General features: G+C 39.8%; 1 protein-coding gene across 2 annotated transcripts; it reads right to left on the bottom strand.

Moving 5' to 3' along the window:
• Positions 1–41,670: 41,670 nt before the first annotated feature.
• SDE2 (spliceosome associated SDE2) lies at positions 41,671–58,577 on the bottom strand. 2 transcript variants are annotated; one of them, XM_077168577.1, is made up of 7 exons: positions 58,387–58,577; positions 48,038–48,155; positions 47,030–47,141; positions 46,552–46,721; positions 45,670–45,784; positions 43,881–44,382; positions 41,671–41,995 (listed from the first exon to the last, which is right to left on the bottom strand). In XM_077168577.1, exons 3-7 carry the CDS (start codon positions 47,128–47,130, stop codon positions 41,774–41,776), a joined length of 1,110 nt encoding a protein of 369 aa, XP_077024692.1. In that variant the 5' UTR covers positions 47,131–47,141; positions 48,038–48,155; positions 58,387–58,577; the 3' UTR covers positions 41,671–41,773. The 2 variants fall into 2 exon arrangements, with proteins under 2 accessions (XP_077024692.1, XP_077024691.1); XM_077168576.1 differs by lacking the exon at positions 58,387–58,577 and adding an exon at positions 57,705–57,906.
• Between the last annotated feature and the right edge of the window lie 13,512 nt (positions 58,578–72,089).

The following is a 72,089-nucleotide window of genomic DNA, read 5'->3' as shown; positions in this document are numbered from 1 at the left end:
ATGGGATGAAGTTTCGGCCGTAAGCTTTGTTCAGCATCTTACTCTCTGCTGGCTGCTGTGGAGGTCATCCATCCACCCTAGAGGGAAGGCTCCTTGCAAGGACTGTTTAGTTTTCACGGCAAAGTGCCCAGCCCTATAGAGCAGTCCCTCTATCGGTCTGGGGGCAGGGGGAAGGTTTGCCCCCTCAGAGGCTTCTCCAAGCTCTGGAGTCCATGGGCTTCCATGGGCTTCTGTGGGCTAGAGTAAAGAGGCCACGCAGTTCTGTGGCCAATGTCCCTGGGGGGGCTACAAGTTGGCGTGGAGAAAGGGTCTGGTGGTGACCAGGGGTCTCCCCGCTCATAGCCCCTCTGTGGCCCCCCTAGGCAACACGAGGCGGGAAGCGTCACGCTCCCGGCACAAGAAGCACTCTGACTTAGATTCACAGTGGGGCGAGCAGCCTCAGGGTTTTGCCCAGGAAGTTTTGACAGTGGACAGCCATAGCCCAAGTGACTACTTAAGTTGGTTCCCTTTGAATGACTAACTCCAGAGCAAATAAATATTATTTTGGAACATAAAATACTTAAAAGTCACCCTTAGTATCCCCAGAGAAAGTCTAGAAGATATTATATATCCAGGATGGTATGGAAAAGGGACCATCAGAATACAAGAGAAAGACTTTGGGAATTATAATACGGTTTATGAAATTAGGAACCCAATTGTCACAGCCAAAAGGAGCGTAAAGAGATATGACAACTAAATAGAATATAATATCCTGAATGGCACAAAGAAAGGACATTTGGTAAAAATTAAGGAAATATAAATAAACTATGGACTTTAATAATAATGTAATGTTTCAATATTGGTTGATTAATTGTAACAAATGTACCACATTAATATAAGATGTTAAAAATGGGGAAACTGGTATAGAGTACGTGAGAACTGTCTGTATTGTCTTCATAAATTTTCTGAAAATCTAAAACTGTTGTAAAATGTAAAATTTAGTTAAAACACAATACAGGGGCTAGAATATAGATCTCTATCAGAATGTGAAGCCAAAAGGCAGAGACAAAAAATATAGATAAAGAAAAGTTGAAATATAGAGGTTTAAGAAGTTTTAGATAAAGAGAACAGAGTGATGAAAGGGAGGGAATAGGGACAGTTGGAAGAAGGGGAAATGTTATTAAAAGAAGGAAAAGAGGAAGACTTTGATTTCCTAAATTTCTTAAATTAAAGAAGCACCACAGCTGGAAAGGGCTCACAGATCTTAGCGTGAGGAAGCCACTCTTAAACAAGATGCAAAAAGGAAAAGATTAATAAATTTGACTTCAACAAAGTGCACACCACTATAAACTTGAGAAAAAAAAATAAACAAAGGGAAAATTCCGATCACAGTTCTGGGAAAAATATTTGCCATGCGTATAATTGAGGAATGATAAGCATGAATCTTATCTAAACTATATTTTTAAAACAAGTACAAATCAATAAGGGAGGGACAAACCACACAGTAGAAAAGCAGGGAGAAAAAATCTAAACGGCTCATAAACATTGAGAAGTTGCTCCCTCTCATTGGTAATCAAGGAAAGCAAAATGGGACACCATCGGTCCCCCGCCCCCCACTCCACATTAGAGTAGCAAAAACATAGGAGCCTAGTTAAGAGGGGGTTTAAGTTTCTTACACACGACTGGGTGGGTCTAAATTGACAGAGATGTCTTAAGAGGGCAATTTGGCCTTATCTGCAAAACCGTAAAATTTGTATATCCTTCTACCCATTTCTCAGTACCTACTTTAGAGCAGTACCCACACATTAGCACACAAAGAGGAGTGTTGAAAAGTTTAATTGCCACATTGTTTGTAATACAGTAAAAAAAATCTAAAAGTCCATCAGGGAAATGTGTCTATACTTTGTAACTCCATCCAGCAGTGAAAAGAATGTAACAGATCTGAGCGTGGCAACATGCAAATATCTACAAGATATATTATTAATTGAGGAAAACAAGTTGTAGGACATTATGTGAGATTATTCCCAAACATGTGAAAAAAGAACGCAAAATATTAATTTCTATGTGTATGCATTTATTCATGGAAAAATGCATGAAGGAATATACACAGAAATAAAAGCAGTGTTACCTTGGGAGAGTTTTCAGGGAGTCAGTTAAGAGAAACTGATATTAGAATAGGGAAGCTTTTGTATTATCTTACTGTACTATTTAAATCTTTTACAAAGTAAATTCATTTATACTTGCTTAATTTAAGAAGATTGAAACTTTAAAAATCAGAGGCTTCCATGTGCTGAAATGGATGAATGAAAGAAAAGCCGTGATTCTAAGCACATATTCATGAAATATCAGAAGCCCAGAGATAAGCAGAGGAGCAAAAAAGCTTCTGAAGAAAGAAACTAGGTCCATTCGAAGGAATAATAATTAGAATGGCATCTAACTTCTCACTACTAACACATACCATCCCGATCACTGTCAGTGGAGCAGTACCTGAAAAGTTGTAAGGGATTTTTGAAACTAGAATTTTATACCCAGCCAATCAATTATGAGGGAAAAGTGAAGGCATTTTCAGGCATTTGCACACGCTCTTCTTACTTGAAGATAAGAAGAAAACTGAAAAAGAAGAAAACAAGAGGTACAGAAAACAGCGCATTCAACCGAGACAGCAGTGAAAGGGAGTCTCAGAGGACAGCTGCTTGGCAGTCCTTCAGGAAAGCTTTACCCGAGTTTGAGCAGGAGGACAGAGCTCTCTGGAAGAAAAGAAAATGGATCCCATGCAGTAGACAAGGGGAGGAAAGGCTAAATAATCTTGAAGATATGATAAATGCTCATTATTTTGTCAACAAGAATAACACAATTAATTAGCAACTCCAGGAAAAACAAAAGGCTGAACAAGAAACTCATGATCCAACTACAAAGCAAATTAAAATGAGGCAGATTGAGAGTAATTGATGGAATATTTTAAAAGGAGAATCCATTTGTCTTCGATGCTAGAAACACTTTTCTTCGAGTGTCCTGTGGCTTATTTAGACCCACGGTAAAATAAATGTAAACAGGAGAGAAATAAATCTTCCTTGGCCCCACATTAAATCATATATACATGGTAATGGTAATGTAAATATTGTTTTGGTTTCCGGCCTTTCAAATCAACTTAGAAACAAAGGACTGAAGAGAATGTAAAGGTTACCAAAGCTGATGATGCAAAAGCAAGGATGTCTGTCCTTCGGGAGATGAAGACCGTGGGGTTGAGGTAGGGCCAGGGGGCCATTTTAGCTGTGCTGTACCTGGCGAATGACTCTGACATTGTCTAAAGCTACGGTAGCAAGAAACAGAGGTTAAGTATAGTGTTTAACTTTGCAAAAGCAACGAGGAGAACTAAAATTAACAATGTATTTATTAAAATGAGAGAAGAATGGAATGCAGAGTGAGGGAGACGTGAGCTAATTTCTCACCTTTCATAGCAAGGAATCAATAGATATTGTCCAAGTTAAATCCAGGGAAAGAAGCGTAAGCACCCTGTTTCTGGATCAGCAGTGATCTTTGTAGAGTGGAAAAGGATGGAGTGGGAGGCCACTGCTTTTCATTAAAACTCTTTTTGCTATTTGATTTGTGCCACAGACAAGCCTTTGGTCACACACATACACACACACACCGCTCTTCAGAAAATGGATCAGTTCCCACCAGAAACCTCTCCGGAGCCCCAAGATCAAGAAGCCAGCCAAATGCTCAAAGGACGGCTTAGAGGTGCATTGCGGGGGTGGGGGGGAGCCAAAAGTGCTCCAGGAGGTGTCGAGCCTCCTGGTGGGTGGAGTGTCACATCCCCCAGTGAACAGGCAGGAAGGGGGTAAAATGTGCCGGCAGCTTCTCACCAGAGTGGAGGGCATAAGCTTGTTTCCTTTCCATGATAGCTGCAAGGCTGAGCTATTGATAAAACACTAAGGTTTCTGAGAAAAGGATCTGTCCCAGCAGGACAGCCCTTATCCTAGGAATTCTCAAATGACTCCATGTTCATTATTATGTATTCTGTTTACCCAGCCCACCTTTCCAATTACCTGTCAGAATGTGCAAATCCTTCCTCCCTGCCGTATCAGCAGGCCCTGGAGATTAGGGAGTAGGGGAAGGAGTCTCATTATCATTACCGCCTCCTCCACTAACACTCTCCGCTGAATTGGTCAGAACTCTCCCTCCCAGCTGATGAATGCAGCGCCGAGAGTTCAGAAAATATGGCCTGACCTTTAAATATTTTCCATCTAGAACAGGGTGATGGGAAAGAAAGGCCAAGTGAAGCCAGGGAGGCTAGGAGGAAGCCCAGCCCTGACCCTGACACCTCCTGGCTGCGTCTCCCAGGGCAGGGGGGGCCGTGGGGACATGATGTCAGGTGAAAACCGGGCGCAGGAGCAGAGGGCGGCCGGGTACACCTCGGCACTGCGGAGCGGGGCGCACGCGCAGGGCGCAGCCTGGCTGGGGGCCAACCAGCAGTTAGGTGGAAGGTAGGAGAGGCACCTTTCACCACCCATCCGTTCACCAACGGCCTGTGTTTTCAACTTTAAACTTGTGCATGCTGACTTTAGTTTTCCTGAGTGAGCGCAGGCCTTCCCCTGGACTAGGATATCATGTTTCCACCTTCCCACGTCCGCCTACTTCACAAAAAGGGGCGCATCCATCTACTGTCTTCATTTCTTCCTTCCTTTCTTCCCTTCTTGTTTTCTTCCTATCTTTTTCCCCTTGATTTTTTTAAAAATGTAGAGCAGTTGTACAGATTTACAGAAAAATCATGCAGAAAATACAGAGTTCCCATATACTTCCCCTGCACAGTTTTCCCGTATTCGTAACATTTTGCGTTACTGTGGTACCTCTGCTATAGTGAAGCAGTATTATTATAATTAAATTATTTACAGTCCATAGTTTATATTAGGGCTCGCTCTTTATGTTTACAGTTCTATGTGTTTCTTTAAATTTTATTCTAGCATATCTATAACCTCAAATTTCCCATTTTAACCACTTTCAAGTGTACAATTCAGCGGTATTAATTATGTTTACAATGTTGTGCTATCATCAGCACCCTCCTTTACCAAACCTTCCCCCACCCCAACAGAAACTCTGTCCCATTAGGCATCAACGCCCAGGTCCTCAACCCACCCCAGGTGTCCTCTATTCTAATTTCTGACTATAAGGATTTGCATATTCTAATTATTTCATGTAAGTGAGATCATACAAGAGTTGTCCTTTTGTGTCTGGCTTATTCCACTTAGCATGCTGTTTTCAAGGCTCATCCATGTTGCAGGATGCATCAGAACCTCACTTCCTTTTTAGGGCTGAGTAATATTCACTCTGTGTGAATACCACATTTTGCTTATCCTTTCATCAGCTGATGCACACCTGGGCTACTTCCACCTTTTGGCAACTGTGAATAATACCACATCGGTGTACATCTATCTCCTTTTCTTTCTTTCAGTAGACACTGTTTGAGCACAAGTTATGAGCTAGGCATAATCGTAAAATGGAGTGAGAAGGTGCCACTCCCTCCATGAGCTGAGCTCCGTGGGCAGAGTCGAGCAGGGGCGTCTTTCCAGGGTGCCGGGAGGGGTGTGAGCCCCCTGTTCTCGCGAGGGAGGAGGCGGGGCTTAGGGAATCGCTTCATGAAGGAAACCGAATTCATGCTGAAACTTGCCAGAGGAGAAGTACCAGCTGAAGAAGCGACAGAGGGGAAGAATGGATAGCTAGGAGACCAGGATGCTGAGTGGAGGGCTGGCAGGGCTGGCAGGCCGGACCGGGACGAGGGACAGAGAGCCTTCCAGGGGGAGGACCCTCCGTGAGGATGGCGAAGCCGTAAGAGGTTTCCATCAGGGTAGGACGGCGGTCCTTCTTGTGCACAGACCTGGAAATGACAGCTGAGTGATCACCCAAGCCTTCAGGGTCATTCCGGAATTCTTGAATATGAAAACGTTCAGAAGTACTGAGACTGGGGGGAAAACACAAAGGCAGTTTGGGGGTAGGGGGATGGTGGAGAAGAAACAGAAATTTAGGGGGAGCATGGAAATAATTAAAATATGATGACTCGATTGACCTACATATGTTAAGTTTGGAGCTTAGAATATTATGATATGCCCTGTGTAAATAACATGATTATGTTCAGTGTATTGAGAGAAAGGGGAAAAATCCTTTTGTTCGCTTGTTCTTAGTCTCAGTTTTTTCAGGGAAAGCCTAAAAAAGACCTCAGGAAAATATTTTTTACCATTCTTTTTCTAATCATTTTCTTCCCTGTCATCAGGCAATAAGGAAGCTGAGGAATCATCTGGAATGGGCCAAGTTATATAGAACTTTAATGGTATGATGGGAGTTTTGTTTTCAAATGAATTTTTCAGCAACCTCCTGAATCCCTCACTTCACACTCCTGCCAGGTACCCCTTGGGCTTAGACCCTTTAACATTCCAACTCCTGGATCCGGTCCCAGAGAAGCTGACTCAGTAGGCCCGGTGGAGGTGAGGGATCTGAAGCTATAGGCAAACCTCATTTTATTGAACTTTGCTTTCTTACTGTCACAGATATTGCCAGGTTTTGTTTGTTTGTTGTTTGTTTTGGTTTTGTTTTGTTTACAAATGAAAGGTTTGTGGCAACCCTGCATCGAGCAAATCCTTCAGTGTTATTTTTCCAAAAGTTTTGCTCACTTCCTGTATCCGTACCACACATTTTTGATAATTCCCACAATATTTCAAACTTTTTCATTGATTATTATATCTGGTGTGGTGATCTGGGATCAGTGATCTTTGATGCTCCTATTGGCATGGTTTTGGGGCACCGTGAACCACCACCATAAAGACGGAGAACTAAATCGATCAATGAGTGTGCCCTGACCGCCCCACCCACCAGCCGTTCTCACCTCTCCCTCCCCTCAGGCCTCCCTATTCCCTGAGACATGACAATATTGGAATTCGTCCAGTTAATATCCCTACAGCAGTCTCTAGGTGTTCAAGGGAAAGGAAGAGTCCCACATCCCTCACTTTAAATAAAAAACCAAAAATGATCAATTTTAGTGAAGAAGGATGTCGAAACTTGAGACAGGCCAAAAACTAGGCCTTTTGCACCAGATAGTTAACAATACAAAGGAAATGTTCTTGAAGGAAATTAAAAGTTGTTCCTGCACTGAAGACAGGAATGATAAGAAAGCAAAACAGCCTCATTGCTGATTTGGAGAAAGTTTCAGCGGTCTGGAGAGAAGATCAAACCAGTCTCAGCATTCCCGTAAGCCAAGCCTAATCCAGAGCAAGGCCCTAACTCTTCAATTCTATGAAGACAGAGAGGTGAGGAAGCTGCAGAAGAAAAGTTTGAAGCTAGCATAGGTTGGTTCATGAGGTTTAAAGAAAGAAGCCATTTCCATAAAAGTACGAGATGAAGCAGGAAGTACTGATGGAGAAGCTGCACCACATTATCCAGAAAATGTAGCCAAGATAATTGTTGAAGGTGGCTACACTAAACAAGAGATTTTCAGTGTAGATGAAACAGCAGTTCTGCTGGAAGAAGATGCCATGGAGGACGCTCATAGCTATAGCGAAGAAGTCAATGCTTGGCTTCAAAGGACACAGGCTGACTTTTTTGTTAGGGGCTAATGCAGCTGTGTCTTAAAGTTGAAACCACTACTCATTTACTATTCTGAAAATCCTAGGGCCCTTAAGAATTGTGTTAAATCTACTTTTTCCATGCTCTATAAATGGAAAAACAAAATCTGAATTATAGCACAGCTGTTTACAACATAGTGTACTGAATATGTTAAGATCACTATTAAGAATACTGCTCAGTACTGAAGAAAGAAATATATAAATGGGAACTCCTCAGAATTAAATACTTTTGTGCATGAAAGAACTTTGTCAAAAAAGTAAAAAGGCAGCCTACGCAATGGGAGACAATATTTGGAAACCACATATCAGATAAGGGTCTAGTAACCAGAATATATAAAGAGATTATTCAACTTAAGAACAAAAAGACAAACAACCCAATTAAAAAATGGGCAAAAAACATGAACAGACACTTATCAGAAGAGGAAATACAAATGGCTAAAAGGCACATGAAAAGATGCTCAACTTCCCTGGTTATTAGGAAAATGTAAATCAAAACCACAATGAGATATCATCTCACACCCACCAGAATGGCCAGTATCAAGAAACAGAAAATGACAAGCGCTGGAGAGGATGTGGAGAAAGAAGCACACTTATCTACTGTTGGTGGGAATGTCAAATGGTACAACCACTGTGAAAGGCAGTTTGGCAGTTCCTCAGGAAGCTAAGTATAGAATAGCCATATGATCCGGCAATCCCATTGCTAGGTATCTATTCAGAGGACATGAGGGCAAGGACACAAATGGACATTTGGACATCAATGTTTATAGCAGCATTATTTACAATTGCCAAGAGATGGAAACAGTCCAAATGTTCATCAACAGATGAGTGGTTAAACAAGCTGTGGTATATATATACGATGGAATATTATGCAGCTGTAAGGCAGAATAAAGTTATGAAGTATGGAACAACATGGATGGGCCTTAAGGTCATTATGCTGAATGCAATTAGCCAGAAACAAAAGGACAAATACTGTATGGTCTCACTGATATGACTAACATTAATGAGTGAACTTGGAGAATTTCAGTTAAGAATACAGTTATCAGGAGATAGAAATAGGGTAGAGATTGGGTAATTGGAGCTGAAAGGAAACAGATTGTGCAACAGGACTGATTGTAACAATTCAGAAATGGGTAGCACAATACTACCTGACTGTAGCACAATAATGTTAGTATACTGAATGAAGCTGAATGTGAGAATGATAGAGGGAGGAGGGCTGGGGGCACATATGAAACCAGAAGGAAAGATAGACGATAATGAGTGTGCTGGTTTGAAAGGAAGTATGCCCCCTAAGAAAAGCCATGTTTTAATATAAATCCCATTTCATAAAGGTAGAATAATCTCTATTCAATGCTGTATGTTTGAAACTGTAATGAGATCATCTCCCTGGGTGATGTGATTTAGTCAAGAGTGGTTGTTAAACTGGATTAGGGGACGACATGCCTCCACCCATTTGGGTGGGTCTTGATTGGTTTATTGGAGTCCTATAAAAGAGGAAGTATTTTGGAGAATGAGGGATTCAGAGAGAGCAGAGAATGCTGCAGCACCACGAAGCAGAGAGTCCACCAACCAGTGACCTTTGGAGATGAAGAAGGAAAACGCCTCCTGGGGAGCTTCATGAAAACGGAAGCCAGGAGAGAAAGCTAGCAGATGATGCCATATTCGCCATGTGCCTTTCCAGCTGAGAGAGAAGCCCTGACTGTGTTTGCCATGTGCCTTCTCACTTGAGAGAGACCCTGAACTTCATTGGCCTTCTTGTACCAAGGTATCTTTCCCTGGATGCCTTTGATTGACATTTCTATAGACTTGTTTTAATCGGGACATTTTCTCAGTCTTAGAACTGTAAACTAGCAACTCATTAAATTCCCCATTTTAAAAGCCATTCTGTTTCTGGTATATTGCATTCTGGCAGCTAGCAAACTAGAACAATGAGTGAGATGGTATAATCTAGGATGCCTAGAGTGTACAATGATAGTGACTAAATGTACAAATGCATGAGGCAGAACAAAGGCATGTCAGTATTCCAGGATATTGAAAACAGATGGTCATTCATATTTTAAAGCTTCAACTTTTGTGTGAGACTAAAGGGAGAAATGTTTATTTGGTGCAAAGTTTATATTTTGACTAGTGCATTTCCTAATTTAACTTGTATAGTCAGTTTAGTTGAACACTGTAGTAAGTACATGGAACCTTGAATAGGGCATGAGATTTTGTATGTTTGTCCAGTGTGATGCCCCGATAAATCCCAGAGTGATTTGGACAGTGAATAAAGTATCTGAAAAGTCCCCTTGGGGGAATGGGGAGAAAAGAGGAAGCATTCAACTTCTCCATTTGGAGAATTCCTGATGTTCTCGAAAGCAGTGGGGACAGCCAAATCAATAGGCCCAGCCCTTTGCCCCCTATGAAACTTACTCCTGGAGAGGATAGGCTAAGTCTATTTAATTAGGCCTAAGAGTCACCCCCAGAGAACCTCTTTCATTGCTCAGATGTGGCCTCTCTCTCTCTCAGCTAACATGGCAAGCAAACTCACTGCCCTCCCTCTCTACATAGAACATGACTCCCAGGGGTATAAATCTCCCTGGCAAGATGGGACAGAAATCCTGGGATGAGCTGGGACTCAGAATCAAGGGATTGAGAAAATGTTCTCAACCAAAAGGGAGAAGAGAAAAATGAGACAAAATAAAGTGTAAGTGGCTGAGAGATTTCAGAGTTGAGAGGTTATCCTGGAGATTATTCTTATGTATTATATGGATATACCTTTTTAGTTTATGGTGTATTAGAGTGACTAAAGGGAAGTACCTGAAACCATAGAGCTGTGTTCCAGTAGCCATGTTTCTTGAAGATGACTGTATAATAATATAGCTTTTGCAATGTGACTGTGTGATTGTAAAAACCTTGTGTCTGATGCTCCTTTTATCTACAGTTTGGAAAGATGAGTAAAAAATATGGATAAGAAATAAACAAATAATAGGAGAAACAAAGGTTAAAGTAAGTTGAGTAGATTGAAATACTAGTGGTCAGTGAGAGGGAGGAGTAAGGGGTATGGCATGTATGCATTTTTTCTTTTTTCTTTATTTTGCAGGTGTTAAAAAAATGATCATGGTGATGAATACACAACTATGTGATGATATTATGAGCCATTGATTGTATACCATGTATAGAATGTTTGTATGTCAAGAATGTTTGTATGTTTGTTTGTTGTTTACAGTAACAAAATTTAAAAAAAGAATACTGCTCAGAAAAAGACTTCTTTCAAAATAAAACTGCTCACTGACAATGCACCGGTCACACAAGAGCTCTGACAGAGATATACAGTGAGGTCAATGTTGTTTTCATGTCTACCAGCACAGCATTCATTCTGCAGCCCATGGATTAAGAAGTCATTTCAACTTGCAAGTTTCCTTATTTAAGAAATACATTTTATATGGCTATAGCTGCCAGAGATAGTGATTCCTTTGATGGATCTGAGCAAAGTAAATTGAAAATTTTCTGGAAAGGATTCATCGTTCCAGCTGCCGCAAAGAACATTTCATGATTCACGGGAGGAGGTCAAAATATCAACATTGACAGGAGTTTGGAAGAAATTGATTCCAAGCCTAACATATCACTTTGAGGGGTTCAAGACTTCAATGGAGGAAGTAATTGCAGATGTGGTGGCATAGCAAGAGATCTAGAACTAGAAGTTGAGCCTGAGACGTGACTGAATTGCTGCAATCTTGAACAGATGAGGAGTTGCTTCTTATGCATAAGCAAAGAAAGTGGTTTCCTGAGATGCAATCTACTCCTAGTGAAGACGCTGTGAACATTGCTGAAATGGCAACAAAGGATTTAGAATATTACATCAATTTAGTTGATAGAACTAAGAGGACTGACTCCAATTTTGAAAAAAACCTCTACTGTGGGAAAAATGCCATCAAACAGTATTGCACGCTACAGAGAAATCTTTTGTGAAAGGAAGAATCAATCAGTGTGGCAAACTTCATTTGCTATCTTATTTTATGAAATCGCCGCAGCCACCCCAACCTTCAGCAACCACCACTCTGATCAGTCAGCAGCCAGCAACATCAAGACAACACCCTCCACTGGCTAAAAGATTACGCCTCGCTGAAGGGTCAGACGATGGTTAGCATTTTTTAGCAGTAAAGTATTTTTTAAATAAGGTTTGTACTTTTCTTTTAGACATGGTGATATTGCACACTTAGTCTACAGTATAGTGTAAACATAACTTTTATATGCACTCGGGAACCAAAAAAAATTGTGTGACCCACTTTATTGTGATAGGCACTTTATTGGGGTAGTCTGGAAGCAAACCCACATGTCCACAATGTGCCTGTAGTCTTACAAGAGCTGCCCAGAGATGACAACAGATGCTACAGTAGCACAACAATGAGGCACCCTGGGAGGTAGTGAGGGGCCAGAGCTGATCTTATGGAGGAGTGGATGTCACACAGGAAGGAGAGGAGGCTGCTGGATGGGGGACAGCCTATACAAAGGCCTGGAGGCACAGAGTATGGTGAAGTTCAGAGACTGGATATTAGAAAGTATGGCTAGAACAGGAAAGAGGAGTGCCTTGGAAGAGACTAGAGGTACAGGGGCCAGACAGGCAGTCCCCACTTTATTCTGAAGCAGTGGATCTCTGGGACCTCATGCTCCTAAAAGCTCATCAGGTGACCTGGGGAGGAGTGCAGACAGGCAGGACAGGAGGCAGAGGCCATTTTGGTCACAATGGGACCAAACAATGGGAACTTGGTGGCAGTCACAAATTGGATGAAGCCACAAGCAATCCAGAAGATTAGGTCTGCTGAGGTGAATGGATATGGAGAAAGTGGAGAAGTGGCTCCTATGTTACAGATGGAATGCTTCCGAGAGGGTGGGTCCAAGATTTGAAGGGAAGATGTCACATTCTGGTTAAATCGCCAGGAGCCGTGGGGACAAGGGATGAGAGAACATGGTGAGAAGCTCTGGGAAGATGCCTGGGCTGGATGTCATCAGTGCACAGGTGGTGCTGACGCCATGGGGGAGGACGCCACTCCAGGGAAGAGAATCCTGTACAGAAGGAGAAGGGCGTTTACAAAGTCCTGTGGGGAGAGCTATCAAAATCTCTCCAGGGAGACAAGCCACATAACAAATAATCTCAAATCTTAGTGGCTTATTTTTTTTTTATTTATTATTATTTTTTTTTACTGATGACTAATAATTTGTTTTTTAATTTAGTTTTTCCTTAACCAGTTCAAAATTATAAATCAGTGTTTGAGGGCAGAAAAGAAAATGTTAGAGGAACACACAAGATTCTGTCCAGGATACACTTTAACAGTCTTTGATCTCTATTCTCTTGTCAGAAGGCAGCTATTTGTGGTATTCCTTATTCTTACCTTTTGTTTAATTTCTTTTAGATACAGACTTTCCGTTGGCACCAATGAGAAGATTCCACTGAGTTCCCTCATTGCTGCTTTTCAAGTCACCAGAGACCTGATTGTGGCAGAGGCCTAGATGTCTAGGCCTATTGGCTACAATTCTGAGGACCCAGCAGTGCCTAGAGAACAGAGGACCCACTTAGTGGCTTATTTTTTATCTCACAGTTTCTGTGGGTCAAGAACCCAGGACCAGCTTGGTGGTTCTGGCTTAGGTGGTTCTGGCTCAGGGTCTCTCATGAGGTTATGGTCAAAGGTTGCACTTCCAAGGTAGCTCACTCACAGGACTCTTTTCCCAAGGCCTCAGCTTCTCTTTGGCTATTTGCAGGAGGCCTCATTTCCTCATCAAGTTTGGACACTTTATAGGGCTTCCGAGGGCAGCCACAGCTCCACAACTCTCTCTCAGGGGAAGGTCAGGACTGAAAATAGAAATCTGGGAATGATCTAAATAAAAGTAATCCTTGATGTCACAAAAGCAACGTCTGAGAGAGCCTGATCCTCTTTAATTGAAATATTGATATTTTGCTCATCACGGAATTTTTGGCATTAATTTCAGTTTTTAAAAGTATTACATTAAAATATTATGTATCTTGATTGCTGAGTGTTTTGGCACCCCCTTACATTTTGCACTCAAGGTGAAAACCTCACTCACTTCTTTCTAGAGGGCTTAATCTGCAGCTGGGAGAATGCCAGCAAGAAAGCAAGGAAGGGTTGAGAAAGGGATTCAAAAAGGAGTCCTGCGCCCCTTTTCAACATGATAAAGTCAGAATGGGCATAGCCCAAAGACCCCTATAGATTAGGAGAAGGACCCAAGGAGAAGGAGGGGGTATAACAGAGGAAATAGGATTGAGCAAATGCATATGAATACTGAATCACTATACTGATATTTCTTTTAGCTGCCAGTGTTTTGGAGCAGCTAGAAGGAAAAATCTGAAATAGTAGAATTGTAACCCATAACAAACTCCAAAATCTGTTCTGTAACTACCTGTTGAAGCATACTTTGAAAATTATTGATTTTTCTTTCTTTTATTTATGTATGTGTTACATTTCACAATAAAAAACATTAAGAAAAAAAAAAAGAAGTCCTGGTCACAGAGCCATGTTTCCTGAAGGCTCCTTCCCTCCACATACATTTCATTTCTACCCTCAAAACAATGGGGACCTTTGAGAGGGGTAACAGGTCAACACACACAAACTGATTTTGTCCAGGTTGTGTAGCCTGATTGCCAGGGGCCCCACTGGGATTTGAACCCAGCCTGACCAGTCTCGGCTGTCACGCTGTACTCTCAGCACGTATCTCATGGATAAACAGTCTTCTGATCCCAGGAGATGGGCTACTTCCGGGCACCCAGCTAATCCCATCCTCAGTTCATTCATTCAATCAACATTTAGAGATCACCTATCAATCATCAGACACCTTAGAGCTGGGAAAACAAAGCCCAGGTCCCACCCTTAAGGAGTTCAGCAGCTAGTAAACAGACAGCCATACAGGTGATAAGTGTGCCTTGGCTGAAGCCGTGCTAATGCTAAGGTGGGTTCTCATTGGCGTCCCAGGGAGAAGTAGATTTCAGATTCTCCTTCCTGGGGGCTTGGAGCCCTTCCAGGGGCAGCCAGATGCTTCCCTGCCACATCAAGCATTTTAGGGTGGAAGTGGCCCCAGGCCAGTGACTTACGGGTATAGTCCCTTCAGCTCTGGCTCTGCTCTTACCTCCTCGTCCGAGGACAATGCCACACCCCTGACTGCAAAGCCAGTGTCTTCGTCCCACCCAGAGAACACTGGCCAGACTGCCCGTAGGCTCCAGTTAGTGGGACCAGGCTTAGTAGCAATGTCAGTGAGTGTTCAGGGCACCTAAAGAAGTCAGACAGGGCCCTAAAGAAACAGAGTGGTGAGTCAGGAGCTGTGCAACTGAGACTGAGGTGAGGGGTGCTGACTTTTTCGCACGGTAGAGAGACCTCAGCCTGCGCCCTCCCACTTTACTTTCGAGTGGCCCCCACCAAGCTCTCAGCGACGGTGCCTGGAGCCGGGCAGGAGTCCACTCAGCCTCCTGGCGAGCCACGCGGCTCAGCTGCTCCCTGGGCCTTGGTTCCTGCAACTACAGAATAGGACAATGATAACAAGAAACTTCTTGGTCGGGCTGTTTAACTCAGTACTCACCAAGCACTTAGAAGCGGGCCTGGAACCTAGTCAACACCCTATAAGTGCTTTGGAAAAATAACGAAGAAGAGATCCAAAGCTGTCTGACTCACCCCACGGCTGCTGCCAGGATCCCTTCCACGGAGCCTGAGGCGGCAGGAGGAACACAGCCTTAGCAGCAGGGAGATAACAGTACTCAAGCAGCAAATTAGTAAAACATCTTTTGAAAAGTTAATAGTCCACATGAATGAGAGAGTAGTGAGATGGTGGCAGGTGCTTTTACTGGAGCCACCTTTTTATGCTGAAACTTGACATATATATGGAGGATCGTGAAAACATTCACAGACCTGCCTCATTCAGCCCACATTTGTGAATCTGACCCAAGGAAGGAGTTTGAGATTCAGACAAAGGTTTATACATATTTTATATCATTATTAAAAATTAAGATCAGATGATGGTGCTTACACAGAATAGATTGTTATATAGTCATTCTAAACTATATTTGGAAAAAATTTGAATGATCTGTCATGCAATGTCACATAAAAAAAAGGAATACATCCCATCATTTATAATGCATTATTCCAGTCATTATATACAGAAAAGAAAAACAAAAGAAATTTACCAAAGTGTTAACAACGCTTTTTAGTAAGTTGAGGGAAACTGGGTGATTTTTAGTTCCATCTTTATATTCTTTCTGTATTTTACAAAATTTCTGAAAACTGTTTTTCATAATCAGAAAAATCAAATGTTTGTTTAGTTTTTTTTTTATATATAGCTCAGATGCAGCTTCATTCAGTGTTTTAACATGATTACTTTACAATTAGGTATTATTGTGCTGTCCATTTTTGAGTTTTTGTATCTAGTCCTGTTGCACAGTCTGTATGTTTGTTTAGTTTTGCTTTGCTTTTAATGCACAAACTCTGGTGTTAGGACAGATAATTCCGCTAAAACCTATCTCCTTAGAAACTTGGGCAAGTTCTTTAACCACCCCGACCCTCTTAATTCGATCAACTACAAAATGGGAAAAACAATATCTACTTCATGAAGTTTTAGGATGAGAAAATGAAGCAAATTACCCATCATATGGTAACTGCTCAAAAAAAAGTGTGTCCGCAGCCACCCGCTGCGGCCGGCTGAATGCCAGCGAGGATGCTATGGGAGAGTCTGTCTGTCCGGGAGCTCAGAGAAACCTGGGGGTTATGAATTGGTTTGCTGCCTTTACAATTTTGAAAAACCTTCAGAAGGAAGTGCTTCTTGGCTGCATAAGCCGTATTCATTTACCCATGAATTCAAAGAAACTTCCTTTGGAGCATTCAAATGAAATAGCATCCACAAAAAAACACTTTGCAGACTGAAGTTGTGAAGAGCTGACCAAGGGTCGGGACTGTTATTGGTGAATATTGTGTGAGGTCTCTCAGAGCTTCTCCACCCTGGGGAGCAGGTGAGGAGAGAAAGGGAGAGGAGAAAGCCAGGCACTGTGGCCAGGTGCAGGGGCCTGCCAGACCCTTGGCTGGCAAAGAGGTAGGGAGGGCTGCCCCTGGGCTGGGGCAGACCGGAGGGCAGGGTTCACTGCTCCCTTACATCTGCAACAGGTTCCAGGTGCCTGCGCTCACCAGTCAGCTACTCTTCTCCAAACTACCTGCTCTCTCTTTTAACCACAAGTCAGCCAGGGAAGGATCCAGGAAGCCCCTGGCAGGAGAGAAGAAGGGTTTGGGACATGGGCTTATCACATCTTCTTTTTTATTTTATACCTTCTTTTTTGTACCTCCAGTATTCATTTACACATGTTTTCAATTAAGAATTTTAATTGCGTTCCCATCCTTCCTGAATCTTGGATCAGCTAGAATATCCATTTGCATATCTTTTATCTGGGAACAGCTAGAATATCCATTTGCATATCTTGTAGTATATTTTATTGTTTCAAGTGTCTGTTAGTTTTATTTATGGATTGAGCAGCCATCAATTGAGAGATGAACGGCTAAACAAAATGTGGGATATACATACAATGGAATATCTTTCAGCCATAAAAAAGAACAAAATTCTGCTACAACATGGATGAACCTTGAATACATCATGCCAAGTGAAATAAGTCAGACACAAAAAGGACAATATCGTATGATTCCATTCATATGAAATATCTAGAATAAGCAAATTCATAGAGACAGAAAATAGATTAGAGGTTACTAGTGAAAGGAAAATGAAGGAGTATAGAGGAGGAGAATGCTCAAAAAGAAGGAACGGACAGACCTCAACGGATCATGGCAAGCTTTATTAGAGAGCTTGAGAGGGACTGCCCGAGGAGCAGTCAAGCCTGGAAGACTGATTGAACCAAGAGCCCCGCTAAGGGGAGGGAGAATGGCGTATTTATAGAGCGGAGTTTATTGAAACCAAGAAAAATAAAAAACAAAAGAACAATGTCTTTTGCGGTTACACTTCTGTGGTTAAACATTTGGTATGCTTTGGAGACTGTTAGGAATAGGCAGGTGGGGCTCTCCAGTCCACCAGGGTGGGTGAAGTTCAATCAGATGCGACAGGTTATGTCAGTTTGTTAGTTCCATCAACTAGGGGCCAGGGGAAGGCGGAATGGAGAATTATTGCTTAATGAGTACAGGGTTTCTGTTTGGGGTGATGAAAAAGTTTTGGTAAGGGATGGGGATGATGATAGCACAACATTGTAAATTTTCATTAATGCCTCCGAATTGTACAGTTAAAATGGTTAATATGGCAAATTTTATGTTCTACATACGTTACAAAAAAAAAAAACACCCTACAATGTAATATCAACACATTCCCACCATACTGAAAAAGGGAAAAAGCACCAGGCATTGACATTTCTCCCAGTATCTCCTAAAGCTGAATACACACTTATCCCCATGACAGCAGTCGGTGATACCCAACAGAGAGGCATCCATGTGTTGGTCAAAAGCACGTGTTAGAATTTTCACAGCAGCACCATTCCAAAAACCCCAAATAGGAAATGACCCCAATGTCCGCAGATAGCAGAACGGATATATACCACACAATAAATATGATAAAGTAATGGGAACAAATGAAGAAGGACCTACCCACAACAACACACCGAATCTCACTTACATGCACCCAGCAGAGATCTTCCTCCATGTTAGTATTCCATCTAGGTGGGTCTAGGTAGTGTCCCCCTCTGACAGGAAGGAGAACCCAAGGGGCATGGCAGCCTCTGCTTCTTTATCTGGGTGTTGATTATACAGTTCACTTGTAAAAACTTGATAGTGCATGTTGTGGTGTAACCATTTTCCACATGCACGTTATATTTCACTAATGAGTACACTTGAAGATACCATTAAGGAAAAGGCCAGCCAAGAAGAGGAGGAGGTATTTGAAACACATATTAAAAATATATTAGTATATCCTTTAGATCTTTGCCTGTACTCTAAATTAAATAAGAGCTTTTCTTTTTATAATCTCTTCATCCTTTTTTAACTATGCATTTCCATGGGTTTGTGTAAATATTTGCCATTTGAAAAAAATTTTTAGTTTTTGTACTTATTGAATAGATGTTTCCCCTTTACAAGCTTTTAAATGTAAATGAGCCAAACTCCTGCTATTTCTCTGGAAAATCTCTTCAAATATTTTACTTACGTTGCCCTTGGCTTTTCTTTTTCTTTCTTTTTTTTAACCCCCTTCTTGTGCTTAAAAGCTTTGATATATACATGTTTTTTTGTATGCTGCATGGGGGCCACATTTCATTCTTTCCCCCTGTGAGTACCCCCTCATTGCAGCATCATTGGTTTGAGTCCCACCCCCACCCAAGGCCCAGAGCCCCCGGGCCAGGCCGGGTCCTGGAGAAGCTCAAGTCAGATAGAGGAGACGCACAGTGAACGAGCCCCCAGGGAAACAACTTGAAGGAAGTAAACAGGGAAACTGAAGGAGCCCCACTGAGGAGGCGACATTCAGGATGAGAAGGACCGGGAAGTCACCCCAGGCCGGGTTTGGGGCTGGAAAATCTGGGGTGCGGGTCCAGAGGCGGCCTGCGGGGCTGGAGCACGAGGGCAAGGGGCAGGGGCTGGAAGGGGCAGGGGCTGGAGGGCCCGGGCTGGGGGGTGGGAGTGTCGGGCTGGTGGGAGGAGCTCGGTCTCAGGCTGAGAGGGGCTCGGGCTCAGGGAGCTTTAAGCAGGAGATTGACATGATTGATTTGTGTTTTTGAAAGATAATCTGCCTGCTGCGCAGAGGACGCAGAGGACGGAAGGCGGGGGTGGATCAGAAGAGGGAGCGAAGCGAGACCTTCCTGTTGGTCTCACAGGAGAATTCTAAGAGCAAAAGGAACTCTTAATGCAGACTCCCCCCCCCCCCAGCCCCCTCCTCAGCGTCCTTGGCAGGTCCAAGGTTCCAGATATGAAGCTGCTACAGGCCCCATCCAATCAGGAAACAACACATCACCTGGTAGGCACCCGCCCCTCCCGGCTTCAATGCCCCTTTCAGACGCAGCTCCCAGAACCAGAAGCCAGAGCCATTTTCTCCTTCCTCCTGCTGCTCCCCAGGCCGAGCCAGTTTCAGGCTCCCACCTTCTCCCTTTCGCTCTTCCACCTGCTTCCTCCCTGCTTTATCCCTTCATTAATCTGTTCATCTTTAACTCGCGGGCTCCTGTGGAATCCTTAAGGATCCCATGCCTAACACTTCCAAGATGCTGCTGTTTGTCTGTCTCGCCAGAGGTAGAGATGGAGGCGGCGGTTGTGGGGGCGGCGAGGGCTGGGCAAGTTGGGGTCCTGTTGTCAGCGGAGGGCAGCGCTGCAGTTCCTGAGCACCCATAGGCCCACACCCCGCACGCACCCCGCCCCCGGCTCCACGCGCCCCCCTGGCTCCCGGCGCCCCGCGCCCCCTGGCTCCCCCTGCCCTTGGCTCCCGGCGCCCCCTGGCCCCGGAGTCCTGTTGGCAGCGGAGGGTACTCGTTCCAGTCCCTGAAGACCCGACAGCCTGGGCCCGTGAGGTTCCACCTCAATTACTGGGAGCGCTCCCTGAGTCAGGGTCTCTGGCATCCCTTTACCGACAAGGACCCGAGGCCCGGGGAGGGCAAAGAAGCGGCGGATGCCGCTGTCCCAAGCTGCAGGTCTGGCCCGCGCTCCGCCGCCGCTGCCTGTCCCCAGTGGGCGCAAAAAAACCCGAAGCCGCCTCACCGCGGAAGGCAGGGACTTCAGTCCCCAGGGCACGCAGCTGGGCGCGAGGAGGGCCGCGGAGGGGGGCCGCGGAGGGGGGCCACCGAGGCGGAGGGAGAGGGCAGGGCTGGGCGCTGGGACGGAGGACCGGCCTCCCCGCGGAAATCCGCATCCCTCATCGGTAAAAGAGGGACGGTGAGCGCCCACTCTGAAGGGTCATTAGGAGGAGCAAATTAGATAAGGTGCTTGAACAGTGTTTTCGCTCAGATTGACTGTTTGCTTGGAGGTTTGGGAGGGACGGATGGAGATTATGGGGGCAAAGGGCACCCCCCAAACTTCCCCACCTCAACTAGCCCTAGGAGCTCGCGTTATTCAGGAAAGGAGATGGCAAGTGGCTATGAGGCAGGCAAAGGCTAGCTCTTATTATGAACCTTCCTTTAACAGCCATGTTCTGTCCGAAGTGGGAGAGCGTCTTTTAAAACTCAGGATCCAAGTCACCTCCCCAGGGATGCTGCCTCCTTCTCCCAAGTGGGGCCACTCCTGGGGTTCCACTGCCCCCATGTGTGCACTTCACTCCCGCACATTGTACGTGTAAAACTATCGTAATCACGTTGCACTCACCTGCTTTTGCTGCTAGAGTTGAGCTCTCCCTGTGAGAAAGGATCTCCAAGGCCTGGAGAGAGCAGAATGCAGCACAGGTATTCTTTGAATGAAATTGAACCAAACCATGGTGACATATTCCAGCAATAGAAACTTAACAGTTTTACTATTGTAAAAGTAACCTGATTATAGAAAAGTTAGGAAATAAGGAGATTGGGAAGAGGGGGAAAATAATCCATTTTCACATCTCCCAAAGATAACTGGAAATATTGTCATTTTTTTCCTTAGGGATAATTTTTTTTTGCATGATGAATTTGTAATCTTTTTTAAATCACAGCAGGTGCAATATTTCATTCTTATAACTGACATCATTTTTAATTCATTCTTCCCTCTTTACTCAGCTATGGCCTATCCATTTTTCTCAAGCCATGTTCCCAAACTGCCGACATAAAAAAATTAGACTAGAAACTTTCAAAGTTGTTTTATTGATGAATCCTTTTGTAATTGAAATCTTTTATAGAACCCCAATATATAAAGAGATGGCAATATTTTATTCAAATAAATTTGTTTTCTTTTAAGTCGAAGGCCTGGTGTTAGCTTGTGAGAATGTGAGCCGATTGAGGAAGAGAAAACTGGAGGCTTTTGCCTCAAGGGCTTCAGCTTCCCCCGGAGCCACCCCAAACTCCCAAACACCCCCATCCAGCAAGAGAACAACCCGCCAACTTTCAGGGCCTGGTGGGCAGCTCCAGGGTCCCCAGGCCTCAATGGGCAGACAGAATTTCCACGCAGCTCTGGGGCCTCCTATGGTACACCAAAGGAACAGCTGGGAAGAAGGGGCACCGTGAGCAGGGAAGCCCACCTGCTCAGGCACTCACTTTGGGTGTTTTGGGAGAACCAACCTGAAACAAATCCAGCCCCTTTACTCTGATTTTCTGGGCCAGAGGCCGGGGTTTTGCCCTAACCCCCCGGCCCCCTTGCCTGCTCCAGGCCATGGCACCCCATTCTCCTCACAGCCCCTCTCCTGTATTCCTCTTCACTCCATCTGTCACTGAAACCTCAAACACCCTTCTCAGGAGCTGGAAGAAAGACAATATATATCTTTGTGCTTGTGTGTTTTTGAATTTTGGGCTCTGGGCATAGGCTTCTATTGTCCTGATCTAAGGGCAGTGGGAGTTGAGAGCAATACCCGGTTGAAGCATAGCAAAATGTCTGTATTTCCCAGTAAAGTGACATAAAGACACCACAGCTGTAGAAAACACACTGTCTACCAAAAAAAATGTTTTTTATAACATGAATATAATGCAATTCTGGAATAAACAAGGATACTCTAATTCCCTTAGCAGAAAACAATGGCAAATTACTAGCATAGAGTTGTTTGTTGAGGAGAGAAGTAATCATTTTAGGGGATATTCAGTAAGATTATATGTAATTTATTCAAGTCTGGTAAAGAATGAAAGCTGAAGGGCAATTGGAGAATTGAAGAATCAGAAAGGACAGGGCTTCGTCAAATCCAGCCAGCTGCACCTGGCCCTCTGTCGGGCGCTGTCCCTGAGGGCCCCACTGCCCTTCTCCGCCCCCACATCTCCTCCCCACCCTGTGCCTCCCAGGCAGTTTCCTGACCTGCCCTCCTCCTTGGCAGTGGTGTGTGTGTTTTAGTTTGCTAGCTGCTGGAATGCAATATACCAGAAACAGAATGGCTTTTAAAAAGGGGGAATTTAATAAGTTGCTAGTTTACAGTTCTAAGACCAAGAAAATGTCCCAATTAAAACAAGTCTATAGAAATGTCCAATCTAAGGCATCCAGAGAAAGATACCTTGGTTCAAGAAGGCCAATGAAGTTCAAGGTTTCTCTCTCATCCAGAAGGGCGTATGGCGAACACGGCGTCACCTGCTAGCTTCTTCTCCTGGCTTCCTTTCATGAAGCTCCCAAGGAGGCATTTTCCTTCTTCATCTCCAAAGGTTGCTGGCTGGTGGACTCTGCTTCTCGTGGCTAGGTCATTCTCTGCTCTCTCAGAAATCTCTCTCTCAATCTCCCAAAATGTTTCTTCTTTTATAGGACTTCAGAAATTAAAGACCCACCCAAATGGGTGGAGACACATCTTCCCTAATCCAGTTTAACAACCATTTTTGATTGGGTTACATCTCTAGGGAGATCATCTAATTACATACAGTATTGAATAAGGATTACTCTGCCTTTACGAAATGGGATTTAGATTAAAACATGGCTTTTCTAGGGGACACACATCCTTTCAAACCAGCACAGTGCACGACACCCTCAACTGCAATGGGAAGATTCTCTCTTCCTCCAAAATTGGTGACATTTTTGAGGATTGGCAGGCAGTGAGTGGCTCATAAACAGGGTCCCTTACTATTTCTGCCTGCACTTCAACTGTTCTCAGATTCGTTTTGATGAAATAAGGCACTCCAGCCATTTTCCTCAACACCCTTCAGAGGCACGCTATGCCTAAAAGCAAAGTTTTTAAAGTAGGCAGATACGTCCCAGGGAAAACACGGTATGATCCATTGAGGGATGGAAAATATATTTAAAATTCTAGCTGTTTGTTTTATAAAGAATAGCATATTAGTATAATCTGTTCATTTGACAAATATTTTTGAGTACTTTCTATATACCAGACACTGAGAGAACAAAGTTCTCTGCCCTGATGGGGCTTATCTTCTATGGAAGGAAATAGAGCAGACCACTTAATAAGTAAGTAAAATAGATAGTGCACCAACTGGTATAAGTATTAAGAAAACTGGTCAGGAAAGAAAGATAGGGCTGTGATGTGGGGATTGGTTGCTGGAATCTTAATTGCACCAACCCCAGAGTGAGAGGTGAGGGAACCATGGGGGAAACAATTGCCCCAGAGGGATCAGGAAGTGCAGAGGCCCTGGCAATGGAGGCCTTTTTGTATTGGGTTTATTCTAGGAGCAGCTTGGTGGAGTGGAGTGTTGCAAAGTAGATGGGGGCAGAGGGGAGAGGGGTGTGGCCTGAGAAGGGCTTGCAGGCCACTGTAAGTATTTGGGCTTTTACTCGGAGTGACATGGTGTTTTGGTTTGCTAAAGCTGAGAAAATGAAGTACACCAGAAATGGGATGGCTTATACAATGGGGATTTATTAACTTACAAGCTTATAGTTCTGAGACCATGAAAAATGTCCAAATCAAGAAATGTTTTTGCCTGTACATTGGAGCTTCTTTTCTTCTAGCCCTTTAATGCTACATGAAAGGGGTAGTTTTAGAATATGGTCTTATTACTTTGCCAGGGTCAAGTTTCATTTGCCTGTGGAAGCAGAGCCAGGGCTGCTCACATTTCCACTCTAAACAAAGCGTGGACTCAGCTACAGCTGACAACCTCAGAGGATAAATACACCAATTAGGAAAGGGGTCACTGGCCCAGGCAATTCTGTTCGGCCACAGCTAAAAACAAATTCGTTGGGCCTGGTAGCCTGAATGACCCACAGGTGAAGAACCTCTAATCTGGCAGCGTAAACTCCAGTATATCTAAACGTTTCCCTCCCTCCTTTGCGTATGCTTTTTTCAGATTTAATTTTGGAGAAAACTGTTTTCTACAACCCAAACTAGAAATATATTTTCCTGAGCACCTGAAGAACATCCTGTGGCAGCCGTGAAAACATGGCTCGGAGAGCTCCGCTGGGGGGACTGTGAGAATGAAGGCCCAAATGGAGCGGGCACCGCATTCACTGCTAGGCCACTCTCTAGGGAATCTTTGTTTGTTTTCCTTATAGGAGTTTATATTCTAACTGGTAAAGACAAGCAATAAGCAGATAAAAATATATATATATACTTATCAGACTGTAAAAAGTGCTATAGAGAAAACTAGAGCAAAGAAGGGATAATAGGTGTGTGTTTATTGGGGGGGCAGTTGTAATATTTTTTCTTCTAGGGTGGGAAGCCCTATATTTGAAACCAGTGACCTAGACTTCAGTTAGATGATCCCAGGGTTTTTTTTGGTAGCATTCAAAGCATCCTCATATGTCTAGGTAAGGCATGCTTTCTCCTCTCTGCAGAGTGTAATCTTGGCAAGGTCAGGGCTGCAGGACTTCACAGCTTGCTGGATCTACCCTTGAAGACCAGGGTGTTGTTCTCCTCCATCGTCTTTTTTTTTTTTTACATGGGCAGGCACCGGGAATCGAACCCGGGTCCTTGGACATGGCAGGCAAGCACTCTTACCTGCTGAGCCACCGTGGCCCACCCTCTCCTCCATCTTTTCTGACAGTGACTCGGTGGTCAGCCTGTTCCTCCTGGGAGCACGCTTCTGCAGGTACAGGGACAGCCTTCAGAATTGCAAGATCCTAGACCACTGGTAAATGGGAGACGTATGGATCCTTTCTTCTTCTTTTTTTTTTTGTCTGTCTGTTGGTTTGGCTCTTTTCTTCTTGTAGCCATGGTCTTTGTGCCAGTTTGAAAGGATTTATGTACCCTAGAAAAGCCATGTTTTAATCTTAACCAATCTTAAGGGAGCAACTGTTTCTTCTAATCTCTATTCAGTACTATAGGTTGGAAACTTGATGAGGTTATCTCCACTGAGATGTGGCTCAATCAATTGTGGGTATTAAATTTGATTAGGGCAGGCCACGGTGGCCCAGCAGGCAAGGACGCTTGCCTGCCATGCCAGAGGACCCAGGTTCGATTCCCGGTGCCTGCCCATGTTTAAAAAAAAAAAATTTTGATTAGATGGAGACATATCTCCACCCATTCTATGTGAGTCTTGATTAGTTTACTGGAATCCTATAAAAAATAAGACATTTTGGAGAGAGTCCCTTTTGAGAATGATGAGAAAACCACAGAGTCCACCAGCCAGTGACCTTTGGAGATGAAGAAGGAAAAACACCTCCCGGGGAGCTTCATGAAGCAAGAGGCCTGGAGAGAAAGCCAGCAGATGCCACCATGTTGGACATGTGCCTTTCCAGCTGAAAGAGAAATAATGAACATCATTGGCCTTCTTGAACCAAGGCATCCCTGGATGCCTTAGATTGGACATTTCTATAGACATTTTAATTTGGACAATTTCACAGCCTTAGAACTGTAAACTAGCAACTTATTAAATTCCCCTTTTTAAAAGCCATTACATTTCTGGTATATTGCATTCCGGCAGCTAGCAAACTAGAACAGTCATCTTTCTACATGGCTTTCTTGCTTATAAAGTCTTGCCTTTTGCTTCAGTTTTTTGGAAAGGCTTCCTTCTTTCCTTTCTGTATCATCTTCTTAGAGAAGGATAGGTGTAATTTCAAGTAAGGCGATCAAGGCAGACTTTCAGAGAATGTAATATTTAAACAAAGACTTGAAGGAAGTGAGAACTAGGAATGCAGATATAGGGACAAGTGTAAAGGCCCTGAGGTAGGAGTGTGCTTGCTGTGTTGGGGTGGGAAAGGCAGGCATAAAAACAGATATTGAGGGGCCACGGTGGCTCAATAGCAGAGTTCTCCACCTGCCATGACAGATACCTATGTTTGATTCCCAGTGCCTGCCCATGCAAAAACAAATAAATAAACAAAAAACAGGTATCGTGGTCAAGTACTCCTAAGAAAGGAATTTTTGGACTTTACTTTCTATAACTAACCCATAATTAATACTTTTAGTTTTAGGATCTGAAACTACATCTATTAATAGTAGCTACTTAACCAAAATATTAGGGTAGACATGTTTCATATATCCATTTTATGTATCTGAAAATAGGGAGGTGATAAAGAAGATGAAAAGTTAGGCAATATGAATAATGACATAGGCACGGAAGCTATTTTCCTGAACAAAAAAAAATTCAGCTTTGCCTTGAGCAATTTATTTTGCTTCTCTTTCTCTCAGTTTCCCACTTTCAAATGGGTATAATAATAGTATGTCTGTTACAGGATGGTAATGGGGATTAAATAAGTTAGTACATAGCGGAGCCATGTCTCTGAAACTTTCATGTGCATGCAGATCTCTTTAAAATGCAGTTTCTGAGTCAGCAGGTCCAAGATGGGACCTGCATTTCTAACAAGCTCCCAGGTGACTGTAGTGCCGCCGATGCATGGAGCACACTTTAGTATCAAAGTGGTAAAGCATTTAGAACATTTCGTAGCACACAGTATGCACTGAAAAAATTTAAATATACTTTCACACAGTTGAGTTGGCAGGAAAACTGGATTAAAAAGACAACAATTTTCCCTCCTTTATCAGATGTTTCCTGACAGTACTGTATCCTTGAATAGCATTCTGCTTCTTTCTGAGTTCATGCTGAGCACGCATGTAGATAATATGGTCTTTGTTTTTAAGTCATTCATAGCAATATTCAGCAAAATCCTTGGATTTATTGTATCAGGTAATATTGAAAGGCAAATACCATGTGCCTAGTATTCAATAAATAATTATTGGATAAAAAATGTCCGAGCTGCCTAAACAAATTGTCCCTCTAAGAATTAACACAGCTGTTGTTCTGTTTTTAGTACAGTGGCATGTATGCCAAACCACTATTTTGAGAATGTGGAAAATTGTGTTCTAAAATCCGAAGTATGTTATTCTAGTCTAATTGCATTAGAATCTAATGGAATGCAGACTTCAACCCAATACTTCCGTCTTCTTGTGCTGGTCAACCCGCATTTCTCTACATGCTAATGGTGCCCTCTACTGGTCAGGAACTAGTCAAATCCATAGAGCTGCAAAATCAGAATTCTGAGTACTGGAGTAGTTTATATCTGCTTTTAATTGACGAGAAAATGATTGTCCAGTACCTGTAACAGCTGGAAGAGGTGGTCTCTAGGCCAACTGCAGGGTAGTTCCCATGTGAAGGTGACCAGGATCCCCAGAGAGGAGAGAAAAACTGGTTGCAGGACCCATTTCCTTAACTCACAAGCACTAACTAGCAAATATCCCCACCAAACTTTCTTCACACTAACCTGATGTTCATGCCTTTAAATTCCTCCTCCTTGAGGATTATTGTCAGCCCTTTCCACCTTTCCCATACCACCTGCCAAACCACAATTATCCTTCGGAAAAATCTGGAAAAACAAACAGGTCCTTGTGTTAAGACCAGTTGCCGTTGAGGATGAGCAGCTTCACTGTGGTTAGATTCTCTCAAGTTTATCACCCCTTCAACTTTTTTTTTTTTGTATAATCTAACACATATACAAAGAAAAAAGCAATACTTTGCAGAGCACTCTTCAACAAGTAGTTACAGAACAGATTCCAGAGGTTGTCATGGGCTACCATACCATCTTCTCAGATGTGTCCTTCTAGCTGCTCCAGAATCTAGATTAGAAAGAATTTTTTTTCTTTTTTGTTTTGGTATATTTAGAGTTATATAACCACCATCACGTAATTTTTTTTTTTTTAATTTTGACTGTTACTTTTTTAATAAACCCGCTAGAAAATTAAAAATTGCATATGTGGTACTCGTATGTGGCTCCAATTATATTTCCATGGGACAGTAGTATTTTTTTTTTTTTTACATATGCAATCAGTAATTCTTAACATCATCACATAGATGCATGATCATCGTTTCTTGGTACATTTGCATCGGTTTAGAAGAACTAGCAACACAACAGAAAAAGATATAGAATGTTAATATAGAGGAAAAAAATAAAAGTAATAATAATAGTAAAAAAAAAAAACCTATAGCTCAGATGCAGCTTCATTCAGTGTTTTAACATGATTACTTTACAATTAGGTATTATTGTGCTGTCCATTTTTGAGTTTTTGTATCTAGTCCTGTTGCACAGTCTGTATCCCTTCAGCTCCAATTACCCATTATCTTACCCTGTTTCTAACTCCTGCTGGACTCTGTTACCAATGACATATTCCAAGTTTATTCTCGAATGTCGGTTCACATCAGTGGGACCATACAGTATTTGTCCTTTAGTTTTTGGCTGGACTCACTCAGCATAATGTTCTCTAGGTTCCTCCATGTTATTACATGCTTCATAAGTTTATCCTGTCTCAAAGCTGCATAATATTCCATCGTATGTATATACCACAGTTTGTTTAGCCACTCGTCTGTTGATGGACATTTTGGCTGTTTCCATCTCTTTGCAATTGTAAATAACGCTGCTATAAAAATTGGTGTGCAAATGTCCGTTTGTGTCTTTGCCCTTAAGTCCTTTGAGGAGATACCCAGCAATGGTATTTCTGGGTTGTATGGCAATTCTATATTCAGCTTTTTGAGGAACCGCCAAACTGCCTTCCACAGTGGTTGCACCATTTGACGTTCCCACCAACAGTGGATAAGTGTGCCTCTTTCTCCGCATCCTCTCCAGCACTTGTCATTTTCTGTTTTGTTGATAATGGCCATTCTTGTGGGTGTGAGATGATATCTCATTGTGGTTTTGATTTGCATTTCTCTAATGGCCAGGGACATTTAGCATCTCTTCATGTGCCTTTTGGCCATTTGTATTTCCTCTTCTGATAGGTGTCTGTTCAAGTCTTTTTCCCATTTTGTAATTGGGTTGGCTTTTTGTTGTTGTTGAGTTGAACAATCTCTTTATAAATTCTGGATACTAGACCTTTATCTGATATGTCATTTCCAAATATTGTCTCCCATTGTGTAGGCTGTCTTTCTACTTTCTTGATGAAGTTCTTTGATGCACAAAAGTGTTTAATTTTGAGGAGCTCCCATTTATTTATTTCCTTCTTCAGTGTTCTTGCTTTAGGTTTAAGGTCCATAAAACCACCTCCAGTTGTAAGATTCATAAGATATCTCCCTACATTTTCCTCTAACTGTTTTATGGTCTTAGACCTAATGTTTAGATCTTTGATCCATTTTGAGTTAACTTTTGTATAGGGTGTAAGATATGGGTCTTCTTTCATTCTTTTGCATATGGATATCCAGTTCTCTAGGCACCATTTATTGAAGAGACTGTTCTGTCCCAGGTGAGTTGGCTTGACTGCCTTATCAAAGATCAAATGTCCATAGATGAGAGGGTCTATATCTGAGCACTCTATTCAATTCCATTGGTCGATATATCTATCTTTATGCCAATACCATGCTGTTTTGACCACTGTGGCTTCATAATATGCCTTAAAGTCCAGCAGTGCGAGACCTCCAGCTTTGTTTTTTTTCCTCAAGATGTTTTTAGCAATTTGGGGCACCCTGCCCTTCCAGATAAATTTGCCTATTGGTTTTTCTATTTCTGAAAAATAAGTTGTTGGGATTTTGATTGGTATTGCATTGAATCTGTAAATCAATTTAGGTAGGATTGACATCTTAACTATATTTAGTCTTCCAATCCATGAACATGGTATGCCCTTCCATCTATTTAGGTCTTCTGTGATTTCTTTTAACAGTCTTTTGTAGTTTTCTTTATATGGGTTTTTGTCTCTTTAGTTAAATTTATTCCTAGGTATTTTATTCTTTTAGTTGCAATTGTAAATGGGATTCGTTTCTTGATTTCCCCCTCAGCTTGTTCATTACTAGTGTATAGAAATGCTACAGATTTTTGAATGTTGATCTTGTAACCTGCTACTTTGCTGTACTCATTTATTAGCTCTAGTAGTTTTGTTGTGGATTTTTCCGGGTTTTCGACGTATAGTATCATATCATCTGCAAACAGTGATAGTTTTACTTCTTCCTTTCCAAGCTTGATGCCTTGTATTTCTTTTTCTTGTCTAATTGCTTTGGCTAGAACCTCCAACACAATGTTGAATAATAGTGGTGATAGTGGACATCCTTGTCTTGTTCCTGATCTTAGGGGGAAAGTATTTTTCCCCATTGAGGATGATATTAGCTGTGGGTTTTTCATATATTCCCTCTATCATTTTAAGGAAGTTCCCTTGTATTCCTATCTTTTGAAGTGTTTTCAACAGGAAAGGATGTTGAATCTTGTCAAATGCCTTCTCTGCATCAATTGAGATGATCATGTGATTTTTCTGCTTTGATTTGTTGATATGGTGTATTACATTAATTGATTTTCTTATGTTGAACCATCCTTGCATACCTGGGATGAATCCTACTTGGTCATGATGTATAATTCTTTTAATGTGTTGTTGGATATGATTTGCTAGAATTTTATTGAGGATTTTTGCATCTATATTCATTAGAGAGATTGGTCTGTAGTTTTCTTTTTTTGTAATATCTTTGCCTGGTTTTGGTATGAGGGTGATGTCGGCTTCATAGAAAGAATTAGGTAGTTTTCCCTCCACTTTGATTTTTTTGAAGAGTTTGAGGAGAGTTGGTACTAATTCTTTCTGGAATGTTTGATAGAATTCACATGTGAAGCCGTCTGGTCCTGGACTTTTCTTTTTAGGGAGCTTTTGAATGACTAATTCAATTTCTTTACTTGTGATTGGTTTGTTGAGGTCATCTATGTCTTCTTGAGTCAAAGTTGGTTGTTCATGTCTTTCCAGGAACCCGTCCATTTCCTCTAAATTGTTGTATTTATTAGCGTAAAGTTGTTCATAGTATCCTGTTATTACCTCCTTTATTTCTGTGAGGTCAGTGGTTATGTCTCCTCTTCCATTTCTGATCTTATTTATTTGCATCCTCTGTCTTCTTCTTTTTGTCAATCTTGCTAAGGGCCCATCAATCTTATTGATTTTCTCATAGACCCAACTTCTGGTCTTATTGATTTTCTCTATTGTTTTCATGTTTTCAATTTCATTTATTTCTGCTCTAATCTTTGTTATTTCTTTCCTTTTGCTTGCTTTGGGGTTCATTTGCTGTTCTTTCTCCAGTTCTTCCAAGTGGACAGTTAATTCCTGCATTTTTGCCTTTTCTTCTTTTCTGATATAGGCATTTAGGGCAATAAATTTCCCTCTTAGCACTGCCTTTGCTGCGTCCCATAAGTTTTGATATGTTGTGTTTTCATTTTCATTTGCCTCGAGGTATTTACTAATTTCTCTTGCAATTTCTTCTTTGACCCACTCGTTGTTTAAGAGTGTGTTGTTGAGCCTCCATGTATTTGTGAATTTTCTGGCACTCCACCTATTATTGATTTCCAACTTCATTCCTTTATGATCCGAGAAAGTGTTGTGTATGATTTCAATCTTTTTCAATTTGTTAAGACTTGCTTTGTGACCCAGCATATGGTCTATCTTTGAGAATGATCCATGAGCACTTGAGAAAAAGGTGTATCCTGCTGTTGTGGGATGTAATGTCCTATAAATGTCTGTTAAGTCTAGCTCATTTGTAGTAATATTCAGATTCTCTATTTCTTTATTGATCCTCTGTCTAGATGTTCTGTCCATTGATGAGAGTGGTGAATTGAAGTCTCCAACTATTATGGTATATGTGTCTATTTCCCTTTTCAGTGTTTGCAGTGTATTCCTCACATATTTTGGGGCATTCTGGTTTGGTGCATAAATATTTATAATTGTTATGTCTTCTTGTTTAATTGTTCCTTTTATTAGTAGATAGTGTCCTTCTTTGTCTCTTTTAACTGTTTTACATTTGAAGTCTAATTTGTTGGATATTAGTATAGCCACTCCTGCTCTTTTCTGGTTGTTATTTGCATGAAATATCTTTTCCCAACCTTTCACTTTCAACCTATGTTTATCTTTGGGTCTAAGATGTGTTTCTGTAGACAGCATATGGAAGGATCCTGTTTTTTAATCCATTCTGCCATTCTATGTCTTTTGATTGGGGAATTCAGTCCATTAACATTTAGTGTTATTACTGTTTGGATAATATTTTCCTCTACCATTTTGCCTTTTGTATTATATATATCATATCTGATTTTCCTTCTTTCTACACTCTTCTCCATACCTCTCTAGTGCTCCCTTTAGTATTTCTTGCAGAGCTGGTCTCTTGGTCACAAATTCTCTCAGTGACTTTTTGTCTGAGAATGTTTTAATTTCTCCCTCATTTTTGAAGGACAATTTTGCTGGATGTAGGAGTCTTGGTTGGCAGTTTTTCTCTTTTAGTAATTTAAATATATCATCCCACTGTCTTCTAGCTTCCATGGTTTCTGCTGAGAAATCTACACATAGTCTTATTGGGTTTCCTTTGTATGTGATGGATTGTTTTTCTCTTGCTGCTTTCAAGATCCTCTCTTTCTCTTTGACCGCTGACATTCTAACTAGTAAGTGTCTTGGAGAATGCCTATTTGGGTCTAATCTCTTTGGGGTGCGCTGCACTTCTTGGATCTGTAATTTTAGGTCTTTCATAAGAGTTGGGAAATTTTCAGTGATAATTTCTTCCATTAGTTTTCCTCCTCCTATTCCCTTCTCTTCTCCTTCTGGGACACCCACAACACGTATATTTGTGCGCTTCATATTGTCATTCAGTTCCCTGATCCCCTGTTCAAATTTTTCCATTCTTTTCCCGATAGTTTCTGTTTCTTTTTGGAATTCAGATGTTCCATCCTCCAAATCACTAATTCTATCTTCTGTCTCTTTAAATCTATCATTGTAGGTATCCATTGTTTTTTCCATCTTTTCTACTTTATCCTTCACTTCCATAAGTTCTGTGATTTGTTTTTTCAGTTTTTCTATTTCTTCTTTTTGTTCAGCCCATGTCTTCTTCATGTCCTCCCTCAATTTATCGATTTCATTTTTGAAGAGGTTTTCCATTTCTGTTCGTATATTCAGCATTAGTTGTCTCAGCTCCTGTATCTCATTTGAACTATTGGTTTATTCCTTTGACTGGGCCATATTTTCAATTTTTTGAGCGTGATCCGTTATCTTCTGCTGGCGTCTGGGCATTTAGTCAGATTTCCCTGGGTGTTGGACCCAACAGGTTGAAAGATTTTTCTGTGAAATCTCTGGGTTCTGTTTTTCTTATCCTGCCCAGTAGGTGGCGCTCGTGGCACACATTTGTCTGCGGGTCCTACCAGTAAAAGGTGCTGTGGGTCCTTTAACTTTGGAAAACTCTCGTCGTGGGGGGATTCGCCAGCCGAAGCGGCTTGGAAGAGTGCCAGCTGGCCCAGGGGTCCAAACGCGGGGAGGGTCGCCGGCCGCCGCAGCCCGTGAGAGCGCCCGTCCGAATTTCCTAGTCGGCCCGGGGTGCCAAGCGTGGCGGGAGGGCGCCAGCCGCCGTGGCCCGGGAGAGTGCACCGTTTCCAGCCGGACCGGGGCATCACGTGTTTGGAAGGGACCCCCCCGGTCACTGTTCTCCGTGGCCTGGGGATTTCCGTTCCAATTCTCTCAGTTGGTCCGGGGGGCTGCATGTGGTGGGGGCACCAGCCGCCGCAGCTTGAGGGGACCGCCTGCCCAATTCAGCCAGCTGGCCCAGGAAAGAGGAAGTGAGGGACTCCGGCCGCTTGCCGCCCCGCCCGGGGAACCCCGCGCCCCTCGGAGATCTCACCGGAGCGGATTCTCTCAGCCAGTCAGCCGTTCCAGGATGGGGTACACTGTCTTTTTGATCTCTGTCATGGCTCTGGGAGCTGTTCTGTATCGTTTCTACTCCCCTAGTAGCTGCTCTGGAGGAGGAACTAAGATCCGCGCGTCTTACTAAGCCACCATCTTCTCAACATGCTTTTATTAGTACCTGTTTGCCAGGCTGTATATCCCATCATGTAATTTTAGAAGAAAAAATTCTGTGGCCCATTAGCAGTCACACCCCATTCCCATTTCTCCCACACTTTGCAGCCCTACACAATCAGTTTAATCTAATTTGTTTCTATAGATTTGCCTATTCTGGATACCTCCTATAAATAGAATTATGCAATATGTGGTCTTTTCTAACTAGCTTCTTTTATTTACCATGTTTTCAAGTTTCATCCATGTTCTAGTATTTAACTCTTTTTCTTGCTGAATAATATTCCATTACATGTATATACCACTTTCTGTTCATCCATTCATCAGTTGATGGTCGTTTGGATTGTTTCCACATTTTGGTTATTATGAATACTTAAGTTACTCCCCCTCCACTGTTATGATTTCTAAGCCTTCCTAGAAGCAGGCAGAGTAGTCAAATCTATAATTTGTGATGGTTAATTTTTTTTAAAAACCATAATATACAATTAGTCAAATAATAAAGATTTCTCTTCATACAGAAAAGTGGAAACAGTAGAAGAGGTATGCAGAGCTCCCATCTTGAATTTTCCAGTGAACAGGAGATTCTTCCCGAAGGTGACAGGATGGGAAGTGGAAGTCAGTGTTCTGCGCAGAAGAGAGAGCTCTTTCCAGTCAGTGACTGAGCAGATATTAAGGCAGGCTCTTTCAGCAAGTTGGCCAGACTCCTCCAATAGGCATCTTTGGCTTAAGGACTCCCCATTGATCTGACTGAACCGTTCTGGAACTCTTCGTACCTAACCCTTTCTTCCCTCTCTCCTTCCATGGGCATCAAACCTGCACCAAAGGCTGAAGACTCCTCTTGCCTTCTCCTGAGTCCTTCCCCAGTAAATCAGATGTATATCTAATCCCATTTTAACAGACTCAAATTAATGCATACATAGACATATTAAAACATTGAATAATTGAAAAGAAAGCAGTCAGCATGAGGGATAAGAGGACATGAATCCCTATAAAAGAGAAACAGGAGAAATTTAGATAAGCACACTGAATCAAGAGAATACATTTATAAAATAGAAAGAAGCAACCATGAAGAGGAACTAATCTGAGACTGAAAAGATTTTCTGCTGGAAAAACTTAATTGCTGAATTGACAAACACAGCAGGAATGGTTAACAGTAGATCGGATGCTGCAAAAAATCACGTTCCATGAGAACAGAGCACAGAATAAAAGCAATAATCAAATAAGTAACAACCTCAAATAAAAAGGTTTATTTTAAGATTAAATAGTTAGAAATATTAATAAAGAGACCATACCAGGAAATATCCTGGTGACATTTTAAAAATTTTAAGGATAAAGAAATAATACACACACGTCTAGGAAGAAACACTCAGGTTGTACACAATAAAAAAAGAAAAACTAAAAAACAGGAATAAAGTTTCTCTTCTATAATACTATATGCCAGAAGGCAATAGCAAATAGCTATTGTTTTGAAGAGGAAAGACTGCAAGTCAAGCAAGGAATTACATATGTCAGGGCACAGGAAAACACTGCTAGAGACAAATGAGGGTTCAAAAAGTGCACAAACCATATCCATTTATTAAAAAAGAAAAGAAAAGAAAAAAATTACATTAAGAATATCAGGAGAAGACAAAGAGAGAATAAAATAAGGAACTAAATAATTGGCCAGACTATGTATATAGCAGAATGATACTTAAACATTAATTTGGGCCCAAACAAAAATTTGAAACATTATAAAAAAAAAGGTGTGTGTGGGAGTTCAGACAGAGCAAATAAATGATAGCAATTAGTGGAGACTAGGAAAAAGAGTGATTTCTCTTTTTCCATCACTATTAAACAAAGTTACAAATGTTCTTGAAAAAAATGAAGAAAATAAAGCACACTTAAATTTTGAAACTTTAGTGATCTATTTCTATAGACATTTTAAAGATCCAATACAAAATATATACCACTCTCAGAAAGGTTATGTCAGATATTGGGCACATTAATTAATTCCCTTTTGCAAATTCCCACCTGCCTGGATCAGGAGCTAGCTGGTGAAAATTGCAGCATCATTTAGGATAACAAAAATTTTTTCCCTTCTCTAAGACTTTAAGCCCTATGATCATAGTCATTTGGTTTCGCAGATGGCTATTTACTGTCCAGTACTGCCCAAGACATTTCATTAAACACCTGTTTTCTGTGTGCTATCCACACTTCTGTATTAAAGTGTTCCTTTTAGTACTCAGAAGAGAATTATGGCAGTGACTTTGTCCTGTTTGAGAACACCTTTTGAAAATCAGATAATAAAAACAATACCTAAATGAGTGTCTAAGTACTGTGCAATTTAGCACTTTATATGTATACCTCTTGTAATCTTTACAGTAACTTAACCATTACTCCTACTATTTATTCTTCTTACAGCTGAACAGACGGATTCCAAGAGAGGTTACATAATTTCTCTTAAGCCACATAGCTAGTCAAGTGGCATAAGCTAAGAAATGAATGAGATTTGTCTCCAGAATCCAAGTGCTTGACCACGATACTAAAATGCTTCATTCTCAGAAATGCACTTACATACAAATTGTGCATGAAGTTTTATAGACACCTTTCCATGGGGGTAAGAACTCCTGAACTAATATATTATTGTATCTGTGTGCATATGTGCATGTAGATACAAGAGTATGAACAATTTTACCAAATTAAAATATACCTTCACAACTCAAAATATATGCATTATCTTATAATTCAGTATAAGACATTCTGCTTTTGGTATGGCTGCACAGCACTTTTTGGACCAACCTGCCTGTAGTTAAGAACTATAGACTCTAGATAAAATGTAAACTACTATCTGAATATACTGGAGAGCAATCGGAAACAGGCAGACACTTGAGGGGAGTTAAGATTTGGAAGAAGGGATCAACACTGGACAAGTGTTCCATTTTCACAGCTTTTAGCCCCTACTCTGCACTCTGAACTCTGACAGAAAAATTGCCATTTTGCTGGTTTGAGAAATCAGAACTGAGATGAGACAAATCACAAATGTAGGAAAGTGAGGGAGGAGGTCTTGGAAGGAAGAGAGCCAGAATAGAGTAAGTCAACAATTCTGTAAAACTCAGCTCCTGGAACCACCCAAGAGGAAAGCAGACTACAAGCAGCGTGACTAGGCCTAAAAGAACTGAACTGAGATTTGGGTTGCTGCCCACCCGAGAAGACAACAGAGTTTGAAGACAAGAGTCCAGCTAAGCTTAAGAACCTGCTAAAATGTGGGGGTGGGGTGGGGGGAGATAACACTCTCAGAGGCACATAACAGTACAATCTCTACAACTTATTTCAATGTCTAAAATACAATCCAAAACTATTTTTGGGGGGGAGGAGCAGTGCACTGTCCAGGAATTGAACCGGGTTTCCCACATGGAAAGCAAGCATTCTACCACTGAACCACGCATGCAACCAATCCAAAACTATTTGACATGTGAAAAATCAGAAAAATGAGATCTATTCTCAAGAGAAAAGAGAATCAACAAAGACTGACCCTGAGATGATTCAATGTTGGAATTAGCAGATGAGCACTTTAAAGCAGCTATTGTGATTATACTCAAGGACATAAAAGAAATTATGCTTGCAATGAATGAAAAGAGCCCTCAATCTTGGGGTTTGTCCCTATGAAACTTATTTCTGCAAAGGATAGGCTAAGCCTACTTGTAATTATGCCTAAGAGTCACCCCCTGAGAACCTCATTTGTTGCTCAGATGTGGCCTCTCTAAGCTGACACAGCAAGTCAGCCCCTTCCCTCTACGTGGGACATGACTCCCAGGGGTATAAATCTCCCTGGCAACATGGGACAGAAATTCTGGGATGAAACAAGACCCAGCATCAAGGGACTGCAAAAACCTTCTTGACCAAAAGGGGGAAGAGAGAAATGAGAAAAAAATCAAGTTTCAATGGCTGAGAGATTTCAGTTGCAAAGTTATTCTGGACCAGGCTATTCTTACACATTATATAGCTATCACCTTTTTAGTTTATGGTATATTGGAGTGGCTAGAGGGAAGTACCTGAAAGTGTAGAGCTGTGTTCCAGTAGCCTTTTTTTTAATTATTATTAAGAAAATTCTAATTGTAAAGTAATCATGTTAAAACACTGAATGAAGCTGCATCTGAGCTTTAGGGTTTTTTTTTTTTTTTTTTTTTACTATTATTACTACTTTTATTTCTTTTCTCTATATTAACATTTTATATCTTTTTCTGTTGTGTTGCTAGTTCCTCTAAACCGATGCAAATGTACTAAGAAACGATGATCATGCATCTATGTGATGATGTTAAGAATTACTGAGTGCATATGTAGAATGGTATGATTTCTAAATGTTGTGTTCTTTTTTTTTTCTTTCCGTTAATAAAAAAAAAAATTAACAAAACATTTAGAAATCATTCCATTCTACATATACAATCAGTAATTCTTAATATCATCACATAGTTGCATATTCATCATTTCTTAGTACATTTGCATCAATTTAGAAAAATAAAGACAATAGAGAAAGAAATAGAACGAAAATAGAGAAAGAAAAAAAAAAACCTCTATGTACCATACCCCTTACTCCTCGCCTTCACCTACCACTATTTCAAACTGAATTTAACATCTGTTCCCCGTTATTTTTATTCCATATGTTCTACTCTTCTGTTGATATAGTAGCTAATAGGAGCATCAGACATAATGTTTTCACATTCAGAGAGTCTCATTGTGAAAGCTATATCATTGTTCAATCATCATCAGGAAACATGGTCCAGTAACCTTGTTTCTTGAAGATGATTATATAATGATATAGCTTTTACAATGTGACTGTGTGACTGGGAAAACTTTGTCTGATGCGCTCGCTCCTTTTATCTAGGATATGGGCAGATGAGTAAAAAATATGGATAAAAAATAAACAAGTAGTAGGGGGAACAAAGGTTAAAATAAAATGGGTAGATGGGTCAATGAGAGGGTTAAAAGATATGGTGTGTATGAATTTTTTCTTTTTTCTTTTTCTAGAGTGATGCAGATGTTCAAAAAATTGATTGTGGTAATGAATACACAACTATGTGATGATATTGTGAGTCTTTGTACACCATGTATGTAATGTTTGTATGTTAAGAATGTTTGTATATTTGTTAATTTTTATCAATAAAAATATTTTTAAGTAAATAAATTCCTTCAATGGGCTTAGAATGGAAATGACAGAAAATCAGTGACATTTAAGATGTATTATAAAAATTATATAATCTGAAAAAAAAGAATTTCAGGGGACAAAAAAAAAAAAAAAAAAAAAAAAAGAAGAGAACAGGGCCATGGTGGCTCAGCAGGCAAGAATGCTTGCCTGCCATGCCAGAGGACCCGAGTTCGATTCCCGGTGCCTGCTCATGTAAAAAAAAAAAGAGAACAGAGTAGTTAGAAACTTAAGGGACTAAATAGAGTTTAACATATTTGTAACTGAAGTTCCAGGAGAGGAGAGAAAAAAATGGAGCAGGAAAAATATTTGAAGAAATAATGACTGAAATTTTCCCAAATTTGACTGATGGTATAAATTTACAAATCCTAGAAGTTCAACGAACCTCAAACAGGATAAATACACACCTAGGCACACCTGAAAACAAATAAAAAAGACATTATATAAAAGGGAACAAAAATTTGAATAATCCCTGACTTGTCATCAGAAACAGTGGTGGCTAGAAGACAGTGGAACATGACCTTTAAAGTGATGAAAAGAAAAAAAGAAAAACAGGAGAATTTATCACCAATAGACAAGAGCTATAAACAATGCTAAAAGAAGTTCTTCAGGCTGAAAGAAATAATACCAGATGGAAACTCAGATCTTCAAGAAGGAATGAAGAGCATCAGAAATGGTAAATATAAAAGATTTTTACATTAAGTCATACAATATTAATTCTAGATAGACTGAAAAATTTTAAATGTATGTTGTAATTCCTAAATAATCCACTTAAAAAATTAAACAGAGTATAGCTAAAAAAAACCCCAATAGATAAATTAAAACGTAATTCTAAAATAATCAACTAATCCAAACAGAAAAATAGTAAAATGATTGACCTAAATCCAACCATGTCAATAATTATATTTAATGTTAACAGATTAAATAAACACTGTAAAAGGTAGAGATTGTCAGGATGAATAAAATGAAGGACCCACTTATATGCTGTCTACAGAAAAAGCCATACTATATATAAAGACAGATAGGTAGAAAGTATATAACTAGGAAAAGGTATACTATGGAAACAATAAGCATAAAAAAGCTGGAGTGGCTCTCTATTAACATCAGATAAAGTAGACTTTAAGCCAATAAGTATTACCAGAGATAAAGAAGAACATTTCAGATCGATAAAACAGTCAATTCACTAAGAGGATAAAATGTATCTAATAACAGACCTTCAAAATATGACGCAAAAACTGATAAAATTAAAGAGAAAAACAGTTCTACAATTATTGAAGATCTAAACACCCCTTTCTTAGCAACTGATAGAAATAAACAAAAAAATAGTCAAGATATAAAAGATCTAAACAACACTACCAACCACCCAACCTAACTGATATTACAGAACATATTTATCCAAAAACTCAGAATACATATGCTCTTCAAATGTCAAGTGTACATGATACATTCACCAAGACATATAACATATTGGAGCCAAAAACAAGTTTCAGTAAAGTTAAAGAGACAAATAAAGATAATGTCCTAACAACATATTTAGGAGGGGGAAAAAAACAAATATAATCCATGGATCAAAGAAGGATATACAAAGGAAATGAGAAAATATTTAAAAACTGAATGATAAAGGAGATTATAGTATATTAAAATTTTTGAGACACAGCTAAAACAGTGCTTAAAGGGAAATTTATAGCTTTATTTATATTAGAAAAAAGTTCTAAACTCAATGACCTAATAAGATTCTTAGGCTAAAGAAAAAAGAACAAAGTAAATCCAAACTAAGCAGAAGAAAAGGAATAATAAAGATATACACAGAAACCAATGAAACAAAAATAAAATAAAATTGAATTAACAAAGCCAAAAGTTTTCCTTTTTTGAAAAGATCAACACATTTATAAACTGCTAGCTGGAATGGTCAAGAAAAACAGAACAGAAATTACTCGCATCACAATGAAAAAAGAGGTTTTTACTCCAGCCCCTACAGACATTAAAAAGATATGAAGGACTGCTATGAATAATCTCTGTCCACAAACTCAACTTACATGAAGTGAATAAATTCCTTGAAAATACAACTTACCAAAATTACACAAGATGAAACCAAAACTATGAATAGCTTTATATTTATTAAAGAAATTAAATTTATCTAAAACCTCTCACAAAGAAAACAAAGGCCCAGATTGTTTTACAAATTAATTTTATAAATGTAATAGTAAAAAAGATAGAACTGCATCATGAAAAAGTCAGCTTTTAATATCAACAGGAACAATGGCCAAGATTATGTAGGCTATTAAGTGCTAGACTACAAAAAACAAGAAATCAGCTCTGATGAAATTCATTTCTTCTTCCCTTTCAAAGGTTTGGCAAATAAAACTGGGTCTATCTGTTCCTTTGCCAGTCCTCTAACAGAGAAGAGTCTTGCTGCCCGCTCCTGCAGGGTGCCCCCACATTTCAGTCCAAGGGCCATCAGTTCAGACTTGAGCTTATCTAAACCCAGCAACTCCATTTCTGCAGCAGAACTGAATGCCAGTAAATCTATAGTTTCCTGACCAATATCCTAAAGGAAAAAAAAAAGAAAATAATTAAAATATATTCCCTTCCTACAAGAAAAGACTTTAACTGTCAACTACATTCCATTTCTCAAGTAATTTTCAATTTGTCATATCTTGCTGTTGAATTCTAATAGTCTAAATGTGATTCTGCATGCATTCTCAATACATGTAATTTTTTTTTTTGCTTATATTTTTATAAACAAGGATTCAGAACAGTAACAGAAATACAGGATTCCTGAACGAGTTTTTCTTTTTTTTAAATAAGATTTTTTTCAAACTTTTAAGTTAATTGTGCAATATAGAAAATTGAAAAGCACAAGCAAAGAATACAAAAGTCATCCAGAATCAGAAGCTGCTGAACAAGACTGTTAATATTACTTTTTTCATTTATCTTTTAATCAGGAAAAATACCAACATGAAAATATACCCAGCCTATCTCCAAACTATTGCCACAGAAAAGAACAGGATCTTAAAAAGCTTAATTTTAATGAGATTCCCATACTTATGAATCGATTAAATGTTTTCCATTCTACTTGAATAAAACTGATTGTCCGAGTTCCCACTTACATAACTCAACAAATTCAAGTGCTAATCAACAGACTAGCAACTGCTCTTCCACCAATTACCTTTATAGACTATAAGACAAAATTAAATACTTCTGATGATGGTTGCTCTGCAAAGAATGAAAATGTTCACTTTAGGGTTTGTTTGTTTTTAAATACATTCACAGAACAATACTTTATTCTCTCACAAGTTAGTTTTTAAATATTTAAGAGCTTAGGAACAGATTCATTCTCTTTCTATTTGACTTTCCTTAAATAATAAAAAAGCAATTTTATTTGATTTCTGGAGTGAAGCTTAGCTTCATTATTCTCAGCCAAATCCTAGTAACACCATTTAAGCGTCTTTGGAGAACTGAGTATAGTAGTTTTGAATACAACAGCTACTATTATAGCAATAAGAACAAGATTTCTATGGTTAAAGGGACAAACGTTAAAAGTCAAATCAAGTCTTATTGCTCCTTTATTTTCCCAAGACTTTGATCAGGATAAAGCAACATAAAAGTTGCATGCTTATAATTGGAGAGATGGTATGAGGGTCAAATTAAATGCCCTAGCATAAAAAATGACATCATCCTCCCTAGAAAGGGCAATCTATCTATTTTTGCTTATTTATTGTGGGGCAGGGTAGGTGGTAGTTAAACAAATAATGATGGATCAAGGAAACCAAGCAGTTCAGGTTTCTTCACTAAAAAATCAAATCATTAAAGTCTGAACATTAAAAATTTTTGCTGGAAGTCATACACAAAGTAATGAATAACCAACTATTCAAGGCAAGGTATACACAATGAAAACGACTTTTTAAAAAGGCTGATTGTAGGGCTTAAAATTTAATTAAAGTTTTTTTTTTAAAAGAACCAGTCCTTTTCTATAGAAAAGATCTTCATAACCAACTGACAATTATTGTTTAAACTGTATCTCACATGGGAAAGAAAAGCTGTGTAAAAAGATTTAGTGATAGAAAAAAGCACACTGCATCAAATCTTAAAAGCCATCTACTGTAATGGACCCCATTATGTATCATTAAGAAATAATAAAAAATATCAATTAAGCTACAATATGAAATTGATACACATCTGATTTCAGAGTTGTTAAAATGTAAAAAGCATCATTTGGAACTGATGAACTATGAAACTAAGGACACCATCTGGTAGCAAACTAGAATAAATTTTGGGACTAAAATAATCTAAGGTTTTTTGGGGGACAAGCCAAATTTGACCATCAACTTAACCTTTCTATTAAGCAGCTAAAAGAAAAAAGCACATTTTCATTTCAATGATTTATTGCGGAAATGAAATTGATTAGGCATCTACTCCCACAGATTACTTACTGAGTTTGACTGGCTTTCTTCCAGTTTGGCCATAGGGATGCTTTCCCTATATTCTCCAGATGCTACCTTGTTAACTCTTTCCCCATTAGTCATTTCTTTTGTCTCTTCCTCTCCATTCAGTCTGGCCCAAATTGCTTCATTTTCTATAGATTCTTTACTCTCTGTCTCCTTTTTCTCTTGGTTCACCTCTGTTTCTACAGGCATCTTCCTTTCTGTCTGCTCCTCAGTAGATGTCTCATCCAGCTTAGCACACAAGTCTTCTGACATATCAATCCTGGAGTCAATCACTGGGGTCTGTAGTTTTTCAGGTAATCCAGAGTCTGTACTCAATAATGTAGCCCTTTGAGAACCGCTGGGAAATTCAACTTCCATTCCAACACCATCACTGCCATTTTTTGGAAACTGGAAGCTCATTCCTGAAGTACTAGGTGCTTCTTCACTGTCATCATCTGAGTTCTCAGAACAGGAACCTTCTGCATTTGCTAGTGCTTCCATGCCCAACCTATCAGAAGCAACAGAAAACTTTAACACTATTTAGAGTTTCTACCTGAAAAAAAAAAAAAGAATTGCATTTGTCCAAGAAACAGATTTTGTGTGGATAAAAGTATCTGCTAGTTATAGGCTGAGCCCCCAGTCTTGGGGTTTGTTCATATAAACTTAACCCCACAAAGGATAGGTCAAGTCTACTTAAAATTTAGGCCTAAGAGTCACCTCAAGAGAGCCTCTTTTGTTGCTCAGATGTGGCCTCTCTCTCCAGCCAACACAACAAGCAATCTCACCACCCTCCCCCTGTCTACGTAGGACATGACTCCCCGGGGTGTGGACCTTCCTGGCAACGTGGGACAGAAATCCTAGAATGAGCTGAGACTCAGCATCAAGGGATTGAGAAAACCTTCTCGACCAAAAGGGGGAAGAGTGAAATGAGGCAGTGTCAATGGCTGAGAGATTCCAAACAGAGTCGAGAGGTTATCCTGGAGGTTATTCTTATGCATCAAGTAGATATCACCTTGTTATTCAAGATATAATAGAGAGGCTGGAGGGAACTGCCTGAAAATGTAAAGCTGTGTTCCAGTAGCCATGTTTCTTGAGGATGACTGAATAATGATACAGCTTTCACAATGTGACTATGTGATTGTGAAAACCTTGTGTCTGATGCTCCTTTTATCTACCTTGTCAAGAAACGAGTAGAACATATGGAATAAAAATAAATAATAGGGGGAACAAATGCTAAAAAAAAAAAAAAGTATCTGCTAGTTTGCAATGGAGTACAGGTTTAAGTTTAAGAAAGATATTCCAGAGGTATAAACAGAAGAACTTAAAAAAAAATTCAATGGGACCATTTTTTTCAAATTGTGAAACCCCTAAAATAAAATCTGATTTTGCTTAAAGTTTTCCCTATAGTGCATTAATTTCAACCACCAGAAGTTAAAATTACAAGGTCAAAAGAAAATCCTATGCTTTATTAATAATCACCCCAAACTGGAAACTACCCAAATGTCTATTGACTGGACTTTTTCAACACCAAAAAAGAATTCAAGTACAAAGCAATTCATTTTATGATCTTTCACCCAAAGGAAAAAAATTGCCCTCGAGATTCTATTAGTGACATTTATAACAGAAACCATCACTAATGTGTACAATGTGACAATCACTGAAACCTGAAGATGGCAGCCCCCCAGAAAACTTCTGAACTCTCATCAAACATTATTTATAAATGTGCTGTACCAGACAGATTTGTCATGTCCATCTTCTAAACTAACGATTTGGAATGAAAATGAAATATACTTACCAAAAGCATTTCCTTTTCCCTGAACTGATTCCTCTGCCTGTTTTTGATTTGTTAGGCCGTTTCCGATTCTCACTGATTTCTGCAGACACCATCTTGCTGGAGGCAGCCTGCATACCTAACCAGAAATTTTAACAACTCAGTTTCTAATATCAGGACTAAGTCTAATTAAAGAAACTATTTAAAATCTGGATTGCAAAAAAGAGCTGCAAAGCAATAAAACAGCTCTTGATTTATATTCCCTAAGATATCAAAATGTCATATGGTTAAAATAAGATTAATCTCAAATTTACAGAGTTAAAATAATAAGCATTTTTGTTCTGGAATCAGATTTTCAGAACAGGACACTATGGCACCTATGTCCAATTTTTAACTCTGAGGCTGACAGACTTATACCTAGCTCTCTCCAAACCTAACTATTCATCATCTGTATTTATTATTTGTAAACATTTGTCTTTCCCCCATTATCTCATATAAGTTTTTAATGCAAAAGATTCCTTCTTATTCAATTGTACAATAGACCTAACACAATATCTGCATGCTTAAAAAAATGTTAATGAGAATCGTGCTCATTAAAACCATTTAAAAAAAAAACAGAAAGCAAATATGTTGAGGTCTGGATACCTCCCAAAGATTCAGCTTATCCCCATGAAGCACATAAAGCATTCTTACCTGAGGTCCATGGATGCATGGAATTCAAAGGTTAAGCATGCCAAATATTCTGTGAATATATGTTCACTTTTGAGGGGAGAGGTTCCACAGCTTTCATCAGATTCTCAAAGAGACCCATTATCAAAAAAAAACCTTAAGACCTGCTCTTTGTGTAGTCTCAACAGGTGGCTTCAAGGATCCCAGATGACCACATAAAATAATCCTCATTCTTACCTTTGAGGACGGAATCCTCCAGACGCTCAGCCATTTCATGACACTGCTGCTGGTAGTCAGGGCTGGTGAAGCAGTGTTTAGGTTCTGCAAGCTTCCGCTGCAGTCGTTCCAGACGCTTCTGTTCCTTTTCAGCCTCTCGCTCAGCTTGCTGTTTTACCCATTCAGCCATTCTAGGGATGGAGAAGAGATGTAACTGAATGGATATATTATACATGTGATATATTATACATAAATAAACACCTTCACCAAACAATTGAATGCACTCTTGCTCAAACTGTGACAGCTACCTAGAAAGGTGTATCATGCTTATAGGCATACTGTAACAGACTTAACTAAAACTCAAAGATGATTATTAAGTTATGGAAAAGGTTAAATCTGGTAACATAGTAAATCAGAGCATAAGTATTTAAAGTTTATATTTCTAATATGGATAGGAAAGTATGTTTCCTTCTTCAAAAAAATAAAGTGAAGAACTTACGCTTTTTCATGATTGACATCTCGTAGTCTCCTTCCACTAAGATCCCGGCAAGCTTCTCGATTGGTTGTCTTCTCAATCTGAGCACCGAGCGCTCGGAGCATAGATCCAAACCCTGAGCAAATATATTCAGACAATGCAGGTTAAAAAGGATTCCAGGATGGATAAAAGCTAAATTTGTGAAGACAGTGCTATATCACAAGATTAAAGGTAAGCTCCACTTTTTTTTCTTTTAAGGTTCTAACCCAGGTAGCAGGTAGAAGACTCAATAAATTTGAGTCACCCTAATGTTTTTTGCCCTTCATCTTTCTGAAATAATGTACCTACATAGGATATTTCAGAGGGCTTAACCCAAGGCCAGACTCCAGAATTCCCAGATAAAAAATCTGAAAAATTATATGGTGAGATTTTGCAAAGTTTAAAAGGAAAGGTAATTTTAAGCTGCCACTGGGAGCTTCTGACATGCTTCATTCTTACTGATAAAATTTCAAACTGTGGGTTGATTATGTCAACTCTCTGAAAACTATATCAAATCACTGCAGATTTTGAGAAAGCTTAGTGATTACATGTTAGTGTATCTGGAGAAATATCAAAAACTGTCATTATTCTGTTTTCATTTCTTTTCTGTCTTCTTAGATATGTGACTTCAACCAGGACCTTAACCTATCCCAATCTATAAGCACGGACTTTAAACCTCCCTTGGAACTACAATAACTAGACAAAATTTTTTATAAAAGCAGAAAGAGATTTCATTATTTTAATCTCTCTTCATCTAATCTTCCCCAAAGTTATATAGCCTGGGCTGCCTAAGAGCTATATGGTTGGAGAGGGTGGGAAGTAAATCATATAGTATTTCTTCCTCCCAAAGAATAAAAGAGAAAATATTCAGAATTAGAAGAGTAAAGGACTTCACAAGGCAAAACAAGGCTGGTATAAGGAGTTTGTTAATGTGACACATATGGCTAAGGATTACAGACATATTACAACTCAGTAGTCAACATTCATGTCTACCTCCTTTTCCACCACAAAGTCTGGGTTCCAGACTATAAAGAGCTCCATGTTGCACTGCGTCGTCATTGTTAATGAGTGCTCCATTGCATTTTACAAAGAAATATTCCACTGGAACATCCTAGAAAGAAATTTTTTTTTTAATGTATTTTATGAGACAATACAAGTTTCTTGCACAAAAGGACTTAACTTATTATCTTTCTATTATCCCAGTTACAGTAGTTTGTGTTCAATTGATATTTGTTGAGTTGAAATTAAAACCACTAATAGAAAAAAAGTCATTTCATATGATGCATTCTGGATGCAATTTTTTCCTAATAACCTACTCACAATATACAGAAGAACCTTCAATCCTTGGGGTAAAAGTAAAAACTGCTTCTTTACAAAGTTTCAATGGCTGTGAGATTCCAAACAGAGTAAAGAGGTTATCCTGGAGGTTAGTCTTACGCATTAAATAGATATCACCTTGTTATCCAAGATGTAATGGAAAGGCTAGAGTGAACTGCCTGAAAATGTAGAGCTGTGTTCCAGTAGCCATGTTTCTTGATGATGATTGTATAATGATATAGCTTTCACAATGTGACTGCATGATTATGAAAACCTTGTGTCTGATGCTCCTTCTATCTACCTTGTCAACAGACAAGTAGAACATATGGAATAAAAATAAATAATAGGGGGAACAAATGTTAAAATAAATTCAGTTTGAAATGCTAGTGATCAATGAAAGGGAGGGGTAAGGGTTATGGTATGTAAACTTTTTTTTTCCTTTTTCTGTTTTTGTTTTATTTTTCTGTTGTCTTTTTATTTCTTTTTCTGAACTGATGCAAATGTTCTAAGAAATGATCATGATGATGAATATGCAACTATGTGATGATATTGTGAATTACTGATTATATATGTAGGACGGAATGAGCATATATTGAGGATGTTTGCGTTTCTTTCTTACAATTTTTTTTTAATTAAAAAAACTGCTTCTTTGTTCTTTTCTAATAGGAAATCTCAGTCAAGGTAGAAAATTGTACAGGGCTCAGATCCAGTAACTCCGAAGGTTCCATTTTCTCTGACTTTTTAAACACATAAAATCAAGTTGGATATCAATGGTACAAGAAAAAAAAAAAAAAAAAAAAAAGACTGGTCCAAGGATGGCCAATTTAAAACTGACAATATACATCCTGACAAGGTGAGGGAGAGAATAAGGAAGAGGGAAAGGAGGAGACAAGGGTAGGGTTTTTGGTTTGTTTTTAAATATTCTTATTGAGGTATCCTCACATACAATACAGTCCATCCAAAGTATAAAATCAATAGCTCACAATACCAATACATAGTTGTGTATTCATCACCATGATCATTTTTAGAACATTTCCATCACTCCAGAAAAAGAAATAAAAAGTAAAAAGAAAAAACACATACATTCCATACCCCCTACCGCTCCCTCTCATTGACCACTAATATTGCAATCTACCCCAATTTTTTTTAACCCCTTATCCCCGACTTATTATTTGTTTATTTTTTGTCCTTATTTTTTTTTTACTCATCTGTCCATACCCTGGGTAAAAGAAGAATCAGTCACAAAGTTTTCACAGTCAAACAGTCACACAGTAAAAGCAATATAGTCATACAATCATCTTCAAGAATCAAGGCCATTGGAAAACAGTTCAACAGTTTCAGGTACTTCCATTTAGCCACTTCAATAAAAGGGTTAGGGTTTTTAATACTCCTATATAAGCTTTAACATTTTTAGGACCAACCGGAAGCCAGTCCTTGTTTGTTCTGCTAGCTCCCCCCAGAGTTACAGCCAATTATTGCAGAAACTCAAGCATTCCCAAACCCTCTCTGTATAATATTTCAAAAATTCTCAGAAAAGAAATAAAAATTGTATGTTTCTAAACAAGTTTCTGATGCTGTAAATAAGAAAAAACAGGAAAGTATTCTTCAAAATTACATGGACCTGAAAAGGTACACAATTAAATCTATAATATCAAGAGGAAAGAGATGTAAACATCAACAGGAAAGAAAAATGCATTACTGAAGCAGAAACTATGAACAGTTAGTTCTGAACCACCTCATACAGCTATTTCAAAGGAAATCATTCATTCAACAAATATTGCCTACTCTTTGTCAGATATGGTTTCAGATGTTGGAATACTACAGTAAATAAAGCAAAGTCCTTAAATGGAGGAAATATTAAGCTTCCCCATCTGGGGAATTCCTGATATTCTCGCAAGCAGTAGGGACAATCAATTCAACAGGCACGGATCCCTTGAACTTGGGGTTTGACCCTATGAAACTTATTCCTGCAAAGGAAAAGCTAAGCCTACTTCTAATTATACCAAAGAGTCACCCCCAGAGAACCTCTTTTATTGCTCATATGTGGCCTCTCTCTCTTGAAGCCAACTCAGCAGGTAAACTCACTACCCTCCCCTCCACATGGGACATGACTCAGGGGTGTAAATCTCCCTGGCAACGTGGGACAGAACTTCCAGGATGAGTCAGGACCAGCATCATGGGACTGAGAAAGCCTTCTTGACCAAAAGATGGGAAAGAAATGAGACAAAATAAAGTTTCAATGGCTGACAGAGTTCGAAGAGAGTTGAGAGGTTATCCTGGAGGTTATTCTTATGCATTATATATGTATCCTTTTTCAGTTTATAGTGTATTGGAGTGGCTGGAGGGAAGTACCTGAAACTTCTGAATGGTATTCCAGTAGCCTTGACTCTTGAAGATGACTGTATAACTATATAGCTTTTACAATGCGATGATGTGATTGTGAAAACCTTGTGGCTGATGCTCCTTTTATCCAGGTATGGACAAATGAGTAAAAAAATAAGGACAAACTGTAACCCATACCAAACTTTAAAATCTTTTCTATAACTACTTGTTAATATGTACTTAGAAATTTATTGCCTTTCTGCATATGTGTTATATTTCACAACAAAAAAAAATTTAAAAAAAGGACAAAAAAATAAATATTTGTTGCTCAAAAGTGGCCTCTCGTTAAGCCCGACTCTGCAAGGAAAATCATTGCCCTCCCTGCTACATGGTACGAGCCATTCAGGAGTAAAAATCACCCTTATAACATGAGGCTAGACTCCCAGGGATGAGTCTGGCCCTGGCACTGTGGGATCGACAATGCCTTCCTGACCAAAAGAGGGAAAAGAAATGTAATAAAATAAGGCATCAGTGACCAAGAGGGATCAAATGGAGTCAAGAGGCTATTCTGGAGGCTACTCTTGTGCAAGCTTCAGTTAGATAGTGCTAATTGCCATGGTTTGTTAAACCCCAATCAACATCACTCCTGTTGACTCTTAAGAACACCAACGGCTTAGACTGAGACTCCATAAAGGTTCCATGCACTAGGTTTGCCTTCCTGGAACACATAATTTCAGGAGAGGTTCTAGGTCAGATAAATTCTGAAACTCAGAGGAACCAGCTTCTCCAAGATTATCAATTAATTTTTATCCCCCTATCCTTTAGGGTGGACACCCCTTCTCAACTCAAGTTAAGTCAGAATGGGCATTGCCCAAAGATCTCTATAGATTGGGAGGGAGATTAAGGAAGGAGGAGGAGATATAAGTAAATAATGGATTTAAAGACCAAGTATTGCTGCTAAATCACTATATTCATGTTCCTTTTGGCCTCTAGTGTTTTAGAGCAGTTAAAAGGAGGGATGTGAGATGGTGGAATGGTAGTCCATGACAAACATTGGGATCTGTTCTTAAATTACTTGTTGAAGTATGCTTTAAAAATTATTTTCTTTCTTTACTTTGTATACATGTTATATTTTACAATAAACAAGTTTAATAAATAAATAAATAATGGGGGATTGGGGGAAAATTTGAGTAGATAGTAATACTAATGGTCAATGAAAGGGAGGGGCAAGGAGTATAGGCTTCTTTTTCTTTCTTTCTCTGGAGTGATGTAAATGTTCTAAGGATGATCATGGTGATGAATACACAACTATGTGATGGTCAAAAAAAATACATATTTGAGAGTGCCCAATCTACAGTATATGGTGAAAAATTATCCATTGCAAGCTATGGACTTTAGTAATACTTTAATATTCCTTCATCAACAGTAATAAGTATACTGCACAAGCACTAGGGGTCAATAATAGGGAGGGATAGGGGATATGGGGTGTTTGTGGTTTCCTTTTCATCTGTTATTTTTCTCTTTGGAACAATGAAAATGATCTAAAATTCAGTGTTATGATGACTGCACAACTAAGTGATGACACTGTGAGACACTGTGTACTTTGGATGGAATATATGGTATGTGAATATATCTTAAAAAATCTGCGGGAAAAAACCCAGTTCTTGCCTCATGGAGCTTAAATTCTAGTGGGGGAAGACAAATAAACAAATTATATATTATGGCAAGTGGAGATAAACAGGGTAAAGGGGATAGAACATATCTATAGGAGTGGTAATCTTTCTTTTTTTTCATAAAGTTAGTCAAGAAGAGTCTTCCTACATGACTCCCAGGGGTGTGGACCTTCCTGGCAACGTGGGACAAAGATCCTAGAATGAGCTGAGACTCAGCATCAAAGGACTGAGAAAAACCCTAGAATGAGCTGAGAATTAACATCAAGGGATTTAGAGAACCTTCTCGACCAAAAGGGGGAAGAGTGAAATAAGACAAAGTGTCAATGGCTGAGAGATTCCAGAGTCGAGAGGTTATCCTGGAGGTTATTCTTATGCATTAAGTAGATATCACCTTGTTGTTCAAGATGTAGTGGAGAGGCTGGAGGGAATTGCCTGAAAACATAGTGCTGTGTTCCAGTAGCCATGTTTCTTGATAATGATTGAACAATGATATAGCTTTCACAATGAGACTCTGTGAATATGAGCTTATGTCTGATGCTCCTTTCAGCTACTATATCAACAGAAGAGTAGAACATATGGAATAAAAATAAATAATAGAGGGAACAAATGTTAAATTCAGTTTGAAATAGTGGTAAATGAAAGCGAGGGGTAAGGGATATGGTATGTATAGTTTTTTTTCCCTCTATTATCATTTTATTTCTTTTTCTGTTGTCTTTTTATTTCTTTTTCTAAATCAATGCAAATGTACTAAGAAATGATGACTATGCAACTATGTGATGATATTAAGAATTACTGATTGTATATGTAGAATGGAATGATATCTAAAGATTTTGTTAAATTTTTTTTAATTAATAAAAAAAAGTTTAAAAAAAAAAAGAGCCTTCCTGATCAAGCGACATTTAAGCAGAGAATTAAAGAAGGTGAGGGCACAAGATATGTGGCTCTTCGGGGAATAGCAATCCAAATACAAGGTACAGCAAAATAACTAATGTAGCTGGAAAGAAGCAAACAAAAAGAGAGTGATAAGGCCTTATAAACTATTGTAAGGACTTCAGATTTTGCTTTGCGTAAAACAATGGTCAGCTTTTGAGTAAAAAAGTGAGATAAGATGGTCTGTTTTTTTAAAAGGGTGACTCCAGTTGCTGAACTGAAAATAAGATTAGAGAAGGGGGTCAGACAGATGCAGGAAAATCAGTGAGAAAGCTACTATGATAACCCAGGTGAGAAACAAAGGATATTTGGACCAGAGTGGTAGTAGCAGAAGGTGATGAGAAACAGTGAGAGTCCAAAGGCAAAAGCAACAGGATTTGCTAATTGCCTGGATGAGAACTGTGAAATCGACTGAGGAATAAGGGATGAGGGATGATTCCAAAAATCTAGTTTGAGCAATGGTAGAATAGAGCTGCCATTTACTATGATGGAGAAAACTGAAAAGGAACTTTTAAAGAAAAATCAGTCCCATTTTGGACATGGTAGTTTGAAATGTCCATTACACAGCCAAGTACAGATGCTGAGTAAGCTGACAGATATACAAGTCTGGAGTTTGGGGGAAGAGGTCTGGGCTGGAGATTAACATCTGAAAGCTGTTAGTATATTGACGGTACTTAAAGCCAGATAAGGAGATGAAACTGTGTGTGAGGAAAGACCAGAAGACCAATACCTGGCCACTCCAAAGCTGAGTGGTCAAGTTGATCAGGAGGAACTAGCAAAAGAGACTGAAAAGGAGAAGTTAGTGAGGTAGAAAAAGAACTGAGAGTAATGACCCGGACGAGTGAGAAAAGTTTGTAATGGAGGAGTGGAATGGTCAACCAACACTGACAAGACATGTGAGATGAAAACTGGAAACTCATCACTGGATATAGCAATATAGAAAACACTGATGAGCACTGTTCTGGCGAAGGACAAAAGCCTAATTAGAATGGGTTCTCAAGAAGGAGAGGAATTTTTTTTTTTACATGGGCAGGCACCACGAATTGAACCCAGTTCTCTGACATGGCAGGCAAGAACTCTGTCTCTGAGCTACCGTGGCCTGCCCAAAAGAAGGAGAGGAATTTTTATTAAGAAGTTCAGAGAAAACAAGGTGGTGGCTGGAAGGGATGTGGGCTCATGTTTGCACCAGAGAAACCCAATGAAGAGAGAAAACATTGAAAGATGCAAGGGAGCGAGAACTAATGTTAAAATAAGCTCTTTAGTAAGTTAGAAGGGACAGGATACTGTGCAAAAGTGAAGGAATGGGCAGTGTAAAACAACAATGACAATCATCCACAGCAGAAGTGAGGGTTGAGTATATGGTTCATAGTAGAGGTTTTGGTGGGAGAATGAGGAAATTCTCTTCTTACTGTTTGTATTTTCTCAATGAATAGAAGTTCAGGCCTCAGGAAGGAAGAACTATTGGAAATTTAAAAAGAAGAAGTAAAAGTACAAACCTAAGAGAATGAAAGGGTGATAAACTAAGCAGGGCCTACTAACCCTTTTCACACCATGGTACACATTAAAAATTTTTTTTGCATGTGTGTAGTACCCTGGGACAATCAGAGAAGCTACTGAAGATCAACTAAGGTTCTAAGCTGCCCCAAGTTCTTTCCAGCTGCCCTGAGGGCCATTCTCAGCAGTCCTGTGATCCACTGTGAAAGTTCACTTTGGATTAGAGAAATACAAAACTGCCAAGCACCACTAAGGTTTTTAACGTTTATGAATTTATAGTGAGACTACCAGTGTGATTACCTTTTCTCCGACACCTTTATTGCCCAGACGTAAGGGCAGAATAGATGGAGAGTTGGATTTAAGTTGATCGGCATTTTCCCAGTCAAATATAATAGCAGGAGAGATGAGCAAGACAGCTCCGGCTATATGCAATGAAATAATTAACAGGAAAGACTATTCTTGCCTGTAAAATACTGTCTACCTCAAAGAATTGTTGTAAAGATTAAACAAGACATGTAAACACCTCCTATTTGTTCAATGTCTTATAAATGGAAAGCCACTTCAGTTTATTTTAATATTTATATTTCTAATGGGTATGGTATTTCCAAAATTCTAAATAACTTTGAAGGACATAAATGTGAAGACAGATTATATATCATGGATCATCTCTAATAGAAGTGCTTTATTAAATAAAGACAACTAATCAACAAAATTGCATTTTCTGTTTAAGATTTTTGTCAACTGGGCGTGCGAGGGTAGTTCAGTGGTAGAATTCTCGCCTGCCATGCGGGAGACCCAGGTTTGATTCCTGGCCCATGCACCTCCCAAACAAAAAAAGAAACCAACAAAAACAAACAAAAAATTCAATAAATGGTGCTGCAATAACAGAATGCTCACATGGAAAAAGAATGAAATGCGACCCCGCCATACAGCATACAAAAATAAATAAATAAATAAGATTCTTGTCAATCAAGAGAAAAGAGAACAAAGAAAATTTACAATTTAACTGCTTTTTTTTTTTTTTTAACTATTTGTGTATTATAAAGCACTTCAAGAGTATTATATGTGCCTTAGCGCAACAGCTGAACCACCATCAGTTCAACAGTCAAGTGTTCTGACTAACTGCAAGGAGGAAGAGCTGCACACCAGAGAGCTTACCGGTAACTCACCAACCAGAGAAAAGATATTATAGGTTTCAGGGTAGAGTAGAGTTTAGGTGAAACATAAATGAAACAATAGTTTGACAGGCTTAAAAAAAAAAAAAGGCAGGACTGTGTGCGTATAAAAAGGTCATCAAATTTGGATTGTGGATCCAGACTGCTGTTTCTTTGGGAACCACAAAGTGTGGAATGTTGTGTTCAGAAGCTTCTAATTTGAAGCTCTATTCCTGTGTTGGAAATCAAGAGCGTTTTTCCAAATTAGAATGACAGATTCTCAAGGCAAGAGTGGCATGTTTCAGTCTTGCTGACTAGTTTCAAACAGCAAAATTTCCTAGCGGGTATGATTTTAAGACCAAGGTTTCTTAGTAAAAAAAGTAGGCCTTCAAAGAAATAAATGATAATACAAAAAAAAAGTAGACCCTCAAGGGGGCCCAATATATTTCAACACTGCAGCATGTACTACGGAAAAATACTGTTTTCCTATTAACTTTGCAGCCGTTTTTTATTGTGTCTGTTATCCCAACCTGACGAACAGCAGGAGAGATTTTTACCTTCTCAGTGGGAGCTAACTCCATCAGATGTGTAGCTTTGTTCTAAAAAGCATAGGTGTGAAATTGAGCTATTCTTATTTGTTCCAGTATCTCATCAAACGCCCTTTTATAAGTTTTGTGTTTCTATTCATATTTGCTATAGTTATATTTCTTAAGAACCTGACTCAATCAACTCATCTTGTTTCCTACAGTATTTAAAAATTGTTATTTGCAACACTTCTCGTGTATATTTAAGATCCTATCTTTTTTTTGGCCTCACTTTAAATCAGTTGTCAGTAAGTTGAAAACTGCACTCAGAAGACTTATTTTCAGAGACATTAAAATCCAACTTAAAAAAAAAAATCTCCCATTCGGATGACCAAAAATAGTGCTGCTGAGTTTTTTTATCTGGATTTCTGTGTAGGAAAAAAAATGGTGAAGCTGAAAAACCACCTACCTTCTTTGCACGGATAAGCTGTGGGTTATAAAACGAGAGAGTACTAGATAAACTGCCAAAATTAAAATTAGATTGAGAGAGACCATCAAATTTTCGAGATAACTGAACAGGTTTTTACCATTTACAAAATGGTAAAATCTTGCTTATTTAAGGATTAAGTAAAACCACGCAAACAATTTTAGAAGTCTTCAAGAGATTTCAAAAATATGCATGGTCAAACGAGACCAGCAAATAATTAGTTAAAACAGCTAAATGACACACCCTAAGAACCCATGCTCTCAACTGCACATAGATGTGAGTGCTAGATCCCGACCAGTGCCAGATGAACCCATTCCCCTGACCAACAATCCTTAGTCCTGGGTTCAAATATGGCATACTTCTCCGGTGTTGAGTTTACAGGGGTGTGTAATCAGGGGACAAAATGCACGTTACATAATCATGTATAAATGTAGGACAGATGTAAGGAAATTTGATCCAACTGCGTCATTTACAGACGAAAAAAACTGGGGCCCAAAGTGTGTGTGTGGCTGAGAGGTAGACTAAACGCCTGTGAGCGAAGAATTTTTTTCTCCTTCTATGAAGAGGCAAAACAACAACTACCACCACAAAAAAACAAAGGAAGGCCTCCGTTTCAACCTAAAGGACCTTAACACTATGGAATACTCGGTCTCAAAAGCTGAAAACTATAAAAAATAGAGGCAACCCCGACAAACCCTCTCCACATCCAGCCCTGCCCCTTGGCCCCTCTTTCCCCTTCCAAGTGGCAGAGAACCTCACCCGATCTTGGCAGTGGCTGTGGATAAGATCCCATACGGAGTACCCAGCCGCAGTACACCGCACCGCCTTGTACCCGAAGCCGGGGCCACGAAGCCACACAAGAGCCGCAGAGTCCGCCATTTCACCAGTCCCCGGATCTCGAGACTCTCTGGGCAGTGGGCGCTACAACCAGCCCGGCGCGTCTGAATGACGTTGACACTCCTTCCAGCACCCCACCCCTTAAACTCCCGATCGCCCCGCCCACCCCCTAGGGCCACTCACGTAATCCGGCGTCGTAGCCGCGCTGGTTGGGGGAGGGGAACAGGAAGGCCTGGCAGAGGCCGATAACACCAAGGAGCGCGAGGGCGAGCCGTTGCTAGGAGACGTTGCTAGGGCGGGGCTCGAGGGACTTGTTATAAAAGGCTGGCGCTGGGCGGCGGTTACAGGGTTCTGGCCTGAAGCGATAAGGGTGTGACTAAGCGCCACCCTAGGCCGCACGCCTTGGCCCCTTTCCTCGCGTCTGGAGTTATTTTTGGATCTCTGGGAATTGTGGCCCGAGAAGGCACTGCTCTCCGGAGGTGTGAGGAGAGAAGTGGCAGCCCCCAGAGCGGTGTTGAGGGGCTGCCTCCTGCGCCCCTGGGAGCGCCCGCAGAAACCCCGGAGCGAGAGAAAAGGCTCAGGAGGGCTCCCCACAACCGCCTACCTGGGTTTTCCTCCTGGCTCACCAAGCTTTCTTTTCTCCACCCTCCCGGTTTCTGTCAGCCACGCTCTGTTTATTCTTGTTTCCGCCTGTTTGCGCACTACTTTATCTCCGCTTCAGCTCAATTTCCAAAATTCTTCAGAGCAAGTGAACGCTTGTGAAAGCAGCGGCCCGACGGGCTAATGGTGACGCTGTTTCCCTCAGCCCGGGGGGCTTCTAGTCTTCGCCATGGAAACACTCGCCACCGAATTTGCATAATCTAAATCAATGGCTCGGGAGTCTGAAGTAATAGCTTAATATTTAATATGCCGAATTATGGCATTTTCAAAGTCCTTAACAATCCAAAAGCCGGTAGTGTGACGTTTTGACCCACAGAATCGCATTTTCTGCTAACGCTGGGCAACTGAGACTCATCGCTGAGGGGAACGCCACAAAAAATTCAGGAACCGTTTAACAGTGGAGGTATGAGGAGAAATAGAATGTCAAGACCTGTAAAGTTAAAGAGACTTTTGTCTTTATTTCACTTAAAGAGGGAAAGTGTGAGAGAGAAAGGGCCCTGGTGGGGATTCCAGTAAATAAAGAAAAATTACACAGAAAAAAAGAAATATAATGCCCGAGAGAGCAGTGTTTTCAAAGGGGGTGTCATGGGAACCCTGGGATTGGTAAGGATCTCTCCCAGGTATATACTAAGCAATGCGAGATGCAGAAAGCTGAAGTGCCTCTGTAATCACCGCCTCAGCTGTCCATTTAACCTAAGGAGAGCTCTGAGCCCCTTCTGCTTGGTTTATTCAGTTTCTTGTGTCTGGGGGTTAAAAATGTCTGTTTCAAGGGTCTGGGTCCTTCTTCACCTACAAAATAACCAGGTAGAGGATCAATTATGTAAAAATGCATAATATTTGTGTTTAAGGTTAATGCTTTGTATCCTGTAAGGATTTATTATTTTTTCTTTTTTTTATTAATTAAAAAAAGAATTAACAAAACAATTAGAAATCATTCCATTCTACATGTACAATCAGTAATTCTTAATAACATCACATAGTTGCATATTCATCATTTCTTAGTACATTTGCATCGATTTAGAAAAAGAAATAAAAAGACAACAGAATAAGAATTAAAACAATAATAGAAAGAAAAAAAACCAAAAAAAACAAAAAACCTATACCTCACATGCAGCTTCATTCAGTGTTTTAACATAATTGCATTACAATTGGGTAGTATTGTGCTGTCCCCTGTAAGGATTTATTAATAAAAATTTGCTAACATAATTAGACCTCAGAAAATGTAAAGTTTGAATGGAAATGTTCATTTCTGGTCCCCTTGTTGCATTTAAATTCCTGTTATTTAAAAAGTACTCTCATCAGTCTTAATTATCAATTAATTTCGTCCCCTATCAATATGTGGACACCCCTTTCAATATGAAAGAGTCGAAACAGGCATTGCCCAAAGACCCCTTGTTCTAGTTTGCTAGCTGCCAGAATGCAACATACCAGAGACTGATTGACTTTCAATACAAGGGGATTTATTTAGTTGACATATAGTTCTTCAGAGGAAAGACAGCTAACTTTCAACTGAGGTTCTTTTTTACATGGGAAGGCACAGGGTGATCTCTGCTGTTCTCTCCAGGCCTCTGGGTTCCAACAACTTTCCCTGGGGTGATTCCTTTCTGCATCTTCAAAAGTCTGGGCTGAGCTGCAAGTGCTGAGATGAGGCATGCTGAGATGAGATATGCCAAGCTACTTGGGCTGTGCTACGTTTAGCTCTCTCATTTAAGCACTAGCTAATTAAATCAAACATCATTCATTGCAGCAGGCATGCCTCCTAGCCAACTGCAGATGTAATGAGCAACAGATGAGGTTTCCGTACCATTGGCTCATGTCCACAGCAACAGAACTGGGTGCCTTCACCTGGCCAAGTTGACAGCTGAATCTAACTACTACACCCCTATAGATTGGGAGAAGAATTAAGGAGAAGGAGGAGGTATAACAGAGAAAATGAGATTTTACAAAAGAGTATGGCTGCTGAATCCTTACATTAATATTCCTTCTAGCCTCCAGTGCTTTGGAGCAGTGAGAAGAAAATATCTGAGATGGTGGCATGGTAGCCCATGACAAAATATGAGATCAATTCTGTAACTACTTGTTGAAGTGTGCTTCGAAAATCATTCCTTTCTTTCTTTCTTTGCTTTGTATATATGTTATATTTTACAATTAAGTTTTTTAAAAAGTACCCTCAAGTATTGTCAGGAATTTGTCATTTAAAATACGTCATTTAAAATGTAGTATCTTTTTAGAGACCTGGGTTCGATTCCCAGTCCATGCACTTCCCCCCCCCCCAAAAAAAAAAAAAACAGTTCAACAAATGGTGCTGCAATAATGAGATACTCATGTGGAAAAATCATGAAATGTGACCCTGCCATACAGCATACAAAAATATAATCTTTTTTAAAATGCAAATTTCCTGAGCAATACGTAATCTGTTATTAAGACTTCAGGGTGAGCACCCAGTGCCGAGACATACACAGAGTAGATGTAAACTAAGTATTAGTTGGATATTTAATGAATTAACTAAAATAATAAGTCAAATTAATTATTCCCAATTTACACCTGAAAAAAAACATATTTTGCACTAATATGACACTATATGCACTAATATAAATGAACTACTAAGTTCATTTAAAAGTGGGGAAATTGAGACCTAGCCTAAAATGTTAGGACTATGTCTAAAAACACAGTACACATCGGTGGAAAAAATCTAGAAAGAAAGCTCTTTAGTTGTGTTCCTGAGAGTATATGGTGGTGTCCAGTAGACGGTGCTGTTTGGCGAGGCTCGTTAGTGGTTATGGAAAAGGAGCAAACTGCTGCCAGCTTCCCACTTTGTGGTGTCAGGTAGAGAAGTGGGACAGTAAGGCACATATATGGCTGTGAAAGCGAAGTGGTGAGTGGGAGGGGGGACAGTTCCTCTCTATGAAAATAGCATAGTGTGCTCCTAGGACCGTATTTGGTGTTCTTTCTGATAAATCACATTGGCTTTGTTTCTGCCCATCTTCTCCAAAAGATTGACTCTAGACATACATATGCTTTCTGAGGACTGATTTAGCTGCCACAAAAGAGATACTGTGAGAGGTTCCTGAGTCAATGTGGGATAATTTTTCACTGCCAGGAAATGACAACACCAGACAATGTTTGTGTGGCAACTCACGAGGAGTGCTCGATTTGAGCCAAATATCATGCTGGTCTACAAGAGCAGGAAGCAGAGCTGAACACTCTGGTAATTTCCAAAACGACAGCAAGGCTCCTAAGTAGTAAATTCACAAACAATACTCGTGTGCTTGATGTGACAAGCTCCCCCCCCCACATACATACAAGTCACACTTCTGTGCTTTTAGCATTGTTCCAGCTCAGAGGAGAGGAAAAGTGTTTGTTAATGCTGTCTTTATGACAAAGGACAATGGTACAGGCTGACTCTCCTGTGCCACAAGCACAAAACTGCCATAAACTTCAAAGTGGCAAGTGTTACCATTAAATGGCTCCGCCCCAGGAACCATAAGGTCAGCTGCTAGGATGGAAAAGGAGTTTCTGGGTAAGAACTGTTTAGTTCACACCCAGTGGTGGATGGTGTGGGAGGTGGAGCCTGAAGCAAGGACTTAGGGAAGGCACAGCTCCGCCCTCCTTTCATTGAATAGAAGAAAATAGGACACGCCAAGGGTGAGGTGGAGTTGAGAGGAAGAAGAGGCTTGTGTCCTCACATTGATGCTGGGAAGGAGCAGAGAGAGAGAGAGAAAGCAGAAAAGAAGCTTAGAGTGGAGGTGCAGCACATAGGAAAAATGCTGGAAGGGCAGTCAGTGCCAAAGATACAAGTCCACCTCTTTGTAGTATCAGCAATAAGAAAGTATCTTCATTCAGGGTGGATTTATATGAATAAATTCTATCACTTCTGATTGCTCTAGATATTACCTTGTTTCCATTATCATGATAACGTTATTTTTCAAAGAGTTATTGATTATCATCGTTCTTAACCACCACCAACAAATAATGTTATAACATTAAATTTTTTAAATTATTGTCCTGTTTAGTTGCTGTACCAGGGCCATATAGCAAAACTGGCATGGTACCTCAGTGTTGAAATTTAGCATCTCAGCATTGGAAATTTTTCAACATTAAAATTTGATTTCTCTCCAATAAACAAAAGTCTGTGACCCTTTATGAATTCTGCATAGCCAAGTCTTTGAAAAGGGGATATCCCTGCTGAAGAAGTGGTAGGGTTTTGGGATATTTTTTAAAGTATTTGACATTAGTGTGTGTCCACGAACTGGGATTACCTTTGATAACAAAATAACCACTACTTTATTTAAGCTTTGGCAACCAAGGAGGAACAATTTGGGAGTAGAAAAAGACTGACCAAAAGTCAGACGTTTCTTATTTTCCAAAGTTTTCACTGAATGAACTCAGGAAACTCATCTGACTGCTTTATGCATTTGTTTCTTAATGGCTAAAAAGCACTATGATTGTCGTAATAATTTACCTTTCCGTCACAGGATGTGGCCAAGGTTTTATAATTGTGAAATTCTTTGAGATTTTTTGAATGAAAGTTGTTCCAACCTAACCCCAAGACCAAAGAACATGCCAGGCAGAAAATTACCCATGAGTTTTTAAATTAGAGACTTAAATAACAGGAGAAAATTGTTTCCAATGGCAGCCAGTTGGGAAATGAAAGTAGGCACTCCACCCAAACACTGAAGGGAAGAGTGCCAAGGAGGGCAACTTATAAAGTTTAACAGAGGCCCATGAGATTTGGTTATAATGGGGTTTCAGCAGAGTCCCAAGAGAGTTGATTAGGGGAGGGGAATTTTACATTCTTTGACCTTTAATGTCTGTCCTAGTCATGCAGCTGCCTGCAGTGACTTGCTGTCAAAATGGAGGAGGGAGGAGGGTCTGGGCCCTGGGTCCTTAAAGAAGCTGTATGCTTTGTCAATTAAGTGTCAGAGGTTATGGGACAACGGAATTAAGATTCTGGTTTAAATATATTAACTAAATTTATTTGAATAATACAGCTCTCAAACATTTTTTAAAACTAAAAGGAAAAAAAGTAGGAATAAGCCCAAAGTCTGTTAAGCAGATATATACTCTGTCCATTTTTCTCACAGAACCCTAGGCTCATCTTCATTTCACATTCACTCTCATTTTTAAAAGTTCTATTGTGTGGTTGTCTGCTTAACAGCGTACAGAAATTTAGAAATAAATTTCTAAAATTTATAATAAAAGTGGGAGAGCAAAATAGAGCTACAAGAGGCTAAGGTGGGAACCAGAATGAAAGCTGCTGTCTAGAGTGATAAAAAAAAGACAAAACGAAGCAAACAGCACAAAGAAGGTACTCAAAATCACTGCTGTTGGGAAACATTTCATATTGGTTCAAATGTCTTGACATACCACAATAGACTTAGGCATTCCTCTGTTTATCGTTGAGTAAAATCTTTGGCGATAATGCTGAGAATTTAAATCTTGCAAGGAAGCCTCAGTTGCGTTAAGTGTACCCTACTTAAGATGACAAGGCAGCATGATACACATTTGAGAAAGATTTCCACCAAAACAGGTTAGGATTTAAAACATTCCTCAACATACAGTTGCAATCCTAACAACCAAGAAAACTCAGCTATCCAGAATAGCATGTTTACTGAAAATTCCAGCTAGTGAAGGTCTTTAGGCTCTCTGCTAAATAACTTTTGCAGTCTAATGTATTTCAGAGTAAGAGGAATTGTTTTATATACCAATAAGCAATTTCCTCACTGTTATTATGACATCAGTTTCAACACATAACTTCTCTTTTAATTACACAGAGCCTTGGAAGACAGACAATCTGTGCCACTCAGGATAAGAAGATAAAGATGGAAATGATTTTAAAAAGTTCTCTTGTCTTCTATAAATTAGTAGAGAGCTTGACTCTGAATATTTACTACAAATCTGCAATCCATGTACTTGGGATACATAAAGGACTCATAAAGGATATGAAATGCATATTTATTGTGTCATCACTGTCAGAAATCTCTGAATAATTGGTTGAGGAAAAATAATAATGCATATTATATGCTGCTTATTAGTGGATGTAAAGAAAAATAATATACAGTGCCCAGATGATATCAATATCAAGTTGGAGTAGTGTTTCCCCAAAGAATATCCATGAACTGCTAGGTCACCACATTGTACTACTACGAAATAATTCCATTTCCTAATAAATATGGAAAACTCCCATTTATATATATGCTCTCTTTTAGAGATTCACAAAGAGCCTCAATATGATAAAATACATACGAAATTCTATCTCTAACCTAATTATTTCCCAAACTTATTTGACCATGGAACCTCTTTTCAAGTCACACCTATTAACCTACCTTAGGATTAGTGTAAGGTCATGGTATAATAAACAATGGTGTTTCTAAATAAAAATCCCAGAAACACTGACTACAAAGTCTCTGCCTTCAATTCCTCAAGGCGTTATGGAGCTCAATTCATTTTAATCCGTAAAAACAGACATTTTCTTTTCTCTGTACATCATCAAAATCCACTCCACCATATTTTTTTTATACTTGTTATGACCAAAACTGGCGAGCTAATTCTTTCTTCTTTCTGCCCTCCTGGAGGACAAAGTAGTTACTGAACATGACTGCATTACATGCCCTCTTCATGGCCACGTGTAGAGTCAATAAACACAAAGATATTTACTATATAAAAATGAGACTCTGTATCATCATAGCTTACCCTGAAGATTTAGAGACCTGCAGGGTGAGTGGGTTGTTCAATTTAACAACCATTTATTTCTTACCTCCTAAATGCAGGAAAAAGAGAAATATAAGGGAAGGAACCGGACAAAGTGATTCCAAGATGAAAAAAGTGAGGACCTGCTCCCAGACACTATAAAACAGTGATAAATAAGGAATAATTCCTAAACCATCTCAGACAAATAAATGCTCTAATAGATGCCCAGGCACACACAAACCACATTTACAGGCATATAGAGGCGAGAGAAATAGTCAAAGAATTTGGGTCTTGAATAGGTACATATTACATATTTAAGACACACAAAGGTAAAAGTTCACTTATGACAAACACATACACGCACACTTTATATGAAGACCCGGAAGAGAAGAGCACAGCATTTGTTCAAAGACTGAAAGGGAGCTTGATATTACTGCAAGAGAATGTGTAACAAGGGGAAAAGGGTGGAAGCTGTGGACAATAAGGCTGAAGACGTAGATAGGGCTTTTAAATGCCAGGCTTAGAAGTCTGGACCTCATTCCACAGGAAGGGGAGACCAAGGCAGATTTTGAAGAGAGAAGAGACATAGTCAGATCAATGTTTTAGAAAAATAACCCTAGGGAGAGCTTGGATGGCTAAGACAATAAAAAGAGCCACCATTGATTGACTAGCTATATTTTACAAATATGAAAACAGACTCAGACGTCAACTGACTTGACCTGGGTCACACAGCAATTAGGTGTCACAGCCAGGATTTCAGATAAGATCTGACTTGATTCCACAGATTATAGACAAATTAGGAAGTTACTGCCAACATCCAGAGGAAATGAAGGCCAGTAGACAGTGGCAGCAAAAAGAAGGGAATGGATGGGAGACATGAGAGAAAGCAGAACAGATAGATCATTCCCTGTCTATTTATGGTGACCTGGTGTCCTTGAGGAGAAATCATAATCTAGATAAGAGAAGATCATGGTGGATGAAACAAGGACACGTTTGGTAAATCTTGAGTGTCTTCTTCCTGCCAGAAACCCTCAAGATCAATGTTGAGTAAAAAGCAGTGAGCCCAGCTAGGGTATTTCTATTGTGTCTTCAATGTACTTCTTGCTAAGTTCCTTTCTCTGCCTTTTCCTTTATATTGTGCAGCCAACCAATGTCTGTGTTATGAATTTATAATGATAAGTTATATTTGCATGAATCTGGAAAATGCTGGCATTTTGCATCATGGAGCCTATGTAAATAGAAAAATCCAATGAAAAGGAATGGATGTTGTTATGATGTTAATGGAATGCAGATGCAGATAAAAACAATAAGCCTGAATCTGTCATTCTGAGTTGCATTTCTTTGCATGATTATTGTAATATTGGATATGTATCTTGTTTGTGTACTGAAATTATTATTTGCTGTCGATGAGGTAAGAGACGGGCTTTGCTATCATATTGATATCATATTGACAGTCTCTAGGATTTATTTAGAGTAAAAAAAAAGTGAACTCTTGGAAACACCATTGCCTTTTCTTTGAAATTTCAACACATACTAGATGTAAGTCATAAAGATGGAATTGCTCCAATAGATATTTCTTTTAGCTCCTATAGATTCAACCATTCCAATTCTACAACTTCTTTCTCGTAGCCTATATACATACTTATGTTTAACATATGTTCTAGTTTGCTAGCTGCTGGAGTGCAATATACCAGAAACAGAATGGCTTTTAAAAAGGGGAATTTAATAAGTTGCTAGTTCACAGTTCTAAGGCTAAGAAAATGTCCCAATTAAAGCAAGTCTATAGAAATGTCCAATCAAAAGCATCCATGGAAAGACCTTGGTTCAAGAAGGCTGCTGAAGTTCAGGATCTCTCTCTCAAGTGATAAGGCACATGGTGAACAGGATCAGGGTTTCTCTCTCATCTGGAAAAGTATGTGGTGAGCACAGTGTCATCTGCTAGATTTCTCTCCTGGCTTTCTTTCATGAAGCTCCCCGGGAGTTGTTTTCCTACTTCGCTTCCAAACGTCGCTGGCAGGTGAGCTCTCTACTTCTCGTGGCTATGTCGATCTGCTTTCTCAGAAATCTCCTCTCAGTCTCCAAAATGTTTTTTCTTTTATAGGATTCCAGTAAACCAATCAAGACCCACCCAAATGGGTGGAGACACATCTCCCCTAATCCAGTTTAACAACCACTCTTGATTGGGTTACAGCTCCAGGAAGATTATCTAATTACAGATTCAAACAAACAGTATTTGAACAGGGATTATTCTGCCTTTACGAAATGAGATTTTGATTAAAACATGGCTTTTCTAGGGTCATACGTCCTTTCAAACCAGCATAACCTGTCTTAAATTTAAGAACCCACTCAACCTTGTGCCCTTCTGTCACTTCCATTCTCAATGCCCTCCCTCTGAACAGACTCCACAGAGGCATACTTTGTACTTGCCACTCATCTCCACTTCCTCCCGTGGGTCCTCTGCACACTGCAGCGGGTGTCTTTCTCAGCTCCCCTCTTCCATAATCCACCCCTGAAGTCCACATGTCTCTCATGTGTTCCTAATGACTCCTAGATCTAGCTCCTGTCCAGAGCCTTCGCACCTGTTTTGTTTATCTAACTGCTTAATAGAACCCACCACCAACCACCCACCCCCAAAAGAAAAAAAAAAAAAAAAAAGCCTGGAAACAGGAAGGGGTAAAAAGGCCTCTGAAGGCAAATCATGGAATTGCTATACTGTCTGTGCTTTGTGCATGAACACCTAAGGCCTTCCTGCCATCTGAATGTTCTTCATGTATCCCTTTGAGGTACTTAAAACTAAGTATCTTTTCCCCTAAATTAACTTCATTTTTTTGTATTCCCAAATTCACTGAGTGTCACCACTTTCTATCTATCCAGGTATCAAGATGTGAAATTGAGAGACATCCACAATCCCCATTCGGTATCATCCTCCTAATCTAATCAGTGCCGAAAGCCTCCATACCTCTTTCCAACCCTTCTGCCTTGTCTCAGCTTTCATGGCCTCTGGCGTTGATGAGCTCCCTGCCACCGTTCTCAACCCCCTTCACCTATCCACCACCCTACTGCCAGCGCGGTCTCTCTGAAACCAAATTTAATCATGTCATCCTCCTTGCCAACTCTTCAGTGGCACCCTCTAATATCTACAGGAAAGTTCAGTATCTGAACTGGCCCCTTGCCTAACTCTGTATCTTGATCCTCATCTAAGCCTTCCCCCTAAGACTCTATGCTTCAGCCATCTGCTTGTGCCTCCCCAAATTCACCGAGTTATTTTGAACTTTCATTTCTTTGCTCAAATTGCATCTTTCAAGCTTCTCCTATGCCTGTCTTTCCCCCACATTCCCTGTCCCTCCCTGATAACATTAACCATCTCTTCTTTCATTCCCCACTGGACTCTATGGGCAATTCTAATCTAGGCGCAAGTACACTGGATGCCCTATTATCTCTTATCTTCTTGTGACATTCATTATTTTTTTTTTTTGGCTTTTCAAAAGGGGAATTTAATAAGTTGCTCGTTTACAGTTCTAAGGCTGAGAAAATGTCCCAATTAAAACAAGTCTATAGAAATGTCTAATCAAAGGCATCCAGGGAAAGATACCTTGGTTCAAGAAGGCCGATGAAGTTCAGGGTTTCTCTCTCAAGTGAGAAGGCACATGGCGAACACAATCAGGGCTTCTCTCTCGGCTGGACAGGCACATGGTGAATACGGTGTCATCTGCTAGCTTGGTCTCCTGGCTTCCTGTTTCATGAAGCTCCCTGGGAGGCATTTTCCTTCTTCGTCTCCAAAGGTCGCTGGCTGGTGGACTCTCTGCTTCATGGTGCTGCAGCATTCTCTGCTCTCTCTGAGTCTCCACATTCATTATTTTTTAATTCTAGCTTCTAGTACATTGCCTGACAGAGAGTTCATGTCTGGTAAATGTTTGAAGAAGAAAAGCTGAATTACCTTTTATTAGCTTTGTTGGAAACTTTATTATTGGTAATTTAAAAATTTTATTTTGAGGTGGGGATGATGCCCCATTTATGTTTTAATATCGCAGTTTTAACCTTTCTCTCCCCTTGCTGTTTCCACCTTGATGAGGCTTGTTCATATTTCAAGTGGGGTGAGAGAAGAATCAGGAGGAAAGAAGGCAACTCCTGGTTGAGGTGAAAATAACAAAGCAAAGAGGGTGATTTGACACCTGTCCTAGTTTGCTAACTGCCAGAATGCAATATACCAGAAATGGAATGGTTTTTAAAAGGGGGGATTTAATAGGCTTCTAGTTTACAGTTCTAAGGCCGAGCAAGTCCAATCTAAGGCATCCAGGATAAGATACCTTGGTTCAAGAAGGCCGATGAAGTTCAGGGTTTCTCTCTCAAGTGGAAAGGCACATGGCAAACACGGTTAGGGTTTCTCTGTTGTCTGGAAGGGCACATGGCAAGCACGGCATCATTTGCTAGCTTCCTCTCCGTCTCACCAGGAGACATTTTCCTTCTTCATCTCCAAAAGTCGCTGGACTCTCTGCTTCATAGTTCTGCAGTGTTCTGTTGTACTTTTTCTTGTGACTCTGTTGTTCTCTGCTCTCTCTGAATCTCCTCCTTTCTCCAAAATGTTTCCTCTTTTATAGGATTCCATTAAACTAATCAAGACCCACCTGGAATGGGTAGAGACGCATCTCTACCTAATCCAGTTTAAGAATCACTCTTGATTGAGTCACATCTTCAGGGACATGATCTAATTAAAATTTCAAGCATACTGTGCCAAATAGGAATTAGAAGAAATGCTGCCTTTACAAAGTGGGATTAGGATCAAAACATGGCTTTTTTAGGGTACATACATCATTTCAAACTGGCACAATACCAATAATACCATTGCAGTTTGGGGGAAGGAATGATACTTTTTAAGACTATGGTGTCAGCTGCAATTTGATTTAAATTCAAATCTAATCTCAAATTATAAAAGACTTTTCATTGGAGCTAGGGAGATAAAGAACAGAAGAATAATCTTTAGTCCTGAAGATTTATTTGCATAAAATCTTTTTAAAATTTGTTAAAATTAATTTTAAATTAAAAAATATGACAACAAAGAAACACAAACATTCTTAATATATAATCATTCTGTTCTACATATGTAATAAGTAATTCACAATATCATCACATAGTTGCTTATTCATCTTCATGATCATTTCTTAGAACATTTGCATCAATTCAGAAAGATAACACAAAAAGAAATAAAATGAAAACAGAAAAAAAGATTATACATACCATACCCCTTACTCCTCCCTTTCATTGATCACTAGCATTTCACTAAATTTACTTTAACATTTGTTTCCCTTATTATTTAATTTTATTCCATATGTTCTACTCATCTGTTGACAAGGTAGATAAAAGGAGCATCAGACACAAAGTTTTCACAATCACACAGTCACATTGTGAAAGCTGTATCATTATTCAATCATCATCAAGAAACATGGCTACTGGAACACAGCTCTACATTTTCAGGCAGTTCCCTCCAGCCTCTCCATTGCATCTTGAACAACAAGGTGATATCTACTTGATGCATAAGAATAACCTCCAGGATAACCTCTCGACTCTGTTTGGAATCTCTCAGCCATTGACACTTTGTCTCATTTCACTCTTCCCCCTTTTGGTCGAGAAGTTTTTCTCAATCCCTTGATGCTGAGTCTCAGTTCATTCTAGGGTCTTTCTCAATCCCTTCATGCTGAGTTTCCGCTTATTCTAGGATTTCTGTCTCATGTTGTCAGGAAGGTCCACACACCTCGGAGTCATGTCCCACGTAGACAGGGGGAGGGTGGTGAGTTTGCTTGCTGTGTTGGCTGGAGAGAGAGGCCACATCTGAGCAACAAAAGAGGTTCTCTTGGGGGTGACTCTTAGGCCTAATTTTAAGTAGGCTTGACCTATCCCCTGTGGGGTTAAGTTTCATATGAACAAACCCCAAGACTGGCGGCTCAGCTTATAGCTTTGGTTGTCCACACTGCTTGTGAGAATATCAAGAATTCAACTGGGGGGGGGGTTGAATTTTCTCCCATTCTCACCATTCCCTGAAGGTGAGTCCTGAAGGGGACTTTGCAAACACTTTTCCATTCACTGATCAAATCACTCTGGGATTCATTGGGGCATCACTCTGGACAAACCAACAAAATCTCATGTCCTACTCAAGGTTCCATGTACTTATGTTGTTCAACTAACTATCTACATAAGTTATATTAAGACATGCACTAGTCAAAATATAAATTTTGTACCAAATATTTTTTGCTTTAGTCTCACACATAAGTTGAAATTTTAAAATATTAATTACCTCAATTTTCAGCACACTGCAGTAATAACATTCCTTTGTTCTCCCTCATGCAAAAACATTTTTTTAAATTTGTACATTTAGTCACTATCATTATACATTCTAGGCATTCCTAGATTATACCATCTCAATCTTTATTGTCTATTTTTCTTTGTGATTTCATTTATGCCTCCAGCCCTCCTCCCTCTATCATTCTCACATTCAGCTTCATTCAGTGTTTTAACATAATTGTATTACAGTTAGGTAGTATTGTGCTGTCCATTTCTGAGTTTTTATATTCAGTCCTGTTGCACATTCTGTATCCCTTCAGCTCCAATTACCCAATATCTTACCCTATTTCTATCTCCTGATCGTCTCTGTCACCAATGAAATATTCCAAGTTTGTTCACTAATATCAGTTCATATCAGTGAGACCATACAGTAGTTGTCCTTTTATTTTTGGCAAATCTCACTCAGCATAATGTCCTTAAGGTCCATCCATGTTGTTACATACTTCATAACTTTATTCTGTCTTACAGCTGCGTAATATTCTATCGTATGTATATGCCACGGTTTGTTTAGCCACCCATCCGTTGATGAACATTTTGGCTGTTTCCATCTCTTGGAAATTGTAAATAATGCTGCTATAAACATTGGTGTACAAATGTCCATTTGTGTCCTTGCCCTCACGT

The sequence above is a fragment of the Tamandua tetradactyla genome, chromosome 7, assembly GCF_023851605.1.
Source record: "Tamandua tetradactyla isolate mTamTet1 chromosome 7, mTamTet1.pri, whole genome shotgun sequence".
NCBI lineage: Eukaryota > Metazoa > Chordata > Mammalia > Pilosa > Myrmecophagidae > Tamandua > Tamandua tetradactyla.
The sequence above is the reverse complement of the archived record's forward strand: the minus strand, read 5'-3'. Positions and strand labels throughout refer to the sequence as shown.

What these genes read in the sequence shown, in the direction of transcription:
- SDE2 (XM_077168576.1), bottom strand. Translation starts at nt 57,824, where the DNA reads ATGGCGGACTCTGCGGCTCTTGTGTGGCTTCGTGGCCCCGGCTTCGGG. An exon ending in ACTTTGTGGTGGAAAAGGAG is followed by an intron (nt 47,142 to 48,037) that starts GTAGACATGAAT and finishes ATATTTGCTCAG; the next exon opens with GGTTTGGATCTATGCTCCGA. An exon ending in GGGAAAAGGAAATGCTTTTG is followed by an intron (nt 44,383 to 45,669) that starts GTAAGTATATTT and finishes TGCTTCTGATAG; the next exon opens with GTTGGGCATGGAAGCACTAG.